The 72,089-nt window shown below is 39.7% G+C and overlaps 1 protein-coding gene across 1 annotated transcript; it reads left to right on the top strand.

Annotated features, from left to right (window-relative positions):
• The first annotated feature begins 29,558 nt into the window (after positions 1-29,558).
• LOC124620955 lies at positions 29,559-69,901 on the top strand. Its single transcript, XM_047147105.1, has 2 exons — positions 29,559-29,687; positions 68,292-69,901. The coding sequence occupies exon 2, from the start codon at positions 68,341-68,343 to the stop codon at positions 69,883-69,885; it is 1,545 nt and encodes a 514-aa protein (XP_047003061.1). The 5' UTR covers positions 29,559-29,687; positions 68,292-68,340; the 3' UTR covers positions 69,886-69,901.
• The last annotated feature ends 2,188 nt before the right edge of the window (positions 69,902-72,089 follow it).

The raw sequence follows: 72,089 nt of genomic DNA, 5'->3' as shown, positions 1-72,089 counted from the left end.
CTAGCGCACAAACTAAAGGAGGCATGGAAGGGAGTGAAATGGTGGAATCAACAATCTTTTCTTCAGCAAGAGAAACAACACAGTCGCCAAGCAGTTGCACAATAGTACCGAGTAGGAAATCTTGTATACCTGAGCAGCGTGGTGTTAAAGAATAATCAGGTCAAAAAATTTAAGAAATTTTGGAAAGGATCTTGGAGGTACTGTCGCCAGTCACTCTTAAGCCCAAACTGCCTTTTCGTTCGATTGCCGTTCATCTCAATCGTGTAAAGCCATTTCTGGGTACACTTACTTAGACGACGACGAGGACTGACCTAGGGGCTGGCCACCTGTTCCTAAACCCAGGACGCGAGCAGCACGAGGTCATAGTCCAGACTTCGAGGCGATTCAGTCCCAAGCACCCTGAAACGTCTCTGTGAAGTCGTTTCATAAGACGCTCGTCGAATTCGGTACAACTTATTCACTTTACTACCTGATTTTAGCTCAATTCATGAACTCTTCCAGAAAGACTGAGCCTCAAATAAGGCCTATTGATTATTATATGTGTGTTTTAATGTGGGGTTTCGGTTTTGTTTTGTGGGAAACGCTGAGTTGGTCATCATCTGCTGGAAGCAGACGATGTTGCTTCTCGTTCGAAGAAAAGCACAGTTTGACCAACTTAGGTTTCCAATACCTGAACAGCGAGGTTTACCCATCTTAGTCGAAGGCTGTTTTTGTGTGTGAGGTTTGTGACTGAGGGCTACCCCTATGGTAGCTTCCGCTGCACGGGAAGCTAGGTAATCTCGAAAGAGAAAGTGGCACTCTTCGGTGAACGCTTGGTGATTACAGATCGTAGCTCTTAAGGGGGGTTTCAAGTTATAGGAAGCAGGTTGACTTAGGACTTCGTTATATTTAATTGTTGAAATACTTAAGAACTTGAGCTTAACTGAAGTGTGTGAAGCGAGTTATTTTTCCGAATGTAACATAATTATATTTCTTTAAATAGGCAATTTTTGGGTGTTTGAGTTAAAAGTTGCTTTGATCATTTTGAACAACGATGAAGTAGAATTTCAAACGGTAAATCTGATTAGGAAAAGGTGGTTAGGTTCACTTTAACCGTGCATGGGTGTAATACTGTGTCGAAGCGAGTATGATTTTTAATGATCTTTAATCTGATATTTTGTGGAAGTTGCTTTTGTCTTTGTGTGTCGATTTTGTGCCACGTGTTTGGTAATCAATGACCCTTCTGGTCCACCACAGCACTGCAATAGACTTTATTTTAACAGTTTGCTTGTTTAGTGAGCTATAATTTCTGCAAGAATATCTGTTCTTTCGTGTGCTTTCTACAAAACAGCACTACAATTTGATTCAGAATGCACCACGTGCTCTAGTTCAGCCATTTGCTAGCAGTAGACGCAGTTAGTATGTTAAATAATTATCATACAACCTCGCGCATTGGTTAAACCTCTGTCTAGAACAGCGCAGGCGTAGAATCGTAATGCGAATCTCACTGAGATATTTTTATGGTATGAATGCAAAGGAGATGATAGTATCATTGTCTCCCACCCCCGTTTTCTGTGTTTCTTCTTGCTGTAGTTAAAACTGTGCTCTGTTACATTCTCAAGTAATTCTTAGTTAAATATTTCTAGTCAGGCACCAGTTATGTGTAGATAGGATGTGCAACCAAACACTTGGATACAATAAATAATCTACGTGAAAGATCAATTTGATCTTACCCACTTACTCCGATTTCCAGTCCTGAATTAATCAAGTTGCTTCATGCATGACATGGAGTGCTATTTGTCTGACTACTTAAAGAAATTTGCATACTTGTAATTAAATTATTAAAGTAAATAAACCGATAATTTTCCAGCTGCATCTTTTTCTATATGGTTACAAACGGCTTGGGCTGGTAGCGACCCTGAATTTCTGAATTTTTATCATTATTTATGTGAGAGAAGCAGCTAGAAATGTGAGATAACGGATATGGCTCGATGAGAAACGTCATAAAGATATTAATACGTTACAACCCCTAGTGTGTAGTGTGAGTGACCATAAAATGTGTGTTTATTTATGTGTCATGTGCATACATGAATGTGTTGTGCAAATACAGATTGCACCTATTACCTGAAGTGCTCAACTGTAACTAAATCCTATTCCACAGGTTACCATAAAAGACACATTTAATTTATATTAATTGTGTAACTCTAGTGTTTAGAAATAATTTATCATATTTATTGTAATTATGTTTTTTCTATGACAATGCGTTCCATTAATGTTATTGTAATAGTATCACAGACAACAGGTGTTTTGTTTGAACCACAATCAGCCATGGTAGTTTCAACAAATAATTCGAAGCTTGTACTTAAATACAGTTTGAATGAGATTTAACAACAATTAAGTTCTGTTAAGAACAAATTGATTTGATTTGTACAGTCAAAGATAATGACACAGTTTTGGAAATGGGAATGTCTTGGTATAACAATTGGATTACTGCCAAAATGCAGGTAGAGTATACATTTGCTAATTATGAAAATGAGCTTAACTGTTTCTTAAACCTTTTTCCACACAAAACCTTGATTAGGGGCAAATGTGGCTGGGTAGATTTTGGAGGAAATGTCTTTCGTACTATATGTGGCACTTTAATAACCTGAGATCAACCAGATGTTAAAGACAAAATTGTAGCCCTTGAGCAACAGTCTAGTATGAATTCAATTAACATCTATAATAAGACAATTGCATTAAGGAATATGCAAAGAACTTTCAGGCCATGTATCAGATAGAGGACTATTTACTGATCATAAGGACCAAAGGTATTTTTTATCTCTGAACGATCGTGATCTGTATATATATGTAAATGTAGTCATAAGTTAATTTTCCCAGATTCGGCAGTATTTTTAGACACTAGAATGTTTAGCGATGAGAAAGAATTGTTTATGATTAATCCACTGAGAGATGGTAGACCAAGGAAGTTAATGCATTTGCATCAGCCATTTCTTGAATGATGTTCTGAAGGTATAATTTAATCTTCCAATTCGACTCTCGATGTCACATTTAGATGTACAATTTCCGGTACATCAGATCAACCTTCCACACTCAAATTAAACGGTAGTGGATTAATTTTAAATGCCACCGATTGTGATTTGTCATGTGATCTGTTTGATATGCCTTCTGTATTGCCAGATACTTTTCATACAGCTGAAAATCTCCCATTAACGGGAATGTTACCAGTTTATTATAATGTATCATCCATACTAGCATATGCAAATCATTCCCTGCCTAGTTTTCTCAAGGATAGTGATTTAATTATGGATATCCAAGAAGATATAATGACTACTAACAATGAGTTAAATTTCATTCAAGCAGCAAATAGGATTAAGTATTTTTGAAACTTCAAGTACTATTAATCCATACTCTATTGTCAGTATTGTGTTCTTCTTATTTTTATTAATGTGTCTTGTGGCTACAGCGTATGTCATGTATGAGTGCTAAGTTGTGACTTTGAAAGCCCACTCATCGGTACCAGTCGTTAATGTGTCTGAAAATGAGATAAATGTTGCAATGCCTTCTGGTGCAAGAACTGACAAAACAGATTCATGACACCCAGCCACAATCAGTAGCTCATCTTCTTTGGATGGGATATGGTGTAAGGGCAACAGTTTGGACGCAGACGCCATGTGCAGATACGAGTACGAGATGGAGTTATCATGATATGCTGATGAACTGTGCTGTCAGAGCTCTTCACACACACAGCAGTCGTGTCGCGTCGCTGTCTGTCTGCAGAGGCAGAACAGTTGCCGCAACGTGTGATTCCAACGCGGAATTATGTCGTTTTTCGATTCACAATGGAGTATTGACATATCCATATTCGTTCATGGTGGGACGTCAGACACAGTTATGATGGGTCGGTGTAGCGAGCACGTTATTAGAAATGTCTTCATAGAAATAAAGTGGTGACAGCTAATAACTTGTAGTTCACATATTTCTCTTCTATCACAAAAACTACACACATTACTACTACTAACAGTCATGTATTTGGCATTTACCACTGTTTATGTGCATACATCCTGACAAAGTTGTCATTAGTGGGAATCTGAAATTAGAGGTAGACAGCCATTTCTCCATTTACCACAGAACTGTCGACTAGTATGAGTAGAGCACATTCTGTACAATGTTTTAGATGCAATAATTCTGTCTCTCATTGTGTGTTCATTACTATTGTTTACAGCCTAGATCATCATATCTCTTGTCTGATTACAGCAGTTTTTATACTAGAATGCATATCGGCAGTTATTTAAGTACAACGTATTCTTCTACTATACACTGATTATAACACTTCTTCAGTTTCTGAATGCTCACAAACTATTTTTGTTACATACAAGTACAATCACGTTGGTTGAGCAATGACTAGGCTGAAATTAAACACCAGTATGTATTTCACCACCAATAGGCACAGTACTTTACCACCCAAGGCGTACCTCAGACACATAATAAAATACAAAACAAGTATTTGAAGATATGTAGGATATCACCCATGTACAAATAACATCTTGCAAGACTACGCTTGTCAAATTTCATTGTTATTAGAATTATAAGAAAACTGGTGTGATTCTTGAAGTTTTACTGGTGTACTGAATATTCTATGTGGTTTTGGGATTGCAGCCAGATCATGTTGACTTTTTGCCGCAATATTTCAGCTGGCAGCCCTTCAGCCATCTTCAGGTGGGTGTCTCCAATGGCGGACGCTCACCTGAAGATGACTGAATGGTTGTCAGCCGAAATATTGAGGCACGAAGTCAACATGATCTGGCTGCAACCCCAAAACCTCATAAAATATAACAAAACTACCTGAATACACACTAGCACGTTTATAGCTGATGACTGCACGGAAAATTTTGCAAATCCAATGTTTATGATAAAATTTTGGGATTTAATCCTTTATTTATTGTATTCTAAAAAATATTAAATCACGGTTCAAAACTCTTACTTTAACACTTGATGAACTGTTATTGAATTAACAGTACAGTACTTCATTTCAAAAAAGTCATTAAAATGTGCAAAATATTCAGATGACTCGTATGTTCCAGCAGGATTATACAGGCGAAGTTCATTAAGTGGCTGAGAAGTCTGAAAAGAATCATTCAGCTAGATTATTGCTTCTGGTGATACAAAAACAGTTCATTCTTTGATTACCACACAAAAAATATTAAATTCATCGCACTTTGAATGGGGCCTAGATTCCACCTTTGTAGATGGGCAGATTTTACATCTGCCTCTCGAATTGTCAAATATTGGCCAATGGGCCTTGTATTCTGAAAACATACGTTGTTTGCTACAAAAAACGCTGTTGTTATTCTCTTTGAAGTTGGAAAAGGAGACTTTTCATCCTTTTTGGGCCTTCCTCATTTCTTGGACATTTGCTTTCCAAGCATTGTCGCCGGAAAAACTTTTTCAGTCGTCTAACTGCTGAAAACGACTGTTCAGAGTTAAAAAAGCAACAGGTATAGCTGAAACTTCACAAAATTCTATGAGCATTTCGCGGATGGGACCACAGTTTTCTCTACTTAAAATGTTTCTAATATCTGAAAGGTTGGCCACTAATTCTCTCGTCGTTCTGCACACAACTAGAGACATGTCCCTGCACATGTCTGTCTCATAGAACTGTAGAATACAGTCAGTAGCAATTTGACCAACAGCAGGAGCCTCAAGTTGTCATGTTGTTGTTGGTGTGGTCTTTAGTCCTGAGACTGGTTTGATGCAGCTCTCCATCCTACCCTATCCTGTGCAAGTTTCTTCATCTCCCAGTACCTACTGCAACCTACATCCTTCTGAATCTGCTTAGTGTATTCATCTCTTGGTCTCCCTCTTATGATTTTTACCCTCCACGCTGCCCTCCAATGCTAAATTTGTGATCCCTTGATGCCTCAGAACATGTCCTACCAACCGGTCGCTTCTTCTTGTCAAGTTGTGCCACAAACTCCTCTTCTCCCCAGTTCTATTCAATACCTCCTCATTAGTTATGTGATCTACCCATCTAATCTTCAGCATTCTTCTGTAGCACCACATTTCGAAAGCTTCTATTCTCTTCCTGTCCGAACTATTTATCGTCCATGTTTCACTTCCATACATGGCTACACTCCATACAAATACTTCCAGAAACGACTTCCTCACACTTAAATCTATACTTGATGTTAACAAATTTCTCTTCTTCAGACGCGCTTTCCTTGCCATTGCCAGTCTACATTTTATATCTTCTCTACTTCGACCATCATCAGTTATTTTGCTCCCCAAATAGCAAAACTCCTTTACTACTTTAAGTGTCTCATTTCCTAATCTAATTCCCTCAGCATCACCCTACTTAATTCGACTACATTCCATTATCCTCGTTTTGCTTTTGTTGATGTTCATCTTATACCCTCCTTTCAGGACACTGTCCATTCTGTTCAACTGATCTTCCAAGTCCTTTGCTGTCTCTGTCAGAATTACAATGTCATCGGCGAACCTCGAAGTTTTTGTTTCTTCTCCATGGATTTTAATACCTACTCCGAATTTTTCTTTTGTTTTCGTTACTGCTTGCTCAATATACAGATTGAATAACATTGGGGAGAGGCTACAACCCTGTCTCACTCCCTTCCCAACCACTGCTTCCCTTTCATGCCCCTCGACTCTTATAACTGCCATCTGGTTTCTGTACAAATTGTAAATAGCCTTTCACTCCCTGTATTTTACCCCTGCCACCTTCAGAATTTGAAAGAGAGTATTCCAGTCAACATTGTCAAAAGCTTTCTCCAAGTCTACAAATGCTAGAAACGTAGGTTTGCCTTTCCTTAATCTTTCTTCTAAGATAAGTCATAAGGTCAGTATTGCCTCACGTGTTCCAATATTTCTACGGAATCCAAACTGATTTTCCCCGAGGTCCGCTTCTACCAGTTTTTCCATTCGTCTGTACAGAATTCACATTAGTATTTTGCAGCTATGACTTATTAAACTGATAGTTCGGTAATTTTCACATCTGTCAACACCTGCTTTCTTTGGGATTGGAATTATTATATTCTTCTTGAAGTCTGAGGGTACTTCGCCTGTCTCACACATCTTCCTCACCAGATGGTAGAGTTTTGTCAGGACTGGCTCTCCCAAGGCCGTCAGTAGTTCTAATGGAATGATGTCTACTCCCGGAGCCTTGTTTCGGCTCAGGTCTTTCAGTGCTCTGTCAAACTCTTCATGCAGTATCGCATCTCCCATTTCATCTTCATCTACATTCTCTTCCATTTCTATAATATTGTCCTCAAGTACATCGCCCTTGTTTAGACCCTCTATATACTCCTTCCATCTTTCTGCTTTCCCTTCTTTGCTTAGAACTGGGTTTCCATCTGAGCTCTTGACATTCATACAAGTGGTTCTCTTTTCTCCAAAGGTCTCTTTAATTTTCCTGTAGCAGTATCTATCTTACCCCTAGTGATATATGCTTCTACATCCTTACATTAGTCCTCTAGCCATTCCTGCTTAGCTATTTTGCACTTCCTGTCGATCTCATTTTTGAGACGTTTGTATTCCTTTTTGCCTGCTTCATTTACTGCATTTTTATATTTTATCCTTTCATCAATTAAATTCAATATTTCTTCTGTTACCCAAGGATTTCAACTAGCCCTCGTCTTTTTACCTACTTGATCCTCTGCTGCCTTCACAACTTCATCCCTCAGAGCTACCCATTCTTCTTCTACTGTAGTTCTTTCCTCCACTGCTGTCAATTGTTCCCTGATCCTCTCCCTGAAACTCTGTACAACCTCTGGTTTAGTCAGCTTATCCAGGTCCCATCACCTTAAATTCCCACCTTTTTGCAGTTTCTTCAATTTTAATCTGCAGTTCATAACCAATAGATTGTGGTCAGAGTCCACATCTGCCCCTGGAAATGTCTTACAATTATTATTATTACTATTATTATTATTAGTAAAAAACGGTGCTTAAATAGAATTGCCACCTTTTAATAATTATTATTCTCCCATTAAATAAATAAATAGCAATTCAGTGGCAACCTATTGACAGGACCAGGTTATATGTGTGTGCTAATGTGTGTTTGTTTCATGCTGTAATGAGCGGAAATCTACGACGACCCTAAGCACGATATTTTTGCTGTACCATTCCATCCCAGCGGCAGCAGATCGAAGCACTGCGTAAGGTAGGCACAACATCTTCTTCAACCTGGTGCTGTATTTTACTAAAATAAACAAGCAAAACAAAAAAAATTTACATTTGTGAGTGTGTCCTCTTAGGAAGCTATAAGAGTCAATTATATTTAAATAACCGCAAGAAGGATCAGTAAAATACAGCATCAAGTGTTTTCAGTAGAGGTTAACTGAACGAGATTGGAATTGAATTTTAATCAAACGAAAGCGAACATTTATAGTACTGATTCCAATCTGGTGCAGTGTAGTAATTATTTTATGTTTTATGTGATGGAATAATTGATGTGTTGCGTGTGACGTATTCCCGATTAGACTTGCAAACATGGTGAAAACAGTGCGACGTGTAAGAAAAGCTACACAGCAGGAAGTAACTGTAGAACATTCAGAGGAGGAAGGAATAACTACTGATGTAGAAATTGATAATATTTTTTCAGATCAGACAGAGGATATAGAACAGGACACTAATATTAAAGTCAGTGATCCATCTGCTGTAGAACACTCAGGCAGAATACAGACGGTAGTTCAAGTGCATACTGAAGCAGAACCACAAGAAACACCAGTTACAGTCGATTTACCACCGGTAGAGCCAACACAAACAGTAATGGATCCATTTACTCTCTTAATGATGAAAATGGAACAAATGTTTAAAATACAGGAACAATCACAGATACAGCGTGAACAAGAAGCTGCTAAACAGCTTGCAACTGAGATTAATAATAATTTAGATAAACGTATTAGCAGAGTAGATGAACGGATTAGGACCTTGGATGAACGCATCAGTCAATTAGACGAGCGTACGCATTTAAGCTTTTCACAGTTCTCAAAGGAGATAGATCAAAAGCTTGAAAACCGGTTAACAGAACACGATCGCCAGCTGCGACAGCAAATAGATGCCCAGTTGTCTGCTATACGGAACAACATTTCAAGTATGCAACAAACATACCAAGACTTACCACAGAATGTAAAGCAAGTAACCCAGGATGTGGACAAATTACAACAAACACACACTTCTTTGGAAGCAGAAATACGCAACATAAGTACACGTATAGAAAACCTTACGGTTGATAATCAAAACGTAATAGAACAAAAATGCAAAGAACAAGAAGAACGCGTTGTGACCACATTCAACACATGGCTAAATGACAAAGACAAACAAATTAGTACTGTTATACAGAAGGAACCATGGAGGTAAGAATAAGGGGAGATGGCGCTACGTATCCCAGCCGTACTACGTTTTGAAGCCATGGGGGCGTGGCTCGCTGCCATGACACTCTGACCAAAACATTGCCAGTGTGCTATAGCCCTGCGTGTATTACAGTCGCTAATTGCACCATATACGTATGTAACGTCATCAGATTGGTTGTTTCAAAGTTTTTGTTTAAAATAAAATCTCGTAAAGGCGAAATTCCGCATTTTTTCTGATTAAAAATAGTTTTTAATGTAATATTACGAATAGCTAGCCTTCAATGTAAACGATACAATTTTGTTAATTCAGTAATAAACGTGTATCACAAACTAAATAATAGAAACTGAAAACTAAGTTAGCTATACCCTCCCTCCAAAGCCCCATAAATACATCTTATTTGTAATACGTACTGGGACATTTCAGTTACGTTACACTACTGGGAAACACTGTTCATTACCACCAATATTTACTGAAATACGGTACATAGAATGGCAAATCTACACAGTGTCCTATTTAGGCCTATACTTTACGCCAGTTAATGTAGTGTTAGCTTTTAATTTGGTACATGATGAAGACAAAGTGAGTTACTCAACACTTCGATTATCGACGATACGTACGTATTATACTGAAATGTGAACTTGAAAACTAAGAATTTAATTCTTTGAATTAACCTACCTTTTGCAAATGTTTTGGGTGTGTAGGGAAAACTGATGGTACAGCATTTTCTCGGAGCCTTACTGTTGAAAGGGAAGTTCGGTCTATGTCCTCTTCTCGGAAATGCTGAGAACATATAGTGCTCCATTTAGACGCACGCCAATTCTTCCTCCTCACGGCATTCTCCCACAGAGCTTTCCGACTTTCATTTTTAGGAAATCTAAAATCATACAGGAGAAAACACGCTATAGTACAAGTACCGATGTAGCACACGTTCATTCACAATGAAGTTGTAAAATCACACTTAACGAGACAACTTACACATGAAATGTTATTCCCTTCGATTTCGCATCACAATCAGAACGATTCGTACATCCGAACACCACACAAGTCACCATAATAGCGCAAAATCTTTCCAAAAGCGAGCTACAAGCCTATGCATACAAACTTACAGCAGCAATGTTTTGGTTGGATTGAGATGGCTACCCTCGGCTTCACATAGCTTCACAACTGTGACGTCACGGCGTCTCCCTCTATTCTTACCTCCATGGAAGGAACTACCTGTGATGTTACAACGAGCAGGAACACAACTGATACATGAAAACAACACAAAGATTCATGAACTCCAGACTGAATTACAAAATGTGCAGAAAGTGCTTAATGAAACACGTATGCAAACATCTCATAACAATTCACCGGAGTGTGTTAGTATCACAGAAACACACCCTGATCATTATTAAACGCCTTTAACTGAAAGTAGGGGGCAGACGGGCAATAATTTCAATCCAACACGTGGAGTAACACCCGTTTATTAGGACCATGCACAATCACTGGTGACTCAGGATGCTTTAGTGAAGAATTCACATTTTCAGAAGTTTACCAGTGATAAGAACGGACCCCATCCAATTGTGTTTATCAAAGGGATCCGCGGAATAATGCCGACAAGTTGGAACGAAAGGGGGAAAATTGTCTTTACCATTACCCATATTCAAGGTGAGCCAGCGTTGTTGGCTACACAGAAAGCTGAACAAGACAACGTGGAACATTTTCTATCTGTACTGGACTCTTTAGATTTGGTTATCGAAGAGGACAGACACCATTATGGGAATAATTCGTCGAATAATGGTAATGGTAATGGCAATGGGCGAAACCACAAGAACAATAGTAATAGAAACACCTACTATGGGAATCAAAATCGTTGGAATAGTCCTAATTGTTCAGGAGGGCAGAACCACAATATGAACACAAATGGACAGTACAGTAATGCACCGAATCACAATTATCATCCACAGAACAACAGCGGACAAGACAATAACGGAAACTTTTCAAAGAAACGGAAACAAGATTTTAGAGCTAACGCCAATTACAATAACGGTAATTTTTCAAATAATCAGCAAAACATGCAACCACCACATAACTGGTCAACACAGAATTATGCACAACAGCAATGGCAGCAGCCTAGGCCACCGCAAAGTCACAACAACAATCATGTACAACCCCCATACAATACAAATATGTCAAATAACATCCAGCAGCATATGAATGCGCAGCCATGGCAACCACCGAATCAAAATATCAAGATCATTGAGGTAAGTGAACCACAACCATCAACCAGTACCAGTCAGTCAAACTAGATGCGACGACATTCTGCTCCTGTGTGTCAGTCGCAGGGTGTCTAGGGGGCACTTGCATGAATGATGTTAGTAATAACGAGCAACCAAACGTGCAGACAACCAGCTGTAGTAACAATGAGAATGTGTGTCGCATAGAATCAGCAGCGATCGGGTCGAACGACGCGAAAAATGCAGTGTGTAGGAATAATTCTGTTGATGTTGCTCAGCAACGTAGTTCAACTATGCAGATGTTAAGATATAATGACGGAGTCGATATACGAGAGGAATTACGTCAAGATTTTCGGAAGAAGTGTAATTTGTTTGAACGGGAAGTTGTACAAGCAGCTATAGTTTGTGATATTTATGGTATTCAAACTACGGTGATTTTAGATACTGGAGCATCTGTTTCTGTGCTGAATGAATCGTTCTTTCTTCACTTAAAGAAGATTAGAAAGATTCCGGTTTTTCCAGTCACCAATTGTCGAGTTACAGGAGCCATTAGTCAGAAAGCCCAACTAGTATTAATTTTGGAATGGGAGCCAAAGAGTGCACCTTCCTTATTGTAAAGAATTTAGCCGTGAACTGTCTCCTCGGATTAGATATTTTGCGAGAGACGGAAACTATAATCGATCTCGCAAAGGGTGAATGCAGCATGTGTTTCGGTGACACGAGAGTCAGGTTAGACTTGGTAAAGACCAAAGAATTGCATGGCAAATATTGTCAAATTTTAAAAATAGAATCTATTTGCGCACTTTTATGGCGGCTTCAAGATAGTTTCAATTGCAGTACATTCCCGGTCATGGAAGATGTGAAGGACGAAGAGAATATACACCTCTCTGAAATAGTAGAAAAAGTACAACAATCCTCTGGTCTTGACAGTCTGCAAGAAAAGCAATTATTAGACACACATACTAATTATCGTAAAGTATTTTTGAAAAAAACCTGGACTAATTAAAGGTTACGTGTATGACATGCAAGTGTTTCCCCATGAAATTTACTGTCATCAAACGTACTCAATACCCAGCGCGAAAAGGGAAGCAGTAACAAAAGAAATTAGACGAATGCTGGAATGGGGAATTATTGAGACCTCGTTATCACCATATAGTAACCCACTTTTACCGGTAATGAAATCCGATGGAAGCGTAAGGTTGGTTCTCGACGCTCGCCGGATTAATCAAATTATTATGCCTGTCAGGACGCGGCCTGAGAATCTAGAAGAACTATTACAGAGGTTCCATGGGATAAAGTATCTATCAAGCCTCGACGTCCGCGCGTCATACTGGCAGGTGCTCTTACGCCAAGATCTAGGAAATATACAGCATTTATTTATAGAGGAAGAATCTATCAATTCAGAGCATTGCCATTCGGATTGAATGTCAGTGCCGGAGTCTTTATTAATGCACTTGACACTGTCCTAGGCCCGGATTTGTTAGAGCAAGTTACTGTCTATGTGGACGATTTATTGATTGCTTCACCAACGTGGGACGAGCATATCAAACTAATTAACTTGGTGTTACACAAATTCGAACCTTAAGAAGTCCAAGTTTGGAAGGACGGAGATAAAGTGTCTAGGACATATAGTATCATCCGAAGGAATCTTTCCGGATAGTACGAAACTCGACGCTATCAGCAATTGTCCATATCCGGCCAACAAAAGACAATTAAAGGCATATATGGGTCTTGTATCCTTTTTCCGAAAGTTCGTGCCTAATCAGCGAACATCTATTGAGGCTTCTGAAAAAGAATGCGCCGTGGGTGTGGACTGACCAGTGTGCACATGATTTCGACACGATTAAGCATTGCTTGTTAAATGCTGAAATCTTGCACCATCCAGATCTCAGTAAGGATTTTTGCATAACCTCAGATGCTTCATGTACTGGGTTAGGTGCATGTTTATTTCAAACAGAAACGGTAGACGGACACGAGCAAATAAAAATAATATCTTTCGCAAGTCGTGTATTATCGGAATGCGAATGCGCATATGCCAGTACAGAGCTTGAAACATTGGCAGTGGTATGGGCGTTTCGCAAATTTCATTATTATGTTTATGGTAGACACGTTCGGGTATACTGTGATCATCAGGCTTTGAATTTCCTACTGACCTGTAAACTTCTCCATGCACGTTTGGCAAGATGGGCATTAGCGTTGCAGGAGTATGATTTCCAGATTATTTACATCAAAGTAAGTAATAATATTGTGGCAGATGCTTTGTCTAGGCTACCCCAAGCTTTACCTCAATTTAGTGAACTCACAGAGCAAGCATCGGAATTTAAAGCGTTACTAATGGCGGACAATGTTAATTGTAAATATTTTCTAGACATGTGCAAAAATATGGCACAAAAACAGGATATAGATAATATTCGGCTTGAGATCAAGGATCGACTGAGGACGGATCCTACTTCGAAATTGCATAAATATTACAGGTTACATCAGGATGTGTTTATTCCTTACAAGACATGAGGATTCACAAAACTGGCTAGTATGTATTCCGCAGCAATTTGAGCAAAAGTTAATAATATATACACATAATGTTTGGGGTCATTTCGGTTCAAGGAAGTGCCTGGCGAAACTAAGAATGTATTGTCATTTTAATAACATGTATAGGAAGATCCTATGGATGACGTGAGCATGTGACATTTGCCAGCGCGTAAAGCCGTGTGCTTTGTCATCGCAGACATTAATGCAGTCAATTGTTCCAACTGCTTCGCGCCAACTTTTAAGTATTGACATCGCTGGACCTCTGCCAACTGCCAGAGGAGGGGTCAAATACCTCGTAGCAGTGCTAGATAACTTTACTAAGTTTGTAAAGCTATTTGCTACAAAAACAACAGCCACAAGAACGATAATAAACCGACTGGAAAATGATTACATCCCTCATTTCGGAACGCCAGAAACATTACTCTCTGACAATGCCTCAAATTTTACGAGTGTTACCTGGAAGAAATTCTTAGAGAAACAAAACCAATTTTCATTTCGAAGTTCCGCCCACAAGGTAATCCCACAGTACGTGTGTTCCGCAAGTTTAATCGCTTTGTGACAATGTACTGCTCATTTAAACAAACTAAGTGGGTAGAAAACATAGAGCCGTTTGAAAGTATTGTAAACTACATACCACATTTATCGGCAGGTTTTACTCCAGCAGAATTCACATTAAAAACAAAAGAGGACAATAGTTGGGTCAACCCACTTCCAAAACTAAATACCGAACCGGAAGACTGGGAGGCCAAAGTTAGACAAGCATTGGTCACACTATACGAGAATGCACAGAAACGGCAAGAATCACACAACGGGAGATTACAGAATACTCAACAATTTAACGTGGGAGATATGGTGTTAGTAAGGAATTATCCGAAGTCGTCATTATTAAAGAAAAAAATAAAGAAGTGGTTTCCGTTATATTCAGGACCATTTGTGATCTTAGGTACACCACATAAAAATAATTATTTCTTGGTCTATCTCAACTCAAATAGACAGAAAGGACTATACAATCACAAAGACTTGAAAAGATATGTATCTTAAGTACAGTAGATGACCTTTTACGTGTATCGTAATGAGGTGAAGCCAAACATCAGAGACTCAAGTAATGTGCGAGTAGGCTAAGTGACAATTATTAATTAATAGGCTAGTATATAAGTATTTCATGGACACACTGCGATGTGGCGTGTGGCAGAATAGGAACATACAACATTGGAAGCATCAGTACTGCTTGGAGGAAGAGACTCTCAGAATACCAATTAGTTGTAAGAAAATTTCAGCTCCAGTTCGACGGAGAAAAGGACGCTGAGCTGCAGCAAGGAGAAGAAGAATTGCTTCAAGATGATTCCACCCTAAGACACTTAATCAAACATAACACAAACTTGTTGAGATTTAGTAAACTTTCAGGAACTTATGCGTGTGAAACAAAGAACAGTGAACAGAACTGCATATTTCGCACAACAGTAGGATATACTGGCTTTAGAAAATAAACGTTTCATTTTGTTGATTGTTAACTATTTTGAACTCACTAGGGTGAGCAGGTTATGTTCTTTTTTTTCTTTCAGACTGTGTACAGGATACACTTACAACATGTAAAGTGTACACGAGTTATGTATAGGTTTAACACATTTTCCACCATAAGTTAGTGCTCGGACTTGCATGAGCTATAAACCAGGTCGAACAAGATGTTGTCCATGACTGAACAGATCATTACACATTCAAACATATACATACTTGTGTTTATCACTGCACAATTCTTTGTAAGTCTAGGAGCACCCTTTCGAGAAAATATATGACTTAGGATTTGCTTTTATATTGTAAATGACTACAATTATGTACTTCATTGATATGTACATTCATTCAGTTATTTATCGTTATATAACTAGACTGTGTAAAGACATTCTTATGGGTAGCACAAGGACTTTACCTTGTCAGACTTGAAACTGTGATCAAGTGACTACGTGGTGGAGTGAACATGTCACAGATGACCTATGAACAAAGACTTCCTGTGAACATTATCCTCTGCGTGTTCGAACTTTATTTCACTGGCGAAAGAGTGGAATTTAACACAAAAGTGGACGCTCAATGAGTATGTTGTGTTACCATGATTTCGTTTTCAAATTTTGTGCTACGAGTGTTTAGTAATGCCAAGTATTCAGAGTGTTATTGGGACCACATGCATGGACGTAACATTCCAGGCAAACTAAAACTCAAGAGCAAGTGTTTTTATCGATCAGTCAGCAACAGTGGTGAGTCGTAACAGTGTTAGGAACTGCTACTGACTATATCATTAAACCCGTTGCAGAACTGTATCAATGTTGGAACGTAATTACATGAACCTTTAATTGCAGATAGTCAGTTACGTCGGAAGGACGAATGGACTTGCATCATGATAAAGAAACTCACAAACAGTCGAACACCTCACAAAAAAAACACATTCTTCTTGTTGAGTGAAAGAGTGAGTGAAATATGATGTAATTTAGATGTTAATTTAAGGAACTGATACTGCTGTTTGAATTTCATGTGACTGTATGCTGGGATGCTGAGCATACGTGTCAGTGAGGGCAGCATACTGCAGCGACATCATCCATCATCCCTTGCCGCACCCTGCCACGTCATCGCAGTCCATCGCATACTTACCCGATGGGGCGAGACATCGGTGTTGCAGTACACCAAGTCGCCAGCCGTCGTCACCAGCAGCACTATCATGAAATTGTACCATTATTAAATGTCATACGAAGTGAATATTCAAATGTTGAAAATTAAAAATGAGGGTATGGAAGATGTGCTCGCTCCGCCGTGGTTTTTTCTGGGGTTTTTCCCATTGGCCTTTGCCCAAATGGGGGAGCGTAACTCAAAATCCTTGAGACTTAAAAGTAAACACAGAACATGCTTCCAAGTGAAAGAACACAGTGAACTTTAAACAGAACAGACAAGGAAAATAAGCCTGCTCGGATGTTCAGTCAAACAAGTGTGGCTGTACATCCAAAGAGAGCAATGTAGTGCTACAACGATTAAAATTAATATTACGACAATGTCAAACTTTATTTTCATGATTTAAAGAAGTATTCATGATATTAAAAATGTAATTATAATTTTATTGTTTTCGTTTTTGTTCTCAGTGTATCAAAGACTTTCTAGTGCATGGAATAAATTAGCATTGTTTGTACTACGAAACTACATATGGTTGTTAAGGGTTAAGCATGTAATAATTCGATGTAAGACATTTTGTTGAGTCTGAATTTTGTTCTCGTACTGGTCGGTAGAGAAGGAAAAGTTCCTTAATCGATCTGAAGGTATAAAGCCTGTAAAAAGGAGAGAGAGAGAAAGAGAAGGTAAATACAATTTATTCAAAACAAATATCTCCCAAGTGTAACTTCTTGTCATTACCTACAACTAAAAATTGCAAGGTCTAATCTGAGCCTGTCCTGAATAACAGCGAAGAACATTTATGTTATCATATATTTTCTTCGTTTGATCACGGTTCTGATTCGCCTATTTCTTTTTGTTACGCGACGTGTTATGAATATTTTCATTATACGCGCAAAAGTGCACACAGCTTTAATCGAACCTGCGTCTTTCAGAAACAATTACACGAATACAATCTAAATCGCAACAGTGATCGCAAAAGTGTTTCCTGGACCAAATAATTCTTATAAAATGTGTATTCTCCAAAGCGAGCAGCATTGCACTATCGCTGACTCGCAACAATCGAAAGAGTAAAAAAAACGGTGCTTAAATAGAATTGCCACCTTTTAATAATTATTATTAGTAAAATAAACGGTGCTTAAATAGAACTGCCTCCTTTTAATAATTATTATTATCCCATTAAATAAATAAATAGCAATTCACCCTAGACCAGCTTCTACCAGGTTTCTCCATTCGCCTGTAAAGACTTGCAGCTGTGACTTATTAAATTGATAGTTCGGTAATTTTCACATCTGTCAACACCTGCTTTCTTTAGGATTGGAATTATTATATTCTTCTTGAAGTCTGAGGGTATTTCGCCAGTCTCATACATCTTGCTCACCAGATGGTAGAGTTTTGTCAGTACTGGCTCTCCCAAGGCCGTCAGTAGTTCTAATGGAATGTTGTCTACTCCCGGGGCCTAGTTTCGACTCAGGTCTTTCAGTGCTCTGTCAAACTCTTCACGCAGTATCGTATTTCCCTTTTCGTCTTCATCTACATCATCTTCCATTTCCATAATATTGTCCTCATGTACATCGCCCTTGTATAGACCCTCTATATACTCCTTCCACCTTTCTGCTTTCCATTCTTTGCTCAGAACTGGGTTTCCAGCTGAGCTCTTTATATTCGTACAATTGGTTCTCTTTTCTCCAAAAGTCTCTTTAATTTTCTTGTAAGCAGTATCTATCTTACCCCTAGTGAGATAAGCCTCTACATCCTTACATTTGTCCTCTTGCCATCTCTGCTTAGCCATTTTGCACTTCCTGTCGATCTCATTTTTGAAACGTTGGTATTCCTTTTTGCCTGCTTCATTTACTGCATTTTTATATTTTCTCCTTTCATCAATTAAATTCAATATTTCTTCTGTTACCCAAGGGTTTCTACTAGCCTTCGTCTTTTTACCTACTTGATCCTCTGCTGCCTTCATTACTTCATCCCTCAGAGCTACCCATTCTTCTTCTACTGTATTTCTTTCCCCCATTCCTGTAATTCTTTCCTTATGCTCTCCCTGAAACTTCGTACAACCTCTGGTTCTTTCAGTTTATCCAGGTCCCATCTCAATTTCCCACCTTTTTTCAGTTTCTTCAGTTTTAATCTACAGTTCATAACCAATAGATTTTGGTCAGAGTCCACATCTGCCCCTGGAAATGTCTTACAATTTAAAACCTGGTTCCTCAATCCCTGTCTTACCATTATATAATGTATCTGATACTTTCTAGTATCTCCAGGATTCTTCCATGTATACAACCTTCTTTTATGATTCTTGAACCAAGTGTTAGCTATGATTAAGTTATGCTCTGTGCATAATTCTAGCAGATGGCTTCCTCTTTCATTTCGTCCCCCCAGTCCATATTCACCTACTACGTTTCCTTCTCTCCCTTTGCCTACTACACCGAACCTCACTAATTCCCACTATATCTAACTTCAACCTATCCATTTCCCTTTTTAAATTTTCTAACATACCTGCCCGATTAAGGGATCTGACGTTCCATGCTCCGATCCTTAGAACGCCAGTTTTCTTTCTCCTGATAACGACGTACTCTTGAGTAGTCTCCGCCCGGAGGTCCAATTTGGGAACTATTTTACCTCCAGAATATTTTACCCAAGAGGATGCTATCATCATTTAACCATACATTAAAGCTGGATGCCATCGGGAAAAATTACGGCTGTAGTTTCCCCTTGCTTTCAGCCGTTCACAGTACCAGCACAGCAAGGCCGTTTTGGCTAGTGTTACAAGGCCAGATCAGTCAATTATCCAGACTGTTGCCCGTGCAACTACTGAAAAGGCTGGTGCCCCTCTTTAGGAAGCACACGTTTGTCTGGCCTCTCAACAGATACCCCTCCATTGTGGTTGTACCTACGGTACGGCTATCTGTATCGCTGAGGCACGAAAGACTCCCCACCAACGGCGAGGTCCATGGTTCATGAGGGGTTCTCTATGTTGCTACATGGTTTTCTTCATGTTATTATGGTGCTGTTGTGATTCTTTGGATTGGTTTTTTAATTCCTTGGAGTCGTTCCCAATTTTCGTGGTTGTATTCAACCGCACTGCTTTAAAATTTTGTAACAATAGAGTAACAAGATCATCTGGGTGTACGTTCGTTTCACATGAAATATCGTCCATTGGAACATTTACTTCATGTGGAACATTATTATCAGATTGATGAATTACACTAAGTAACAACAAAATGGAAGCTATGTGGAAAGTCATTAATACACATACAGCCAAACATGAAAATGAAAGTAATAAAATCACCATAAAACAGAGAAATGAAATTGTTGATGATCCACTTCTAACAGCTAATATATTTGATGATTATTGTATTAATGTAACCAAAAACCTGATCACAACTAAATATATTCCAAACACAAAGGTAATAGCTCCAATAAATGAAAGGACAATGTACCTATATCCCTTAACACCCAAAGAAGGACAAACAGTTATTAGCAAACTAAAGAGTAAAATGACCTATGGATTTGATCATGTCCCTGACAAAATTATTAAATATAGTACCGATAATGTTGTCTCTCAACTTGTTGACATAATCAATGACTCCCTGAAACTGGTCAGTTTATAAAAGAGATCACAAGTTTGACATTAAAAATTTCAGACCACTATCATTATTATCTGTATTTTCGAAAATAATTGAAAGAATAATGCATTACAGATTGCTAGACTTCCTAAAAAAAATTAATTCTTGTAAATGCACAGAATGGTTTCAGGATAAGCAAATCTACACAAATAGCTCTCTTCGATTTCCTAAAACTTGTTTACAAAGCTATTAAGGACAAGGAACTGGTCGTTGGGTTGTTTTTGGACTTTTCCAAAGCGTTTGGTCTTATAAATGATAATCTACTACCGTTAAAGCTATATAATTAAGGTGTCCATAGTGTTTCCTACAAGTGGTTCAAGTCATATTTGACTGATAGGAAACAAAGAGTGCAAATTTCTCAGGATGTAAATGAGTACCATTCTGAATATAAAGGCACTGATTATGGGGTGCCCCAGGACTCGGTATTGGGACCATTGTTATTCTTGATTTTCATTAATGACCAACCACAACAGTTTTCAACAGCTGATACTATATTATTTGCTGATGAGACCAACTTCATTATAAAAGGGAAGAATGATTATGAGATGTAGAAAAAAATAGACAAAACAGCAGAAGTGGCAAAAAAATGTTTTAAAGATAACTGCCTAGTTGTCAATGACAAGAAAACTGCATCGATGAACTTCAACTATATAAGGAACAAAATATGTCGAATATAAAATTCACATTATCAAATAGCCAAATTCAGTAAAAGAATCAAATAAATTTTTTAGGATTATGAGAAAAATATGTAGAAATGCTTAACAATAAATTAAGCAAGTGCTGTTACATATTAAGAATCCTTAAAGATTGGTGTAATACCAAAATAGTGTTAAGTGCTTATTATGAATCCATGCAAGTATGGTATGGTATTCTGGAGAAATACCTCTTTAGCAAAGCAGTCTTTTGAACTTCAAGAGAAAGCTGTAAGATTAACAAGTGATGTTGCTTACAGAGTTGAATGAAGAGGTATATTTAAGGAATTAAAAATCATGACCTTATATTCTATATTTATATTTGAAAGTTTTAGCTTTCAACAATCAGATCCACAATTATCAAACAAGGAACAGGGATGACTATCACAAGGATGAGCACAGAAAAACAATATAGCAGGACAGTGCTGTTTACAAACTAAATATTCTTTATAGTGCATTGCCAGATAGCATCAAAAAATATCAAACATTAATACAGTCAAAAAAGAACTAAAAAAATCTACTAACAAAGAACAGCTTCTACGGTATTAATGAATACCTGGAATTTTGCTCAAATCTGTTGGACTCTCTAAACTCTCTAAACAAAACAAATGAAACCATTCCTAGATAAAACTAAACTTCTTTTAACCATGTATGTATCTAACTGTTGTGCCATATATTGCTACGCCTACTTAACTAAAGTACTGGTATTTAATAGTTTCAGTAAAGTCAGCTAATGTGTTTCGCTAGCTTTTATTTTATTTGTATGCACATATATAATGTAATTAAGCAGAATAATGTTTTTATTATAAAGGTGTATTGATAGAAATCATAAGATTTTGTACATGATGTAAATATGTAATATTTTATAATGTTTTGTACTTTGACAAATCCAACATCATGAATATGATAATAAAGGCCCTAAATAAATAAATAAATAAAGATCACTTGATTGAGCATCATTTTCACACAGTGAATTATCTGTCAGTGGGACTATTGTGCCAAAATTCCTGCTTGGAGATGCAGCGTATCCCCTCCTGCCATGGCTCATGAAACCAAATACAGGGACTGTATCACCCAAAGAAGAAAGTTTTGTTGTTTATTTGAGCTCCACCACATTTGTTGTTGAGAATGCTTTTGGTAGGCTCAAAGCTCGATGGAGGTGCCTTGCCAAATGCATAGATATAAACTATCAATTTGTGCCTCAACTTGGTGGTGGTGGTGGTGGTGGTTAGTGTTTAACGTCCCGTCGACAACGAGGTCATTAGAGACGGAGCGCAGGCTCGGGTTAGGGAAGGATTGGGAAGGAAATCGGCCGTGCCCTTTCATAGGAACCATCCCGGCATTTGCCTGAAACGATTTAGGGAAATCACGGAAAACCTAAATCAGGATGGCTGGAGACGGGATTGAACCGTCGTCCTCCCGAATGCGAGTCCAGTGTGCTAACCACTGCGCCACCTCGCTCGGTGCCTCAACTTGTTGCTACATTTTGTGTACTCCATAAAATCATTGGAATGCACAAAGATCACTTCAGAGAAAACTGGCTAAATGATGTGGTCAGGGGAAATGAAATGTTCCCTCAATCCAATGAATATACTTGCACCGAAGCTAACCAAGATGCCGAAAGGATAAGAGACTGTCTAAAAACATATTGCGTTTCCAATTATCCATTAAGGAGATCTCGATTAATATTTCATTAAGCACATTGTAAGGAAGTGTGTATAAATACTTGTAAATCAGATCAAATTTGTTAGTTATGAAATGAAAATGTACAATTTCAATAACTTGACCAGAAGAAGGGACCGGTTGGTAGGACATGTTCTGAGGCATCAAGGGATCACCAATTTAGTATTTGAGGGCAGCGTGGAGGGTAAAAATCATAGGGGGAGACCAAGAGATGAATACACTAAGCAGATTCAGAAGGATGTAGGTTGCAGTAGGTACTGGGAGATGAAGAAGCTTGCACAGGATAGAGTAGCATGGAGAGCTGCATCAAACCAGTCTCAGGACTGAAGACCACAACAACAACAACAACTTCAATTTAGAGTGTACAAAAATTTCACTGTCTGTAACTTGTACCTGGAATTGGATGGGGCACTAGAGGTGGATGGGGCACCGGAGGTGGACGGGGCACTGGAGGTGGACTTGACTCTGGAGGTGAATGGGGAAGGGGATCGACTTGGAGAAGGGGTGGTTGGGTGGAAAAAACCAGTCTGTGGAAAGAATGGTGGTGTTTGCTGGTAGGGTATTAAGTGGGGTTGAGTGTTCTGCCCACTAATGACGTGAAGGCCACTTAAAATGAGTTTACTAATTGTTTTGTCTCTTCTGCATGACTATTTTGGATATTCTCCAACAGCTGCTTCTCACACTGTCTGTCTTTCTCAAATTCTTCTGCTAACCTGTAACAGTTTACAGAAATTAGTACAGTATTGATGCTGAACTTTTAATGTTAAATTTTTATTATAAACAAATGCACAGTAATGCTGGCAATAAACAAAATAAAATTTTACTTATTTTGCAAACAATTTGGAGTGTGTAAAGGGACAATTCCACATCAAACAGCTGTACAGTTTTCAAAATTTAATTTGTTTTCTGAAACTAAAAAAGTTATATTTTACTGTACTGCAAAAATTATTAAAGTCACTGAATTTCTTGTAATGTAGTTAAACTTGGGACTTCCATAGATGAGGATGGAGAACATCATTGGCTTTTACATTAAAGTCATAGTTGTTTCAATTCTTAAGTTTAAAGAGCTAAACCTTATCTTTCACTTGAACTTCAGTTTAAATTAAATGCATAGTTATTTTTGTGAATTTGCTGCATATTTAATACTTCCCTTTTTTTCGGTTTTCACCCATGACAAAAACTTTAAAAAAGTTTGTTCTCTGTCTCAACAATATTAGTTGTGTTTATTTTAGGTTACAAATAAGGAAAACCGATAGAAACATCCAGTTACCAATAAAACAATCGGTAATATGTAAATGACCATGTTTAAATGTAGAAGATGCCAGTGTATCATATGGAAAAACTAAGGAGGTTGATGGCAAGTAGGCAGCTGGGGTGGCCGAGTGGTTCAAGGCACTACAGTCTGGTACCGCTAGACCCCTACGGTCACAGGTTTGAATCCTGCCTCGGGCATGGATGTGTGTGATGTCCTTAGGTTAGTTAGGTTTACGTAGTTCTAATTTCTAGGGGACTGATGACCTCAGAAGTTAAGTGCCATAGTGCTCAGAGCCATTTGATGGCAAATAGACTGAAAGAAAGACAACTAGACAGAAGGAGATGGGGAAAAGGTTTTGTGTACGAGCTATATAGGGAACTCAGCAGAGATGTTCATAATTGAAGAGCCAGCTATATCCTAGATTGAGCTTTAACAAGCTGAACAGGCCTATAAGTGATTTACAGCTATCAGTTTAAGTCTTAACCTCACAAAGAAACACATTATGCAATTTCAGACAGGCAACATATAAACACCAGAAGCAGACATTAATGGTCAAACATTGATCAAAGCACAGTGTGTAAAATTCCTTGGGGTACAGCTGGATAACAAGTTAAAATGGAGTCAACACATAGATAAACTAATCAAGAAACTTAGTTCAGCATGTTATGCTCTTAGAAGCACCTCCCATTTTGTTGACCTAAAGACAAGAGTGTTGGCTTATTTTGAATATTTTCATTCTTTGTTGTCATATGGAATTATCTTCTAGGGAAGTGCAACAAAAGTAAATAAAGTTTTTTTTGCAACAGAAGCGAGTGGTAGTGAAGCGGGAACGTGTTGTATCTCCGCTTACAGTCGCTCATGTGCAGTGAACCGGCTTTATCGCCGCGCCCACGCACTATGCTCAGGGGAGAGGCTTTGTGGCAATAAACGACTAGAGCGGTTTCGGGACAGGACACATTTATTTTTCCTACCGTTACAATAAATGACGAATAACATTCTTCGCTAATGTCCGTCTATACAGGTGCGTTGCACTGGCGGCACGACTCGATCACCGATCCCGGAGGGTGTACACTCCAGTGGCGAGCCGTGGCGCGACCGCGTGGACCGAGCGGGACAAAAGGCCGCGTCACAGAATGTTCTGCTCCTGGCGCGACCGGAGGCGCCGTAACGTCCGCAAAGGAGCGGAAGACACTAGACACTTTAACGGCGACTGCGCTTACGACCGCGCGTACGCATTTACGGCGGAGTCACGTTGACTCGACGCACGTGGTCCGCGGCGGAAGAACTGGGAGACGTGTGTCGCGTCGCGTCCGGTGTGCGAGCACCGTTGCCGAAATTCTGCGTAATGGTACAGCTGCCCCTACTTGTGTCGGCAGTGCCGTAGTTCAGCTCTTCGTGCGTTGGACGGTGCTGCCGCCACAGTAGGAATATTGTGTAAAGTGGATAACTGTACATCTTGCAGAAGCTTTTTAAGGACCTAGGAATACTTACACTGGCTTCCCAGTACATTTACTCCACAATGGGTTTTGTTGCTGATAATAAAGATCTTTCCTAGCGGTATTCTGATATACACAGTCACAATACAAGAATGTAGAGATACTGGGCACTAGGGAAAGAACATCACACAGAGAAGTGTGAGTCAACATACCCCAAGGAGGGTGAGACGGAAGAAGAAGTAACATTCATAGATATTTTCATCATGAAGAGAACTGTCTTGATAGAGCAAATTCAATCCTTTCAAAATAAAATGTGTGCAAAATTCAAAATTCTTGTAAAATGTTTGCTGTACCTTCTATGACAAAGTTTTAATTGTGATTTACAACTCACTTTGAGAACATTTGCTATTTATATTTTAACAGAAGGTGCACCAATGAAATTATTTATTTCTATGTTTAGTTTTTATTTTTCGTCTTTTGACTGTTGAAAAATGTAGTGCACTGTCCCAACTGTGAAGCTGAAACTCCACATAAATACTTCCTTCATAGATTTGTGCCATAGAGGGTTATTGGTAAGCTGTGAAATCTCCTGTAGGGAAGGGGAAACGCCAGATTTCCACACTTCAAACTCACTTGGACCAATATTGGGGTGATGTGTGTGTGTGTGTGTGTGTGTGTGTGTGTGTGTGTGTGTGTGTGTGTGTGTGTGTATTCGTAATGTTTTGTTTGTTGTGTATGTGGGTATGCGATTTTTGTTGATGTCTTTCTAGGCGAGCTTCGGTTCTTTTAAGACTTCGCACCACCGCAGTCTACGCGGTCCCTCCTTTCTTCGTCCGGTAGTACTGCATATTTGCGACAAAAAGTGAAACAATTTTCTACGCTGGATAAGCATCGAATTAGATTTTTCAATGTGAGAGAACCTGCCGAAGAAACGTCAAGAACACCAGATATCCCACTCACTACCGACATAAATCGTCTGGGTTTCCCTAGCGACTCAAAAATAATTCGTGGAGGCATGTAACTTAGAGCAACTAAGGGAACGACGGAAAACAGATAAAAATGACGATCACAAATAATTTATCATAACCCCCGCCACCAGTGGCATGATCGATTTACAATCGCACGTTCGATATGCATCGTTTGGACCCCGCGACTTCTATAGGCAATCATTCTTGGAAATTACCACCAAATCGTTCGTACTTCTCCTCTCTATAACCTCACTCTTTCCAAATATTTACATGGCTCGAGAAAATGTGGAGGCGGTCCTTAGCAAGAACCAGAGATGTACATCACGTCGAATCTCTGAGTGACTGTGACGTTACGGAGACGTTCCAGGCCCGTGACGTCGAGTGTGGACAGTGCCATTATAAACGCTGGGGAGAATGTTTTGACGTGACGGACCTGACGGAGACGTTCCGTTAAGTGTGAATCGACCTTAATTGTGCTATGATGTGATGGGATATGACAGAACAGGATGGCCAGTTTGGATGCTGCCATTTGAAATGCATTGCAGAATGTTTTGATGGACTGTGTGAATTGGTCTTCAGTCAACACAATCGTTATTATTCACTTAAGTATTACAGATAGATAACCACAGTGTAATATTTCTGTTTCTACTTTGATATTAACAGAATATTCTGAAAACAAGACGTAACTTGAAAACGCGAACACATTTCAAAACCAATTATATTTGCATGGGAGCGAAAATCAATTGCGGAATTGGATAACCGACAACTAGAAGCGGATTTCCAGAATCGATTTTGAAGCGTTTCGACGACTGTCCAGATGCGATATTGGGAATTTGATTTAAGAAATCCGGTTTTGAGAGCCCCATCGAAACAAGGTTGTTGACGTCAAAGGCCAGTTCACACTGGCACACGTCGAGGTATATTCACATTTGCCCATCACATCATGTCACGGCACTTCAAGTCAATTCAAGTCTCATGATATCAACTTGCATGGCTGCCCGCATCTTTTTTTTTTTTTTTTTCGCTGGAATTGCAATATTTTCAAGGTAATTTTCTTTATGCGAAAGAGCACATACACAACGTGGTAGTTTATGCACATGGATGCTAGATTCCACACTTGTACAATAATGAGATTTATTGGATTCAAATGGTTTTCAGCTTGCAAGAACAGCGTGTATATCAGAGAATGAAGACAGGAGTGCAGAACAACACAAAAAGCAGTGTGAGTCCGAAAAATGTCATGACCTGGTACAGAAAAGGAATTTCGCACCTATGCAAGGAGTCAAGTAAGAGACATCATCATTTTATATTTTGAGAAGTCGAAGTATCAGGTTTTGCATTTGATAGGTCAAATTGCACCCACAGTCACTGAAAGGAAGACAGTGTGATGCACTGCCATCACATCCAGTGAATAATAGGTTTGTTTAAGGGTAAGTTAAATTGCTGGTCCAGTGAAAATTTTTGTGCAATAGTCTTATCTCTCTCAATACCTTTTCCTTCAAGGTTTATAGATTTCGTTTCCATCTTGTGTTTGACTTTTAACAGCTCAAGTGTCTTATTTGTACTGGGGTCAGCTAGTGAAAACCCACAAACACTGACCACTGATGTTCATAGTAATGTTTTACACACAATCCAGAGAGCTGTTTAACAATAAATAATACCGCCACAAGTATACATTTAAAGAAGCAAATTGCAGTGTCTGAAGGTTTCAGTGCATTTTTTTTACAAAGAGCCTGACAGCATATAAATAAATTTCTCATATAAATCACTGTGATTCTACCCACGATATATTTTTCACTTCAAGCTGCAGCCATACAGCAATGCATTTCATTTAAAATATTAAATACTGTAGGCTACCGGCAGGTATGAAAATCCACTTTATAAATGTTGTAAAGAGCAAATTATTTAGTAGGCTCAATGTCGTAAAATTTAGACTGCTCCCTCATCGCTTCTACTGATCTTCCGTCATTTGTTATAAATTTTAATAAAAGAAACAAGGAAAGGAAACAAATTATAACAAATAACGAACAAAAAACGATTGATATTGACCAAGAAAACCACAGTGAAACGAAACATGGAGATCTACTCATTGCCGTCTGTCGGGAGCAGTGATCTCAATAAAAATCTTGTTTGAGCTCACTAGTAGGTTGAATGATGTTAGCCATCAAAACTTTCCTCCGGAGAAACCTTAAGGGTGCACTGCTGTGATGTGCTGTGACGTGACGGGATGTAGGGCCAATTTGGATGCCGCCATTTGAAATGTATTGCAGAATGTTTTGACGTAACAGGACACCTAGTGTGAATTGGCCTTAATAAATGTACTAGCAACTGACATTGTACTCTTACTAAAATATACTTTTATTTATTCATAAAGCTGATGAATTAATTGTACTTCTCATGTTTACAAGGCCAACTGCATCAGAATATACTGAACGGCTGATAATAAACATTCTTTTCTTGCCGGCCGCTGTGGACGAGCGGTTCTAAGCGATTCAGTCCGGAACGGTGCTGCTGCTAGGGTCGCATGTTCGAATCCTGGCCTCAGACATGGACGTGTGTGATGTCCTTAGGTTAGTTAGGTTTATGTAGTTCTAAGTCTAGGGGACTGATGGCCTCAGATGTTAAGTCCCATAGTGCTTAGAGCCATTTCAATCATCTTTTTGAGGGCTGAAGCATCATATGACGGTGAAATGACTATTGATACTTAAGGCGCACAACCAATAACATCGATTTACTGGGATCAATCGATTAATGCTGAATGCTGAAGATTAGATGGGTAGATCACATAACTAATGAGGAAGTATTGAATAGGATTGGGGAGAAGAGAAGTTTGTGGCACAACTTGACCAGAAGAAGGGATCGGTTGGTAGGACATGTTCTGAGGCATCAAGGGATCACCAATTTAGTATTGGAGGGCAGTGTGGAGGGTAAAAATCGTAGAGGGAGACCAAGAGATGAATATACTAAGCGGATTCAGAAGGATGTAGGTTGCAGTAGGTACTGGGAGATGAAGAGGCTTGCACAGGATAGAGTAGCATGGAGAGCTGCATCAAACCAGTCTCAGGACTGAAGACCACAACAACAACATCGATTAATCGATACCTTATAGACAGTCGATGTGCAATAGTAGTTTATAGTTTTAGTATTATCTACCGACTACTATGTAGTATGTAGAACTAGCGTGCTGTCTGAAGGTGTTATGGTCGGTTGTGCACGTGTGACTCTGCGCAGTGACAAATTTGTTTTGTGGGTAGATGAATAAGCTGCGACATCCTCTTTACGGACGTAAGTTCTTTAAGTATACGATAAAATCCTGCCAGCATTTTGCAGCTACAATAGAGGAACACTTCTGACTGTTTTAAAATTAATGAAACTGATTTTTTTTTTTTTTTTTTCGCCAGGACTCGTTACATTCAGAACATAACAAAACACGTCCAGGATTTTGTGGCGAGATTGTTGGAACACAGAACGTTATATTTTGTCCACTAGCTGTAGAGTTTTACCAAATGTTTAGTTGGCTAAAAGTATCAGCGTCGCCTGACAGGTTCATATTGTCTTACTACCTTTATTTCTAAGCTTCTTTTCGTTCATTTGCATAGAACAATTCTTTACACCTTTTTACGGACTGCACTTGCATTTGGAAGATGGGACGTAATGTTTATTTCGGGTTATTTCTCCTATTCTCTTCGCGGTATTGTTAAGATCACTCCCGAAGGAGCCCATAGACTGTTTTCTCCTCTAACCAAGTTGTCATTTTATTATCTTCTAGAATAGTGTTGAGTAGGTGAAACTGTAGCATTCTTTTTCCATCTTTTATATTGTTTTATGTAAACTTCCGTGAAACATTACTGTGTTTCGTCATATTTCTCTTGTGCTTCAAGATGACTCTTTATTTATTCCACGAAATACAGTGCCATTGCTACTTATCAACTTTATGGTCGAAACACTCAAAATGCTCAGAAAACGGAACAGAGTTAATTAAAAGGTTGCTATGGCACAGAATATGTTAGACTGTGACTATAATAACGCTTGTTAGACTCTTTGAGGATTTCATTTCTGGGAGTTTGTATTGTTTTCTCAGCAGAGAAAACTCTTTTAATACTAAATTGGTGATAATTTTTTATGTACTATATGCCCCCCACACCTTACTAATGGATAGTAAGGCGTATATATTTTGTGACAGCACGTGTTATAATTAACCTTACAATTTCGATGAGAATTATTTTAGTCTTTTCATGCGCCCCTCCAAAACCCTAAAAACACACTCTGAAAAATAACCCCCATATACAACAGCCCCCCACACCCATAAACCAACAGGAGACTTACCGACCCCCCCCCCCCCCCCCCCATACTTCCTCTTCCAAAACTGCTACTTGTCAACCTCCATGGCCACCCCAGGCCCATCCAACTTACCCCTGTACTTAATACATTCAGAACAAACTTTCATACAAAATGAAAACTAGTCATAAACCGTCCTATCACTAACACCAGTCTCATGCGCACAAAAACTATTGGGGGATCAATACCAAAAATAATAAGTCTTCAATACTCTCTCTCACATACCCAACCTAGACCTCTTGAACCAGGTACTACGCCTTATGGAGCGCCATAGGTTGTCCCTACGGCACTGCCACATGTCCCTGGTCCGAGGCGCCGGAACTCTGGCCAACCGCATGTTCTGTGGACACATGCTGCACTTCACCACTTCAGCCAACAGCCTGAATAATTGTAAGAATTTTATCAGGGACATCATTTTGTCCCCCATTTCCGCCTGCAAACGAGAAGTGTTATATTTATCCGTCATATCCGTACCTAACAAAAGCAGCCACAAATTAAATTAAACGACTCATAACGCAACATACAGCAAACAGCAGTACAATAACATAGACACAACAAAACTTAATTCTTAACTCTCTGAAACCAATTTCTGTTGAAGACCAGTCGCAAACGACAACTGAACAGATCAAGCAGCAACACCAAAATGAAGCCAATACACCACATAACACACGAACCATAAAAACACCACCAGAGGACAGCACCGATTGCAACAAAACGACATCTACAAACACAACACACTCATAAACTAAACTCCGCACCTTCATGACATCACACACCACACCACCGTTACGTCACGGGTGAAAGCCGACGGGTGGGATCGAAAGCCTCCATTGACCCGAGCAGGTACTACATGTAGTAAGGAGAAGTTTGGAAAGGGATTTATAATTCAAAGAGAATAAGCAATAGCTTTGTGTTTTACCAGTGATATTGCAGAGCTATGAGAGATGGCAAATGAGTTACATGAGCAGGTGAAAGGAATGGGCAGTGTCTTGAAATATGGTTATAAGACAAATGTCGACAGAAGTAAAATGAGGATAATGGAACATGGTTGAATTAAGACAGGTGAGGCTGATAAAAATTAATTAGAAAATAAGACTAAAAAGAGATTTTTTTTCCATCAAATTGAGGGTGGTCGAAGTAGAGGTTATAGACTACAGACTGGCTGTAGGCTAACAAGAAAAGCATTTCCGAGAAAGGGGTATTTAATATCTGATATAAATTTAAATGTTAGGATGTCTTTTCTGGAGGTGTTTGAAGTGTAATCATGTGTGGAAATGAAATGTAACAGAATGCAGTTCAGTCAAGATGAGAACAGAAGCTTGTCAAATGACAGAAGAATGCTGATGATTAGATTGCTAGATCACATAAGTAAAGAGGATGTTCAGGATAGATCTAAGGAGAAAGGAATTTGTGGCACAACTTGACTGTGTAATAGAAGAGATTGTTAGGTCACATTCTGAGGCATTGAGGAATTGTTATTTTGGCTTTGGAGGGAGAGACAAAGGGATGATGAAGATAGTAAACAGGTTCAACAGGAAGTAATTTGCAGTTGTTATTCTGAGGTGAAGTGACTTGCACAGGATAATCTCAGGTGGAGAGCTGCAGCAAATATTCTTTGGACTGAAGACCACAACAGCAACAATGAAAAACCATGCATCTTAATTTTTCACAGACAAAGAGTGTCTTACTTTAAAACTGCAAAGGGAAGAGACATGGATGTTTAGTGACTGCTTTGAAAGAAGTGGGCAACATTATATTTTTCATACTGGTTCATACAGAAGAACTGAACATATAACAGAGATCACCACTTCCAGCATCACTCTGTGTATGACTACTGTGATTTGAGTGTGTTAATTCTGCCTCCCCCATAGGCTTACATTATTTTAATCATTGGTAAGACTGGTGTGGCATTAGCTTAGATCTAGGTTGTGTTGGGAAGTGACAATTTTTTTTTAAATGAGATGGTGATGCCAATGAATGTGATCATGAAATAAAATTGTTGTGACAGTGTTTAGTGATGCTCGATGTCTACACCCTATTTCTGGTAATGTTCGTACAGTATACATAATCTGTATACCATACATACATACATACGTATTTAAATAATGAAAAATAGGAAATGGGGTCATGACATAACTCGTACTAAATTTGAAAAATTACCATGGCAGAATGACAGGCCAGATCTACCTTCAGTCGACAAAATTCCAGTAGGTTCTACTTATAAAACAAACAACTGCTTAATAAGTGTGAAAGAAAGTATAACCTTCTACTTTGAGAGCTGCTACATAAAACACATAATTTGACTGTTAAAAGGGCTATGCATGTAGCCTTCAGTGAAATATATAGGTCACCAGAAGTGTCCGATACCACCCGTCGGCTTTGACCCGTGACGTAAGTCTGTTGTGGTGTGTGACATCACGACGGCACGAAGTTCAGTTTGCGAGTGTCACGTGTTTGTAGATGTCTTTTTGTACTGTCGGTGGTGCTCTCTGGTGGCATGTTTGTAGGTTGCAGGTAAGGTTTTGTTGTTGGTTTAGTGTGCGCTTGTGATGTGTTTTTATGAGGGGGGGGGGGGGGGACCAAAAGAAATCGGATTGTTGGCATAAAAAATTAATTGATGAACCTTTTTACAAAATTACTTCAGTCACCTTCAAAATACTCCCCATTACATGCGATGCACTTGTCAACTCTCTTTTCCCACTGTTGGAAGCATGTTTCAAACTCTTCAAGTTTGATATTGTCCAGTGCCCTCTGCAAAGCTGTTTTTACCGCCTCGACATCGTCATAATGCTCCCCTTTTAGCGTTTTTTCATTCGTGGAAATAGGAAAAAGTCGCACGGGGCTAGGTCCAGCCAATACGGAGTGTGGGGAATGACACACCACCTCTGAGATGCCAAATAGTGGGTCACTCATAAGGCTGGAGCGTTGTCGTGATGCAGAAACCAGTCACCTGATCGCCAAAGCTCCGGGTGTTTCCTCCTCACATCCTTTTGCAGCCGCCTTAAGACATCCAAATAAAAGTGCTGGTTAACAGCCTGGCCAGGGGGTACGAATTCCCCATGCACAATTCCACGAACATCAAAAAAGACAATGATCATCGTCTTCACATTTGACCCCACTTGCCTTGCTTTTTTTGGTCTGGGAGAGTTGGGAGTCCTCCACCGGCTTGACGCTTGCTTGGTTTCTGGGTCATACCCATAACACCAACTCTCATTCCCTGTAATGACTGTGTTCAAGAAGTTTTGATCACATGCAATCTCTGTTTTCAAGTCCTGACACACATTCATGCGGATGGTTTTTTGCTCCTGTGTGAGAAGGTGCGGAACAAATTGAGCAGCAACAAGTCTCGTGCAAATCCTCATTCAAAACCCGCTGGCACGAGCTCCAACTGATTCCTGTCTCTGCTGAAATTTGGTCGATTGTGTGGCGACGATCCTCGTTGATCTTTTGGCGGACCTTTTCAATGTTCTCTTCATTTCGTGATGTTGAAGGGCGTCCAGAATGAGTTTGGTCTTCAACACACATCTCACCACGTTTAAGGCGCCCAAACTACTCGAAAACCGTGTGCGGCTCATAGCATCCTCCTGGAAAGCTTCCTGAAGCATTTGGTGTGTCTACATTGCACTTTTTTAAAGTAGGAAACAAAATTTCACACACACTCTTTGTTCTTTTAAAGTTGGCATAATGACTTCGCAGAGGTAACCCGCCAATAGTCAGAGAAACATAATACCACACTTGCACGTTCAGCTCTACACTGACACCGTCTGAACAGCTGTTTCATGAAGGTCTCTACTGACACCATATAGCGTGAGAGCCCTGCACTACGTCTACAAGTGGCAGTGCCCTCAGAGTCCGGTTTCTTTTGGGTCCCCCCCTCGTATGTGGCGTGTCGTTGCGGTCCGATGGTGCTCTTTGGTGGGGTTTGTGGGTTGTGTGGTGTGTGACCTATTGGGTTCATTTGAGTTGTTGACGTTGTCGGCTGTTGTTGTGGTTGTAAGTGAAGATTAGTGGCATATTGTGCCGTGAGTTGATTGTTTAATTTTTGGGTTTTTTATATGATAATGTAGCGTTGTATGTGGTTTGTTGTGTTTGAATTTTTTGAAATTATTTTTTTATGTCATTGTTAGGAATGGATATGACTGATAAAATGAACCGTTTTCGGCTGTGTGGTACGATGGGTGACATTGCTATGTTGCTCATCAAATTTTTGCAGCTTTTTGGATTACTGGCCGAGCTGGTAAAGTGCTCTGTATGTGGTGAGTATATGAAGTTAATGAAAGTTCCGGTGTCTCGGGCCAGGAACAGCTGTATGTGGACATGCCGGTATGACAACGTTTGGCGCTCAATTCGTTGGGGTACCTGGTTCGAGAAGTCTAGGGGGCTTTGCGTGAAACTGTGTTGATGCGTTACCATTTTTGTTATCAGTCTTCACACAGTTTTTGCGTGCATGAGGTGGGTGTGAGTGAGCGAACGGTCCTTGATTGGTATTCTTTTTGTCAGGAGGTTTGTTCAGAATGCATTAAATACAGAGGTAAGTTGGGTGGGCCTGGAGTAAAGGTTGAGATTGATGAGTCACAGTTTGGTAGGAGGAAGTATGGGAAGGGTAAGCCCTTGGTTGGTTTATGGGTGTGGGGGGGCTGTGGTATCGAGGTCTGGTTCTTCTGTGTGTGTGTTATGGTTGTGGAAAATCGTACAAAGAGGGACTTAGTGGGATTGATTCAAGATTATGTAGAACAGGGTAGTACGGTAGTCTCTGATGGGTTTGCATCTTATAGTGGGTTGGGTCGGGAGGGTTACAGTCGTTTAGTTGTTAATCACAATGTAGAGTTCAAGAATTATGAGAGTGGGGCCTGTACAAATACTATAGAGGGGTTTTGGGGGCTGTTAAATCTGTAATAGGGAGGGGGAAGAGGCGCTCTTCCAACCTTCAGGCTCATTTAGATGTGTACTGTTGGCGGAAGAGCGTCCCTGAGGGTTTTCTTACGGGCTGTTAGTAAGATGTACAGGGCCAGGGTTGTGGTTTAGTTAGGTTTTGGGGGTGGAGAGGGTGGGGGTTGGCTGTGGCTCTGGGGGAGGTGGGGGGTTGGTGAGGTTTGGGGAGGAAGGTGGGTGGGGGGGGGGGGGTGGTTGTGGATTTTTGTTTTTGTTGTGGAGGATTCATTTTTTTTTTTTCTTTTAATTGTAGGCTGTGTATGGTTTTTCTTTTGATATGAGGGAGGGGGTGGGGAAGTTTGATTGGTTGTCATTTATTCTCTCTGTGTGTGTGTGTGTGTGTGTGTGTGTGTGTGTGTGTGTGTGTGTGTGCGTGCGTGCGTGCGTGTGTGTGTGTCTGTGTGGTGTCTGATCTAGTAGGCCAACCTGTTCGTATTTGAAATGTCATGCAAGAAGCTGAAAACTGATTTGTAATTGAATTCCATTATTCACTGTCACCTTGATTGCAATACTTAAAGTGCCAGTGCCTCCACATCTCATGATGTATGATTCTTCACAAAGAGGTGTTTTGCAAATTGTTCTATGCCTTCAGACTTGTTTGACCAAACTGGAATCATGTGCACCACCTAACACTTGTTTCATATGATGGTGCAGTGTAGCCATATGCATCCACCAACTCCGCATGGATTGTTGCAGCATTGTTTTGTTCAAATGCAGAAAACAAATTCCACATTATGCCTGTTTATCTGCGGGCTATGCCATTTTGTTTTGGGTTATCTTGTGGTGTGCTCCAGTACTGTGGCATGGGGATTTCAGTGTCTCCCAGGACTTCCGTAATTAAAGATGTGTCAAGCAACTTTGAACATTTGTAATTGTAATGAAAAAAGATGCTGTCTTGGTCAAGTTTAGTTTAACCAAATTTGACAATTGTCACAGGTCATTCTCATATCAAAAATCTGCTACTTAAAGCCCTTGCCTTGCTAACGATTTGTGCTTTGGCGTAATTACCTGATGGATCTCAGGATGACCCATAACAGAGGTCATATATCAGTACTAAAAACATGCATCTTCATACAAACAAGGTTTATTTACACTTCTTTATTTTTTTAGAAGTGATAGTGAGACTTTCACTGTCCCTCATACTAAAAAACATAAAATCATATGGGATATCAAAAGAAACTTGTGACTAGGTTGAAGATTTCATATAGGGAAGTCGTCTTGGATGATGAATGATTGACAGATGTGGAAAAAACTTCAGGTGTTGTGGAGGGAAGTTTACTGGAACACTTTTTGCCCATTATGTATCTTAATGACCATGCAGACAATATTAATAGCACCCTCGAACTTTTCAAGGTCAAGCAATTATTTACAGTGAAGCAGTATCAGCGAACAGAACTGCACAAACATTCAGCCAGGTCTTGATAATATTTCAAAATGCTACAGAGAATGGCTACACGTTTTAAATGGACAGAAATTGAAAACTGTAATCGGTCAACTCATACAAATACATGGGTGTAACAATTTACGGGGATGTGAAATGGAGTGATCACATAGGCTCAGTCATAGGTAAAGCCAGCAACAGACTTGTTTTCATTGCCAGGATACTAGGAAGGTGCAATCAGTCTACAAAAGAGATTGCTTATAAGGACTCATGTGACCCACCCTAGAATGCTGAAAGTGTGTGGGACTAACAGGTGTTATTGAATGTTAGAAGAGCATCACCAAGCATCACAGGTTTGTTTGACCCATATGAGAACATCATGAAAATGCTGAAAAACCTGAACTGGGAGATGCTTGAAGATAGACACAAACTACACTGCGAAATATTGTACTAACAAAGTTTTCAGAACCAGCGTTAAGTAAATAATGTAGGAGTGTACTACAATCCCCTATGTATTGCTCCTGCAGGAACTGTGAAGGCGAGATGCACACAGGGCCCTTTAAGCAATCATTCTTCCTGCACTCCATGTACGAATGGAACAGAAAGAAAACCTAATAATTTGTAAGATGGGAAGTGCTCTCTGCCGAAAGGTACAATAAAACATTAGTGATCTGCGTCTTGGACAGCAATGTGCATACACACTGTGGTACACCAGTATGTTGTCAAATGATATCATTTTGTCAGGGGAAAAAATTTATGAACTTAATCATATATTTTATTACTTGGCATGAAGAGATAGTCGCTCTGTGAACCAATCAATTCTCCATAAGTTACTACCACCGAAAATGTTACTTTACTTGTGTGAGTGGTTGCTGTGTTTCCAGAGACATGAACGTATGATTATAGAGTGAGAATGTACATTGAATGTATGGGTATGATGATTATTATTCCTGTATTATGTCAGTATTACTCAGATGTACTGTATTTGTCAATGCATTTTCCATTGAATAAGGCTTTTCTTAAGATTTGTTACTCTATTTTTGTCATACATTGTCAGTTAAATTTTGAGCCACAAAACAAGATGATCTGCATTTAAGCAACCTCTGTGTACTTACATGTTTTTGTGTGTTAGTATTACAACTAACACGTATATTTACTGCCACCAAGTTCATCACACTTCTTATGTAATCAATCTAAAATGATTTTGTGATCTAGGAAAGGTAGATTGCACTCACTGATACCAGAATTTGTCTTTGTGGTATGTGACATCATAAATGCACAGACACAGCACATAACACTATTTCTTTCATTTTATATTATTTTTTGGTTTGTAGCATGTGGCAGACTAAGCTGTAGGATAGCTTTAAATCTATGTTAGGTTGGAAGGTGACAGTTTGATTGTGAGTTGAAGCCAACGACTGTGAAAAAGAAATCTTAGTTGTGGTGACGTACTGTTCTGTAGCATAACCCAAAGTTTGTTAGACTGAAAGAAGGCAGTCAGGTGAAGCCAATGGATGTGTCATGAGAATAACTATAATTTTTGCTACGAGAAATATTTTATGCTTGTTGGATTTTAATAAGTGGTTTATGTCTGTCATTATGACTACAACATGGGTCAAAGTAAGTAGCTGGTATCAACAGGTTTAATGTTTCTGATAGGGTGTATAATGAGTTAGTATTAGTAAATTAATATTAAAATGTCCATAGTATTCGATATAAATACCACACAACAGAAAAATGGTGTACTCACTGTATTGTCCCCTGTCTCTGGGTGACATGTTGTTTTTTTTTTTTTTTTTTTTTTAAAAACATCAAGATTAACAGGATATAAATTTACTCATTTACGTGTAATCGGCCGGTACGAGAACATTCCGATGTTGCAGATGGAAGCGAAAACTTAAGGAAATGTCAATGAAATTTACCACACTTAGGTCATAAAAGCAATCAAAGTTTCACATTTGGATTAAAAAAAAAAGATATATCTGGAACACACCATATAGCAGAGATGCTGAGTTGCATATAGGCTCAGTAAAAAGACTTACAAAATAAGCTTTCGGCCAACAAGACCTTTGTCAAAAATAGACAAAACACACACACACACACACACACACACACACACACACACACACACACACAGACCACAATGTCTGGTAGCTGAAGCCAGATTACAAGCAGCAGCAGCAGTGGTGCATCATGGGAGAGGCAATTGGGTGAGGCTAAGGAGGAGGCTGCAGCAGGGAGGGATAGAAGGATAGGGGTGGGGTACGGTAAAGTGCTGCTGGTGAGTTTGCAGGGACGAAGTGGGGAGAGGGTAGGGCAGCTAGTCACAGTCAGGAGGTTAGGCAGAGGGCAGGGTGAGAGGGAGGGTAGTGGAAAAGGAGAGAAGTAATAAGACTGGGTGTGTTGGTGGGGTAGAGGGCTGGGTGGTGCTTGAATGGGAGCAGGGAAGGGGCTAGACGGGTGAGAACAATGACTAATGAAGGTTGAGGCCAAAAGAGTTATGAGAACATGGGAGAGTTCCCACCTGTGCAATTCAGAAAAATTGGTGTTGGTGGGAATGATCTGTATGGCACAGGCTGTGAAGCAGTCATTGAAATAAAGAACATCATGTTGGATGGCATGCTCAGCCACAGGGTGATCCAGTTGTTTCTTGGCCACAATTTGTCGGTGACCATTCATGGCCAGACAGCTTGCTGGTTGTCAGCCCCTGTAGAATGCAGCTGAGCCTGTAGGTGACATGACCAGTTTCACAGGTAGCCCTGCCTTTGATGGGATATGTGATGTATGTGACCAGACTGGAGTAGGCGGTGGTGGAAGGATGTATGGGACAGGTCTTGCATCTAGGTCTATTACAGGCATTGAGTCGTTAGGCAATGGGTTGGAAGAAAGGGTTGTGTAGGAATGGACAAGGATATTGTGAGGTTCGGTGGATGGTGGAATACCACTATGGGGGGCATGGGAAGTATGATGGACAAGACATTTCTCATTTCAGGACATGATGAGAGGTAGTCAGAACCCTGGTGGAGAATGTAATTCAATTGCTCTAGTTCTGCATGGTACTGAGTTGTGAGGGTAATCTGGCTCTAGGGCTGGATGGTGGGACTGTGGGAGTTGATGGGTGACTGGAAGGATAAGACATGGGAGATTAGTTTTTGTGCAAGGTTGGGAGGGTATTTACTGTTTGTAAAGGTCTCAGTGAGACCCTTGATAAATTTTGAGAGAGACCACTCGTCACTGCAGATGCGATGGCCATGGATGGCTGGGAGATATTGCTGGTGATTGGTAGGTTTGATATGGACAGAGGTACTGATGTAGCCATCTTTGAGGTGGAGGTCAACGTCTAGGAAAGTGGCTTTCTGGACTGAGTAGGACCGGATTCCTCTAGATGGCCCATGAATAGGTTAGCATAGGATGGTGCCATGTGGGTGCCCGTAACCATACTCCGGATTTGTTTGAAAGTCATGCCTTCATAGGAGAAGTAATTATGGGTGAGGATATAGTTGGTCATGGCTAACAGGAAGGAGGTTTTTGGTATGGAATCCATTAGGTGTTGTGAAAAGTAATGTTCAATAGTGGTAAAGCCATGGGCATTAGGGATGTTAGTGTAAAGGGAGGTGGCATCAGTGGTGATGAGCAGGGCAGTATGTAGTAAAGTAACAGGAACTCTGGAGAGTATGTGAAGGAAATTGATCATATCTTTGTAGGAGGGTATGATGTGGGTAGTAGGCTGAAGGTGTTGATCGAAGAGAGCAGAAATTCTCTCAGTGGGGGCACAGTAACCAGTTGGGATGCCCAATTGTCATGCTTTGAAATGAGGAATGCCCTGCCTACTGACCTTCCCACATCCTCCACAGGGGTATTCAGCCATCCATCAAGCCTACACAATATTCTCATCCATCCTTACACAATCCCTTCTCCCAACCCATTGCCTTATAGCTCATATTCCCTGTAATAGATCTAAATGCAAGATCTGTCCCATACATCCACCCACCCCAACCTACTCCAGTGCGGTCACAAACACCAGCTATCCCATCAAAGGCAGGGCAGCTTGTGAAACCAGTCATGTTATATAACATCTAAGTGGCAACCACTGTGCTGCATTTTATGTAGGAATGACAACCAACAAGCTGTCTGTTCCCATAAATGGCCACCGACAAACTATGGCCAAGAAACAACTGATTGACCCTGTTGCTGAGCATGCCATCCAATGCAACATTCTTCATGTCAGTGACTGCTTCACAGTCTGTATGATATGGATCCTTCCCACCAACACCAGCTTTTCTGAACTGTGCAGATGGGAACTCTTCCTGCAGTATATCCTATGTTCCCAAAAGTCTTGTGGCCTCAACCTTCGTTAGTCATTGTCCTCACCCATCTAGCCCCTTCCCTGTTCTCATTCCACTGCTATGCAGTCCTCTGTTCCACCAACGCACTCAGTCTATCAACTTATCTCCTTTTCCACTCCCCCTCCCCTCCTCTCCCCCCTACCCTCTGCCTAACCTCCTGACTGCACTTAGCTGCCCTATCCTCTCTCCATATCATCCCTGTATGCTCCCCAGCAGCACTTTACCATCCCCCACCCCTATCCTACTATCCCTCGCCTTCCCGCCCCAGCCTCCTCCCGTCATGTGCTGCTCTTAGTCTGACTTCAGCTGCCAGAGACTGTTGTTTTTGTGTGTGTGTGTGTGTGTGTGTGTGTGTGTGTGTGTGTGTGTTTTCTTAGCATAAGTTAGTTTAAGTAGTGTGTAAGTCTATGGACCGATGACCTCAGCACTTTGGTCCCTTAGGAATTCACACACATTTGAACATTTTTTTGTTCATGCACTTACTCAAATATTATAGTCATGATTTTTTAAAATTTGATGTTTCTCTTTGATACAGCCTGTACATTGTTTCTCTTTGATACAGCCTGAATATTGTAATACTACAACATTGAGTTCCCATTTGATGTAATTACAGGGTGAAAATTATTGAACTGTATGATCAGGGTGTATACAACTTGGGACAACCAGGCGATCTGGGAAAAACCTGAGAATTCTTTCATCCAGGATAAAACAGGAAAAACCCGGGAATTTTTCGTTGTTTTAGTTTTCTGTTAAATTTTTGTAATTTAGACCAGCAAGAACCGATACTCTAACAAAGGATATTACTGTATCCTGCTACTGCAGAATAATACTTCAACAATAAAACATAAACGAGAGAAAAAACAAAAATATCTTAAATTGCAAAGGAAATGCGCTGTATACGACGATACACAGTGCTCATGCAAGCATCTGCCAACAGCAAAATGTGTCAAAGGCTTTAGAAAGACTATGCAATACTTCATAACAACAAATTCCCTCTGAAGAGTGTGAAGTCACAACTTTTTACATTAGATTCGTTTTAGCAGTTAAGAGTGGGCTCATGTGCATGCAGTTGAGACGCGTTTGAGTAGTAGATTCTCCCACTTCTGGCTACAGGAATGTGACTGTTGGCTGTGCAAGCAGTCGCAGCTAGATGCTGCTGGGGAAAGGGGGCGCCAAATTCATATTCTTGAGGGGGGGGGGGGGGGAAAACTTGTTTCACAAAGTGCTTAGCATCCAGTGCACATTGGTCTTTTGATTGTTCATATGAGTTTGAAACGCATCCCTGTTGGTTTTTGAACACATTTTGATTTCTGAATGAATCATAAGTTGATTTTTGAATGCGTGCATAGTGTACGTGATGTTTCTGTCAGGAGAATCCATGTCACATCTAGAAATAAACTTTCCACAGACAAAAGGGGACGGGGCTATACGAGCTGAGTGAAGTAAAGCCGAACGGATGAATGCCAAATGCTGTCTATGTGGTTGATTGGGTTTGCGAATGATTAGCATAGTTATAGGTACTAGCAAAATCCATAGATTCAGACTACCAGACTGGAAATAAATGACTACCAGGAATAACAGGTGAGAAAGATTACATATTATCATCTTGGTGTATCCAAGAAAATGAAATTTTGACAGAAAATTTTTGGCCAGACCGCTACATTAGTGAGGACCAGTTGTACAGTCCCCGGCTAGCAGCCACTTAAATTCTGTTCTTGAAGTAACGCAGAAAACGTGTTGTACGAACATGTAACAACACCTAACCGGAGAATAATCGCAGGCTAACTAGACCTGTGATTCTGGCAGGGTTAGTGAAGTTAATTGGCGAACAAATTTTGACAATGGCAGGAATAGCTACAGAACTGGTGAAGACAAGATTGTTAGAACAAGGAAGGTGATGAAACTGGGATATCCCACAAATTATGGAAGAGTAAGATGATTCCAAATTTATATAAAAATTTCATAATACTACTTGTTGGTGTCATACTTGAGAAACTGGTGCGTATGAATGAAATGTGAAACTATTTCCTAAAGCTTTTAACTTGTAGTAGGCCTTATAGGCATTTGATATTGGTACTTCGTGAATTATATTCTGTTGTGTTATAAAAATGACAATTTGTGCCAAAACAGTCTCGTTTATTTGGTGTGTGTTACAAAATTGCTGCAATATTAGAAAGGCCTATTTTGTTTTGTCTATCAGACAGTGACGAAATAGATGTAATCAGATCGAGAAACCACATCAGTCTTGGGTATTATTTGTGTTAACAGCTTTTTCCGTATTAGATAACAGAAAGGAAAGCACACCATGTAAAGCTGTAGCAAGATTAGAGAGAAAAAAATTGTAGTTGCTAAGGATTGAATAAATGTGTAATTTCTTGCTTGTCTCTTGTCTTTATTGGTTTTATGCATCCTATATTTAATTTTGTCACACACAGCAAGTTATTAGCTAACAGGCAATAATGAGTGCAGATTTTCCGAGGAGTTCTTGTTCTCTCGATTACAAATAATCCCATCTGCTATGAATTGCAAGATTATTTATTTATTTTTAAGAGGGGTTAGGCTGTCAAACCAGCTGACTGGGATCAGGAGAGGCACCACAGGACATCTCAATTTCCACTGTCCTGAAAATAGTTTGATGGCATCAGTTACAAAATATACATGTTTCAATTCTACAGAGCGAAATACAGTGATGTGCGATAGAAGAATGCTGTATGAAGAGGCGTGGCACTGCACTTTGGAATGCTTAAGACCAAATAACATGCCTTACATTTCCTCGAACACATGTTTTATGTTTCAGACTTTTCAGAAAGATGTGCTCTACAAGATGAACATATTTTTGAAAATACGATTTTTTTAGCATTGACCCGGTTAGCAAATATCATAGATCTGGGGCTGATGCGCAGAGCAGTCTGAGTTATAGTGGGTAGTCTCCACGTGACCTGTGTTTACATTTAGTGATTTTGCTGTGTCCCCTTCGTTTACTCTTACGTCAAATGAAAGCAAAACGGATATCTGTGGCCGGGAGCTATCAAGTGAATTAAAATACATTCATATAATTACGGAAGGATAAAATATGTTATTAGTTTCAGATTTTATTTTATTTCCACCTTTCTGACAGTTGAGCATTAATCGCCTTGCAGAACAACGAAGTTATTTTTGTCTGTTTGCTGAAGAAATTTGACTTTTATTAACCTTTTCGCAGAGGCAGTCAATGTATTTGAAACAAAATGTTTAATTCCACAGTACTGGCTAGTTTCAACTTTTCACTGAATTTCAGGTGCGCGTTTTCATCTTCTAGCACATATGGCATTATGCCATAATAAAGAACCGAACATGATATAATACAGTACTGGTGCTCCAAGAAAATTTACATCCCGAAAACCACACTGAAAAGCTTAATATCAGGTCGAGGCCTACTTCATTGGGATTCTGGACATACGAATGTACACATTTTAGTATGGTTCACAAAATTCCAATGCTCTTGGAGTATTCTTTGATGTGTTGTTTCTTCTGTGACGTAATGTATGATCTTTCAAAGTTTTACACGTATGTACATATGGGCTTCCTACGTCATGGTAGCTGCGCAAGCGCGGTGTCACCTGTTATCTGCACTCTCTGCTAACTGCTGAAACGAACCTGTTTCTAACAAGTCGCGGGAAAATATTGCGAATGGTAGTTTGAAAAGCTTTACTTTCAAAGTAAATATCCTTTTACGTAAGTTGAACTATGTGCGAAAATGTACAATGAATTTCTTAAATCACACAGCGTTTGACTCTCATTTGGATCAGACATTTATGTCATTAAAAATTTTTCTGCCACATTTGTGTGATATATCTTAAAGTGTAACACGCGCAGGAAAGATAAACATTATACACGAAAGCTTAGCTTCTCTTGCAGCTTATTAACCTTAGAGACATAATATTATGTGTGACAGATTTGCTTATCTTGTAGCAACGCTGTGTGTTTGTGCTACTTAACAGTGATGTTGCTGTTGGCTGACTGCATCACGTGTCCTATGCTCTGAATATCCGCTGCCATCGGCTGGCGAGATCACGTGACATGAACTATGACTGGCTTACAAATGCACATCACAATCTCGATTTCAATGATTCGGAAAATAACATGCGGTGTTTGGTGGAATTCCAATGTATACTTTTGTAATACAAAACTACGCATCGTACATGTTGCTGCACATCAAAGATATTTCCAAAACGTGTATTTTCCCCTGAGTTTCGTTTTCTAAAGTGCTGGGAAATTTTATGCCCATGTATAAAACCATAACCATTCAAAGGATTGATAAGTTTTTCAGTTCTGATGGAAAATATACTGTCGCTTAACATGGAAAAAGTGTTTTCACCTAGGAGAAAGTCTATTTTCAAGCGGGAAATCCGGGATTTTTTTTTCTTTATCCATGTATACACCCTGATGAAATAAAATAGTCATAACCTCTGAACAACTTGTGTCATGATGTTCAAACTGCACGGTTGGCCACAAGGCATGATGGGAATTAGTATATGCATGTACATGGTCTGGTTTAGCAACGTAGCCCACTTTCATTTGGATGGGTTCGGCAAAAAGCAAAATTGGCACATTTAGGGGGGGACTGAGAATCCACATTTTGCGATCGAGAAGTCTTTTCATCCTCAGCCCGTGCGCATGGTATGCAATATCCTGTCGTGGAATAATTGGTGCAATATTCCTTGATAACATGGTGACTACCGAATGGTACCTGAAAGTTTTGGAAGATGATTTCATCCCCATTATCCAAAGTGACACTGATTTTGACAAAATGTGGTTCATGTAGGATGGAGCTTGACCCCATCAAAGCAGGAGAGTATTTGAGGTCTTGGAGGAGCACTTTGGTGACTGCATTCTGCCTCTGGGCTACCAAGAGGCCACTGGTATGGGCCACCATATTCTCCAGATCTGAACATATGCAACTCCTTTTTGTGGTTGGGTGTTTAGTTGGTTGCTTGTTCCATTGATCAGTCGCACGTTACGGTAATCATTATGATGTGGAATGTGTCGAGTGAGTGAGTGCGTGCACACACACACACACACACACACACACACACACACACACACACACATATATTAATATTACTATTATATACCCCATTCCCTTAAATGGCACAAAATGGATATACTATATTTGTAGACTTATTTATTCCTATTCAAGAATTCATCCATGGTATAGAAGGAGTTGTCAAGGAGATATGATTTCAATTTATTTTTGAAGCTGTTACTGCTGTCTGTCAGACTTTTATTTCGTCTGGTAATTTGTCAAAAAATTTTATAGCAGCATATTTTATCCCTTTCTGTGCCAAAGATAGGTTGAGTAAAGAATAGTGTCAGTCTTTCTTTTTTCTGGTATTATAATCATGAACATCACTTGTTTTTTAAACTGGACCATGTTGTTGAGAACAAATTTCATTAGTGAGTAAATGTACTGTGAGGCTGTTGTAAGAATTCCCAATCTATTAAAAAGATACCGACAAGATGTGTGACTATGAACCCCACACATTATTCTAACCATTTTCTTTTGAGCAGTGAATACTTTTTGTCTAAATGTTGAATTAACCCCAAAATATTATTCTGTATGACATCAGAGAGTGGAAGTTTGCAAAGTATGTTAGCTTACTGATTTCTGTATCCTCAAAATTAGCAATTATTCTGATTGCAAAAGTTGCTGAACCTAGTTGCTTTAGAAGATCCAAAATATGAATTTTCCAATTCAGATTCCCATCTATATGTACACCCAAAAACTTAGTGTGATCAACCCTGTCTACAGAATTCTGTTGATGGGTTATATTTATTGAAGGAACTGTACTTTTTGCAGCAGAAAATTGGATGTACTGTGTTTTTTCGAAGTTTAGAGCAAGCCCATTTGCAGAAAACCAATTACTGACTTTTCCAAAGACCTTATTTGTATTATTTTCAATTGGAGTTTCTTTTACTGGATTAATAATGATGCTTGTATCATCAGCAAACAGTGTGCGTTCAGCTTCCTGTTGCAGATAGGAAGGGAGGTCGTTCACATATATCAAGAACAGAAGGGGACCCCTGATTGAACCCTGCGGAACACCTAATATAATTTCACCCCAGTTAGATGAAGTGTGAAACTTAAGTCGCTTGAACCATATAAGGAAACTTTTTGGTTCCTGTTCTGTAGGTATGACTTAAACCACTCATATGCCATTTCATTTATACCATAAAATTGTAATTTCTGTAACATGATGTCATTGTTCACACAATCAAATGCTTTGGACAAGTCACTGAAAATTCCTATTTGTGACATTTTACTATTTAAAGGCTCTGTTATGTGGACAGTGAAACTGTATATCCCCCCAGGGGGTCCACAACTCTTTTGTGGACACGTGTGTAGCGAGCACGGGACCCCGAGCTAATGTGGCCCTCCTTCCTTTCTGGGCTGCATACCTTCCCTTCCCTTTCCGCATCCCTCCCCGTCCCCCATCTTCGCCCCCCCCCCCTCACCTCTGGCTCTTTCCTTCCCTTTCTCCCCCTCTGGGAGTATGGTTTGTGCCTACGTCCGGAGACGGACGCTCGGAACTTTTCCAACTTACTTGCTTTCTACACTTACAAGTCCTCGTCCTTCCTCTGTCCTTCTCTTTTCCTTCCCTCTTCTCCTTGCCCTTTTCTCCGCTGCGGCGTTTGAGACCCCCTCTTCTTTCCTTTCCCTTTCTCTTTTTTCCTCCCTGTGCGTGTCTGAAGGCCGACCCACGCACTTCCATGCATAGCCGGTGACGGGGTAACGCGTAATTCCCCGCCCCGGGTGGACAGGTAGGACACGTACGTACCCCCTGGTAACGGCCAAGCCCAGGGAGGGGTGATTACCCGAGCTGATACCTTCCGAAAGTGCCGATTGGTCCCTCCGTCCGTTTGTCGGGAGGTGTGACCTGAGGTGTGAACAATCACCTAAGGCGGGTGTGCCCTCGGTGAGGGCCCCCACAAGGGAGGAGCGTGCCATCGGAGACGCCGGTAATCATGGGGGATTCTTCCGCAATGGTTTCCTCACTTTCCACTATGTCTGCTCACAAACATAAGTTCACTGAGTCTCAGCCACAGGCGGTTCTTCCATCGTTGCCACAGTTCCTTGTTGTTTCTCGGTCTGACGAAGGTCACGACTTTTCCACGGTCAACCCTTTCATTATTCAGAAAGGTGTCGACGGAATTGCGGGTCCTGTAAAGTCTTGTTCCAGATTACGGAATGGCACCCTGTTGTTAGAAACACACAGTGCCCTCCAGGCTCAAAAATTGCTGCGTACTTCTCTGCTCCACACCTTCCCTGTCCGGGTGGAACCGCACCGTACCTTAAATTCCTCGCGTGGAGTCGTTTATACACGCTCCCTCGATGGATTGTCTGACGAAGAAATTCAGCACTATCTGTCTGACCAGGGCGTCAAGGCTGTTCATCGGGTTATGAAAAGGGTTGACTCGAACATCATTCCAACCCGCACTGTCTTCTTGACATTTGACAAAGTTCAACTCCCATCAAAAATCAAAGCAGGCTATGAGATAATTTCCGTTCGCCCTTATGTCCCAAACCCTACGCGTTGCTATCGGTGTCAGCGGTTCAATCACACCAGCCAGTCCTGTTCCAATCCGGCCAAATGTGTTTCGTGTGGCAAGGATGCCCATGAGGGTGCTTGTCCACCTCCCATCACCTCGCTGCATCAACTGTATGGGTGACCACGCTGCTTCCTCTCGAGATTGTCCCGTTTTTAAGGACGAAAAGCTCATCCAGGAAATTAGAGTAAAGGAAAAGGTGTCGACCTTTGCTGCTCGAAAATTATTCGCCAGTCGACAGCCCACCGTGCCTCAGAAAGGAAAATACAGCACTGTCCTTGCTTCTCCTCGGCCAACAAAGGAGGCGGCCACGCAGGCTTGCGACCTCACCTTTAGTACCACGGTCGTCAGATCGGCCAGCGCAAAGATCGCCCGTTCAACCTCACCACTTTCGCCTGCCCACTCAATGGCTCACCCTTCGTCGGGTTCTGCTAAATCTCGAGCCCGAAAGTCAGACACCAAGTCTTCGAAAAAAGAGCATTCTCGTGAAGAGTTTTTACGTACCGCAACTTCACAACCATCGGTTCCTCCTTCATCTAAACATCATACTTCCAAGAAGGCTACGAAGAAACACAGTTCCTCTCCTTCTCCGCCAAGGCATGTCCCATCTACAGCACCACCTGGCGGAAATCGCCCTCGGCCGTCTTCTGTGTCGCCGAGGCGCACTGCTGGTGGCCGGTCAACCGGCCGATCGCTGGTGGCAGGAGCTGCTCCTGACCAACCTATGGATCAGGATCTTCTGCCTTCGACTGAATGCCATTCCATGCTGTCGGTCGCAAGCTCAGAGCAGTCGTTGAGTTGACAGCACCCTTGGTCACGTTCCTCCATTTCCTGTTCACCCTATGTCCATTATCCACTGGAATATCTGCGGCATTCGAGCCAATCGGGATGAATTGTCGATCCTCTTACGATCCTACTCGCCGGTCATCTTCTGTCTTCAGGAAACAAAGCTGCATCCCCATGACCGCTTTGTTCTCCCTCATTTTCAGTCCGTCCGATATGATCTCCCCTCTGTTGAAGGAACTCCAGCCCATGGAGGACTCACGATTCTTCTCCATGATACTCTCCATTATCACCCACTCCCCTTAAACAGCTCCTTCCAAGCTGTCGCCGTCCGTCTTTCCCTTTCTGGATACACGTTCTCTCTTTGTGCGGTATACATTTCATCGTCCACACCAATGGCACGAGCTGATCTCTTTCATCTTCTTGATCAGCTTCCACCCCCCTATTTGCTGGTTGGGGACTTTAATGCCCACCACCCGCTTTGGGGATCTCCACATCCTTGTCCATGTTGCTCACTATTGCTAGACGTCTTCGACCAAGCGGATCTAGTCTGCCTCAACACTGGGGTCCCCACATTTTTGTCTGCCTCCACGACAAATTTATCTCATTTGGACCTTGCGGTCGGTACTGTTCCGCTAGCTCGGCCCTTCGAATGGTTCGCCCTTGATGATACACACTCGAGTGACCACTTTCCATGTGTTCTTAGACTGCAGCCTCAACTGCCATATATGCGCTCGCCCAAGCCGATTGGACACTTTTTTCGTCTCTAGCGACATTCGATGACCGTCGCTTTCCCAGCGTCGACGATGAGGTCACACATGTTACCGACGTTATTCTCACAGCTGCGGAACGTTCAATACCACGCACCTCCGAATTGCCCCGGCGGCCCCCAGTTCCTTGGTGGAATGAGGCATGCCGTGACGCAATACGTGAGCGGCGACGTGCTCTTCGCATTTTCCGTCACCATCCAACTTTGGCCAACTGTATCCGATATAAGCAGCTCCGTGCGCGATGCCGTTGCGTCATCCGCGATAGCAAGAAGGCAAGCTGGAAATTCTTTATTAGCTCATTTAACACCTTCACTCCCTCCTCGGAAGTTTGGAGTCGGCTTCGACGGTTCTCAGGCGCGCCTAGTTTCTCCCCGGTCTCTGGGCTCACTGTTGCGCATGATACCTTAGTGGACCCCGTCGCAATTTCTAACTCATTGGGTCAGCACTTTGCTGAGATTTCGAGTTCTTCAAATTACCCGCCAGCGTTTCTCCCGAAGAAACGTGCAGCGGAAGTGCGACAGCTTGCTTTCTCCTCTCAAAATCACGAAAGCTACAATTCTGTTTTCTCCATGCGGGAACTCCAACATGCCCTCTCTTCTTCTCGCTCCTCCGCCCCAGGACCGGATGGTATCCATGTCCAAATGTTGCTGTATTTATCAACCCATAGTCTGCGTTACCTCCTTCGCCTTTATAATCGAATTTGGACCGACAGTACCTTTCCCAGGCGATGGCGGGAAGCTATTGTCGTTCCCGTTCCGAAACCTGGAAAGGACAAACATCTCCCCTCTAGTTATAGCCCCATTTCTCTCACGAGTAGTGTCTGTAAGGTTTTGGAGCGTATGGTGAATTACCGTTTAGCTTGGTGGCTGGAATCCCGCAGTATTTTAACACCAGCCCAATGCGGATTCCGAAAGCATCGTTCTGCAGTTGACCATCTTGTTGCTCTCTCCACTTATATCATGAACAATTTTCTCCGGAAACGCCAAACGGTAGCAATATTTTTTGATCTGGAGAGAGCATACGATACGTGTTGGAGGACAGGCATCCTCCGCACACTGTTCTCTTGGGGCTTTCGGGGCCGGCTGCCCCTTTTTCTTCGCGAATTTATGGCAGAGCGCGGTGAACACTACTCTCTCCCGTACTTTCTCCCAAGAAAACGGGGTACCCCAGGGCTCCGTGCTGAGTGTTGTACTGTTTGCCATCGCCATTAATCCAATTATGGATTGTCTCCTTCCTGATGTCTCGCGCTTCCTCTTTGTGGACGATTTTGCGATCTACTACAGCTCTCAACGGACCAGCCTTCTTGAAAGACGTCTTCAAGGATGTCTCGATCGCCTCCACTCGTGGAGCATCGAAACCGGCTTCCATTTCTCACCCAGTAAGACCGTTTGTGTTAATTTTTGGCGACGTAAGGAGTTTCTTCCGCCCTCCTTACATCTAGGTCCTGTCAACCTTCCGTTTTCCGACGTCGCTAAATTCTTGGGTCTTATGTTTGACAGAAAACTGTGCTGGTCCTCCCACGTTTCCTATCTTTCGGCTCGCTGTCTGCGTTCCCTTAACACCCTCCGTGTCCTGAATGGTACCTCCTGGGGAGCGGACCGAGTGGTCCTTCTCCGCCTCTATCGCGCCTTAGTGCGCTCGAAATTGGATTATGGAAGCATAGTCTACTCTGCTCGGCCGTCTATTCTACGGCGTCTCGACTCTATCCACCACCGTGGATTACGTTTAGTGTCTGGAGCTTTTTACACCAGCCCTGTGGAAAGCCTTTATGCTGAGACTGCTGAACCTCCGCTGTCCAATCGGCGGGCAGTCCTTCTGAGTCGTTATGCTAGCCATCTGTCTTCCATGCCTGCTAATCCAGCCCATGACCTTTTTTTCGACGCCTCCTTTGATGTAGGGTATGCAGGCCACTCCTCCTCCCTACTACCCCCGGGAGTCCGCTTCCGTCAACTGCTCCATTCTCTTTCCTTCCGCTTTCCTAAAACCTTCTTGACAACTTGGGGTACAGCACCGCCTTGGCTCCGTCCCCGGACCGACTTGCTCCGAGACCTATGTCAATTTCCCAAGGATGGTACCCCTACACCTGTTTACCGTCGGGCATTTGCTGCTCTATGTGCACAAATGACGGACGCCACATTTATTTACACCGACGGCTCGAAAACATCGTTAGGTGTAGGGAGTGCCTATATTGTTGGCGACACCCCAAATCACTTTCGGCTTCCCGACCAGTGTTCGGTTTATACTGTGGAGCTTTACGCTGTTCTCCAGGCTGTCCACTACATCCGCCACCATCAGTGGATACAGTACGTAATCTGCTCAGATTCTCTCAGCTCTCTCCTCAGTCTCCAAGCTCTTTACCCTGTGCACCCTCTGGTCCACCGGATTCAGGACTGTCTGCGCTTGCTCCACCTGGGGGGCGTCTCGGTGGCGTTCCTCTGGCTCCCGGGACACGCTGGTATCTGTGGGAATGAGGCGGCCGATATAGCGGCCAAGGCTGCAGTCTCTCTTCCTCGGCCAGCTATTCAGTCGCTTCCCATTACCGATCTACGGAGCGGATTATGTCGCCAAGTTGCTCATTTATGGCATGCGCATTGGTCAACACTTCCCCATAATAAATTGCGGGAAGTGATAGCCCTTCCTTGCCCTTGGACCTCTTCCTCCCGAACGCGTCGTCGGGAGGAGGTAATTTTAGCTAGACTCCGGATAGGGCACTGTCTTTTTAGCCATCGACATCTTTTAAGCGGTGATCCTCCCCCACTCTGTCCCCACTGCCCTCAGCTGTGGACAGTCAGACACCTTTTAATTGAATGCCCCTATTTTAATCCGTTACGCTCCCGTCTACAGCTATCGCCTGATCTATCGTCGATTTTAGCAGATGACACGCGCTCAGCCGACCGCGTTCTCCAGTTTATTAGTGACAGTGAAATGACGTCAGTCATTTGAAATTTTTTTTTTTTTATTGGGACAACAAACCCCTTTCTATAGTGGATTTTTAAGCATTCCTTCTGCCTTTAGTTTCTCTAGTTTTATGACTTTGTTCCCATTGCTGCTGGTTTTAAATTTCGTTTTTTTCCTGTTTCCTACGTCACGGGCTGGGCGCTAATGACCATAGAAGTTTTGCGCCCTAAAACCACAAACAAACAAAAAAGTGAAACTGTATGTTGCTGTCTCTGTGAAACTGCATTTTTGAAATCTGAACTGTGATTTTCTAAGTATCCCATTACTTTTGAGATGGCTAACCACTCTGGAGTACATTACTTGCTCTAAGATTTTTGAAAATGCTGTAAGCAAGGATCCAGTTTGATAATTATTGACATCTGTGGTGTCCCCCTTTTTGTAGAGAGGCCTGACAATGGCATATTTTAACTTGTCTGGGGAAATACCTTGAGTGTGTGATGCATTACATATGTGACTCAGAACATCAGCTGTAATTGCTCCACATTGTTTTAATATCTTATTAGAGATGTCTTCTACTTCAACAGAATATTTATTTTCCAAAGATTTAATAATTTTACTTATTTCACGAGAGGTTGTCAGGTGAAACTTAATCTTTTTTTTTTTTTTTTTTTTTCAAAGCAGACTCTTCCACATACTGCCTGGCTTTTTCTTTTCAACTGTTCTCCCCCTTTTTTTCTCCTACACTTAAGAAATGGTTGTTAAATATATTAACTACTTGTGTACTGTTGGTTAGGATGGTCTCGTTCTCCAGGGGCTATATTAAACACAAAGTGTGCGGCAGTAACCCCAAAACCATTGCTGAGCTGAAAACAGCCATTCGGGAGACGATTGACGCCATTGATGGTCCAACGCTTCAGTGGGTCGTGCCACATCACTGCCAAGGCTGGCAGGCATATAGAGCTTGTCGTAACCTAAATCCAAACATCTTTAGTGATGTTTACATGTTGAATAAAGTGTGTGCACACCATAGTTTGTAACTAATTTACACTTTTTTCATATAGTTCAATAGTTGTCACCCTGTAGAAGGGAATCTCAAAGTATGCACACACCTGTACCCCCTTCTCATGGGGAAATTTTGAAAACTCACAACTTCTAGACACTCAAAGGATGCTTCATGTCATGTTAAAACCTAACTAGAAAATTTCAAGAACTACTTTTTCTCCGAGCTGACTCTGTCAGTGTTCGTCAATGTCAGAATTCTAATTTCTCTAGTGGCTACTAAACTTTTTGAAGTATTAAAAACTTTGCACTCTACTGGGCTTGAACCCAGATGCTTGGCTTTTTCATGACTTCATTTATTTACTGAGTTACTAAGTGGCAGCTCACACACTGCCTCTAAGCTTCCAGGTGCCAGTGTCACTTTCCTACATTTCAAACTGGAGAGAAACTGAGGTGTGTTCATGCAGTTGCTGACACTAAAACAAATGTTTTATTTTTGAAGTGCTCTTCTAAGTAGTTAAATTAATAGTGTACATGCTACTTTTTATGATTTCATAGTTGCGGAAGCTTAATTTAAGAATATTTGCAGCTATAGCAATGTTAGTCTGGCTGAAAATAAAGGATAATCTGGTATTGTGAGGATTTACATTTGTGTTTTTACTGGTTTGTCGCTTCAGTGTCCATGAATGTATTAGTCCTATATGATCTGACAAATTATTACGATTTATGTCGCTTAGGTAGTGGCTGTGACCCAAGCTGATCTCCATTCCAGTGACAGTAAACATTTTTGTAAAAATAGTATTCCAACCGCCATTGTTTTTATAGCTTTTTATTAAGGTTGCCAGTTTCGATTCCTCTGTAGAGTCATTTTCAGGTCCTGTGCTATGAATGACAAAAAGTATTCAGTTATACAAGTGTATAGCAGGTAACCAGTGTATGCGTCTGGTTTCTGTAGAAAACTTCACAAGCGGGGTGTGATCTTTGTACATGAACAAACTGTTGTTGTGAACAGCGTATGTTGCTCATGAAGTCTTCTACGGCCAGCTACCCCGGTATATAAGTGTACAACTGGATACTTTTTGTCGTTCATGCTACAGGGCCCGAAGATGAATCTATCAAGAAGTCAAAACTGGTAACCTAAATAAAAACCTGTAAAAATAATGGCTCTTGGAATATTATTTTTACAATTCATTGACCAGCCGCAGTACCACACTCCATAATTGCAAGATGGAGTTACATTGTAAACATTTTTGTCTCTCAACTAAACTTCCATAATCAACTACTTGATAAGAGTACAGTGCTCTTAAAGAGACTTAAATGTTACCTTTTCTAAATAATTTTCATTAACTCTCATAAGCAAGTTTCATTACTCACTCCTTGAAGGCATAGTACCCCTGGGATGAAGCATTCAGTGGAGTGTACTAATGCATAGCTTGGAGAATTGCTTAGGAGTGAGGGGCATTCCCTCATAAGTGTAACTGATGCATCACCCCCTCACTCAGTCGAATTGCACATGGCATGACTGCCATTTGATAAGGATAAGCAGGAGACTCAACCAGTCAGATTGAAATAGTATTTGTCTTATCCAAATGGTTTCCATTGTGTTCCCCGGTTCTCTTTTGGATAAATTCCTCTAAAATATGGAGCTGAAGATTAAATATAATGACAGTTGAAACAGTTACTTAGTGAATTCGGTGTTACGATGATCCCAGATAGCTGGTAGCACTGTTGCCAGTTTTCAGTGCCAAAGTGCAAATGGCTGCAGATAACAGTAACTGTTTATAGAACTCCCGGCTGAATACTGAGGCACTGCCATAAGGGACATTTACAAAGTCATATTACACAATTGTTTGAGGCAGATGAGTGAAACAGCTTTGCTGAGCTTGATGCAACTGTCAGGGTTCTTCTTGCACAAAATCTACTGTTGCAATAGCCACTGAACTTACTAAAAACTACAGATCCCAAAGAACATTAATATTGTCTAGCAAAACACCAAAGGTCTTATTAATAAAATGAATGCATATACCCATAGATGAGAACGAAATGGCACAAGGGATGTCAGCAGATGTGCCGTGCATATCAGAGCATCACATGGAAATTGCTAAAATTGAACATGCACATCTTGCTGGATAAAAACTAATTCCATACTGCTATCAAACCAGCAAGAGGAGAGGGTGATGGCACTAGCTCTCGAGCCCCAGGCTCTTCATATTAATGACTGTTGTATTGCGCAACTCTTGAATACCATGATAGTGGAGTACAGACTACACAAGGTACCATTACTGACAGTTTGCAGGCCAGAAGCAAGAAATATTTTAAGCTTCATAAAACAGCCAGAGAAAGTTTTAAAATTATTGCATAAATTAAAGTAGAGAATCATGGTTTGGGGAGACTTAAATTTAGATATTACTGATCGAGGATACAGAGTTATTGTTCTGTTTTTATTTGCCACAGTAAAGTTCCAATTAGGACATAATGAAACAGCCATTGACAATTTGTTTTGGTCTCATCTACCTTCAGTAGTTTAGATGTAAAATTGATGGTCAATGGTATCTCTGATCAAGTAGATCAAATGTTGACAGTTACATGTGCTGACTTTTAGGTTCAGATCATCCATGAAAATAATTTTCATCACAGAATCATTGACAGTGGTGTTCAGGTAAAAATTGTGAGAAGAGATTTAGAAAGTATACAGTGTAGGTGGAAAATTAAATTCTTCCTTGAATATATTCCTACAGTAGTTGGAACCTTGTGAGCCCATGAACAGTGGTAAAATTGAACAGAAGCAAGGATAACACAGATAACTCCTGTGACTAAACTATTTTGTACCAAGAGGAGAGACTTTTACCTAATTCAAGGAGAAGCTGTAGTCCAGAGTCGAAATTAGAGTTTGACCAGTATTTTAAAGACCTCCCTTCAGTTATTAAGAAAGTGCAACATGCACATACACTAATTTAAAATTAAATCACAGAAAGTAATAGTTCCCAACTCTTCTGGAAATAAACAAGCTAAAGACTTCTGAAAGTGGATACCTGGTGGTCAATACAGTACCCTGAATATTTGTTGAGTAACTTGCATGTCACTGCTGAAGAACACTGTTTGTAGGTTAGACTGCGAAACATGTTGATGTGAACCAAACTCTTGGTGCAACCCACATGTCATCAATTTGTTCATTGAAAAAACTGCTTTCACTTGAACAGTTAGCTAAGACAGTCCTGCATTAGGCAGACAGGGTAATCTGTGCACTTCCCAAATGTTGTAGGTAAGTAACAACAAAGTCCAAATCACAATCCAAGTAAAAAAAAAAAAACAGGGTCATGTGCAATATACGCACTAGATAGCTTTCTGTGAACAAAGGCTGTTGTGACAGGTATAACTGCCAGTGCACGGGGCAGCCTTTAAATCTGCTGCAAATGTTTTGGTATGTGACCTGTTGCCAGTGGATGTTATATCAACTGACTCAGCAATAAAGTAGCAGGATTTCAAGACCATCATCATGCATTAGTTTCAGAAATTCAATCCCCAAGAGAATTAAGGAATTCATCATGTCAGTAGAAGGCAGTAGACTAATTGTTCTAGCAGAGAAAAAAATTAGTGTGGTTTGATAAGCCTACTCTTAAGGTATTGCTATCAGTCAGAGCATGTTTTCTGAGAGATTAAAATGGAGATAAGCAAATCAAATTTCAATTTCAGACCCATTTACACTTGATCCTTTCGAACATATTTAAGAAAATTGTTTATGATAGAGTATTGACCCATTTTTCATGGCACAAAGTTTGTCACTGGAATGAAACTAACCTCAGAAGCGGGGGGGACATAAGGAAAGTTACTGGGTGCAGTCTTGTTCTTAACCTACATACATGATCAATGACTTTCAAACTCTGTTAAAATGCCTGTGATATTGTTACACCAGCATAATAATCCTAGATCCAAAAGCATCCTTACTAGACTCAGATCACACAGTAGCTGAAAATGCCTACAGTTGTTTCATAGCAAACAGTTTGTCTTACTCTTCTAAAGATACATGTCATGGAGGTCCAGACATAAATAATTATACCAGTGCCTTAAATGAAACACACTGTGTAAAATTTCTTTCATTCAATTGAATAACAATGGAGGCAATATACAGGTAAACTAATCATGAAGCTCAGTTCAGTATGTTTTACTTTCAGAAATCTCATTGTGTTCACCTTAAAATTAGTACTTACTTATTGTGCATGTTTTTGTGTTCTTTTGGTTTATGGCATTGCATCAGAAGTAAATAAAGTGTTTATACTGGGTGATTCGGTGGTGATGATACAAACTATCAGGGATGACAGAGAAGAGTAATGTATAAATTTGAGGTAAGGGACAATGGTCTGGAAATAACAGGGCTAAAAGTTATAAGCGAAAATCATTGTAATACCTCTGACAGTGGAATATGTGTGTCATTAATGTTGTTAGGATTGTAGTGTAGGTAACTTTCTGAGGAGGTGATAATATGAAAAATGGGCTCTAAAATGCATACCTAAGAGCTGGGAGCACTTGTTCATGTTTGATACAGTGAAACACGTCTCTTCTGTTGAACAAGTGCTCACAGTTCTTAGGGTACATGTTTTACAGTCTGTATTTATCAGACTTTCTTTTGTTGTTTTGGTCCATACTACCACCTGAAACTTGCCTGCCCTAAAATCGTAGCAACAGCAGTACCGGTACATGTATTCCACTGGCAGAGGTATCAGAACAATTTGTAACTTTTGACTTGGATGTTGCCAGACCAGGGTCCCTTACCTCAAAGGCATACATTTAGCCTTCTCCATCAACACTGAAGTTTGTAATATCATCAAGGAATCACCTTGTATATTTAATACTGTTTCCTGTCAGTAGTTGGCAAGTTAAATCATGAATTGATTTTTACGGGAAGGAATGCAGAAATTTTGGAAGCTTGTGTTCTGAGACAATCATATCACATGCTGCTACAAGAAAAAAGTGTGCAGGAAACTGGATTGGTTACTAAATCTCTGTAAAGACTTATGATGGAATGATGAAATATCAAATTGACTCACAGGAGTCAGTGTACCAGAAATTAATTCTGTTGTCAGTCATTTGTGTAGTGTGTCTCCCAGATCCAGTGACTTCCCAGAAAAATTGAAATTCCCCTTAGTAAAACCATTTTATAAAAAATGGCGAATAAGATAATGTACACACAGACCAGTGCCATGCTATCTGTGTTGATTGCTTCTGAGAAGGTCTTGTGCAAGATAGTAGTAACACATCTCAGTACATGTAATTGATCAGACTTGTAGGCTCTGATAACCTTGCTTTGAGTGCCTGTACACCCCAAAAACAACAACACACTTGTAGCCTGGGTGCAAGAAAAAGGGAGTCTACAGTAAATATTATTTCTTTCCTGTGTGAGGCATAGTAAAGTGAAGAATATCTTCTTTCATTTGACAAGTGTGCAGACTCAAACAGACCATGACATGCAGCTGGCACCAAGACTGGAGAGACTGGTGCACTCGGCAAAGGGAGCTCCGTATTGAAGGACTGCAGATGGTCGGTGTTCAGTCACACAGCAATTCCCGATGTAGGCTCCTGTAGGTTGGCAAGCAGTAATCTATGTAGCCAAGTCGTGGATGAATACAAGAACCAGCACTTGGAGCCACGTGACTGGCCACAGTGATGTAGTGCAAGTACTGGCAGTGTGGTGAAGCTCCTGCCACAGGAACTGTGGTGAAAGCTGGAGTCTCGAAGGAAAACAATTGTGTATGTTTATGTGTATGGAAGATTGTTGTCCTGTTTTCACCAAATTTGAAGTTAGTGGGCGAGGAAGGCAACCACCTGTGGTACACAGCTGCATAAGTGGTAGTTGGATCGCAAACACTAGTCATACAATATAATTAGAGCCATAAACACTCCTCCTCTGGATCACGGGGTCCCAGGTTCGATTCCTGGCCGGGTTGGGGTTTTTCTCCACCCAGGGTCTGGGTGTTTTTGTTGTCTACATCATCTCATCATCATTCAGAAAGTGCTGAGACTATAAACGGAAAGATAAATGCAGACTTTGCAAACAACAAATAGAAACAGTAGATCACATCACAAGCAGATGTACAATACTAGCAAATACAGAATACCCCAGAAGACATGACAATGTAGCAAAATTAATACATCATCAACTTGCCATACAACATACTAACAAAACAACACATTCCCACATACAAGTATGCACCACAAAATGTACTGGAGAATGATGAATACAAATTATACTGGAACAGAACCATTATAACAGATAAAACAACACCACATGACAAACCTGACATCATACTCACCAATACAAAAAAAGAAATTAACACAACTAATTGAAATATCCATACCCAATACAACAAATATACAGAAGAAAACAGGAGAAAATATTGAAAAATACATCCAACTGGCTGAGGAAGTCAAGGACATGTGGCATCAGGATAAAGTTGACATTATACCGATTATTCATTATACTATTAACTACAGGAGTCATACCACACAATATCCACCAGTACATCAACGCAATACAGCTACATCCAAACATATATATACAACTACAGAAATTTGTAATTATTGATACATGTTCAATTACCCGAAAGTTCCTAAATGCAATGTAACGTAAACCATACAGTTAACAGAAAGTCACACTTGATCAAGTCCGCGTCACTTTCCATTTTTAACCAGACGTAATGTCTGAGAAAGGAAAGAAATAATAATAATAATAATATTAATAATTCCTGTGGAGGCCCGGGAAAAGAATGGGCCTCCGGTATGTTCTGCCAGTCATAAAAGGCGACGAAAAGAACAAACCACTAATAGGGCTAACCCCCCTTTTAGTGTGATTAGTTGGTTCAGGACAGAACTAAAGAAGCCTCGGACAAGCGCCGTCATTGTCGGGAACGACGCTTGAACCCTATGCCCGCCCACAATGGTAACGACACTGCTAGCCAACTGGAAAATGATTCAAATCCAAATAGAGGTGTTTTGCAGGATATGCTTCCTGCAACCACCCTAGAAGGAAAACAAAAGACAGAGGATGAGATGGTCAGATGAAGTTAATCTACACCTCATGTTCTGTTATTACCAAGCAACAAACCTAGGAACCAACACAACTGGATACAGATCACAAGTATACACAACATTTATTACCAGATACCCAGAATTAAAATTTTTAACAGAACGATGACTAGCTGATCAGATCGGTGTAATAATCAAAAATAACAGGATACCCCAGTCAGAATTAGAAAACATCAAACAACAAGTACAACAAATACTGGAACAAAATAATGTGCAATCAGAAGAAGAAGAAAATACAGTAATGGACTCAAATATCCCAGAGCAAACAAACAAAGAACAACACGCATCAATTAAACAGTCAGAGGAAAACGAAATCTTAAGACAGTCACCAGAACAAGCACAAATAGAACACGCAGTGACACACATGTTAGATATAGAAGAATAATTTCAGCTGACATATATAGAATACAAAGACACAAATACAGACATTAGACCATTCTTGCATAGACCGCCAAATAACCCACAAGTCGAAACAACAACAAAAACTACCAACACAATCTTACACAACAAAATAAATGAAAACACAACTATGGAAGAGTTACAACTACTGGTTTATATAGGAGCACTCACTACACTAAATATACACACTAGGCAGAGATCAGAACCAACCAACATACAGAAGAAACCCACAAAACCAGCATGGCAACACAGGCTACAGATCAGAATAGAAAAACTGAGAAAAGACATCGGACAGCTAACACAATTGATAAGAAATGAAATGTCAGAAAAAAAAAAAACGAAAAAGGTTAGGTAAAATCTCACAACAAGAAGTGATAGAGCAATTAGGTGAAAAGAAGCAGAAATTACAAGCATTGGCCAAATGACTTATAAGATACAAAAAAAGTGAAAATAGAAGGAAACAACACCAAACATTCAACACAAACCAAAAGAAATTTTACCAGACAATAGATAACACACGCATTAAAAAGGCAATCCACCAAACATAACAGACATGGAACACTTCTGGAGCAACATATGGTCAAACCCGGTACAACATAACAGGCATGCACGGTGGATACAAGCAGAAACAGACACATACAAGATGATACCACAAATGCCTGAAGTGATAATTTTGCAACATGAAGTCACCCAAGCAATTAATTCTACTCACAATTGGAAAGTCCCTGGAAAAGATAAAATAGCAAATTTCTGGCTAAAGAAATTCACCTCAACACATTCACATCTAACTAAATTATTTAACAGTTACATTGCAGACCCATACACATCCCCTGATACACTTACACATGGAATAACTTATCTGAAACCTAAAGATCAAGCAGACACAGCAAACCCAGCTAAATATCACCCCATAACATGCCTACCAACAATATACAAAATATTAACTTCAGTCATTACACAGAAATTGACACGTACAACACAGAACAAAGTTATAAATGAAGAACAAAAAGCCTGTTGCAAAGGAGCACGAGGATGTAAAGAGCAACTGATAATAGATGCAGAGGTGACACATCAAGCTAAAACTAAACAAAGGTCGCTACACTATGCATACATTGATTACCAAAAAGCTTTTGATAGTGTACCCCACTCATGGTTACTACAAATATTGGAAATATATTTAAAATAGATCCTAAATTGATACAGTTCCTAAACATAGTAATGAAAAATTTGAAAACCACACTTAATATCCAAACAAATTCAAATAATATCACATCACAGCCAATACAGATTAAGTGTGGAATATACCAAGGAGACTCATTAAGTCCCTTCTGGTTCTGCCTTGCTCTGAACCCACTATCCAACATGCTAAATAATTCAAATTATGGATACAATATTACTGGAACATACCCACACAAAAAGACACATCTGCTATACATGGATGATCACACTAGTTTTAACTACTGGCAGCAACAAATCAACAACTCAACCAATTACTAAAGATAACAGAAGCATTCAGCAATGATATAAATATGGCTTTTGGAACAGACAAATGTAAGAAAAATAGCATAGTCAAGGGAAAACACACTGAACAAGAAGATTACATATTGGATAACCACAGCGACTGCATAGAAGCAATGGAAAAAACAGATGCCTATAAATATCTAGGATACAGACAAAAAATAGGAATAGATAATACAAATATTAAAGGAGAACTAAAAGAAAAATATAGACAAAGACCAACAAAAATACTGAAAACAGAACTGACAGCAAGAAACAAGACAAAATCTATAAATACTTATGCTATACCAATATTGACCCACTCATTTGGAGTAGTGAAATGGAGTAACACAGACCTAGAAGCACTCAATACACTTACACAATCACAATGCCACAAATATAGAATACATCACATACATTCAGCAACTGAAAGATTCACATTTAGCAGAAAGGAAGGAGGAAGGGGATTTACCGACATAAAAAACCTACATTATGGACAGGTAGACAATTTAAGAAAATTCTTTGTAGAACGAGCAGAAACTAGCAAAATACACAAAGCAATCACACATATAAATACATCGGCTACACCACTGCAATTTCATAACCACATCTACAACCCTTTAGATCACATAACATCAACAGATACAAAGAAAGTAAATTGGAAAAAGAAAAAACTACATGGCAAGCACCCGTATCATCTAACACAGCCACACATCGATCAAGACGCATCCAACACATGGCTAAGGAAAGGCAATATATAGAGTGAGACGGAAGGATTCATGATTGCAATACAGGATCAAACAATAAACACCAGATATTACAGCAAGCATATTATTAAAGATCCCAATACCACAACAGATAAATGCAGACTTTGCAAACAACAAATAGAAACAGTAGACCACATCACAAGTGGATGTACAATACTAGCAAATACAGAATACCCCAGAAGACATGACAATGTAGCAAAAATAATACATCAACAGCTTGCCTTACAACATAAACTTATAAAACAACATGTTCCCACATAAAAGTATGCACGACAAAATGTACTGGAGAATGATGAATACAAATTATACTGGAACAGAACCATTATAACAGATAAAACACCACATAACAAACCTGACATCATACTCACCAATAAAAAGAAGAAATTAACACAACTAATCGAAATATCCATACCCAATACAACAAATATACAGAAGAAAACAGGAGAAAAAATTGAAAAATACATCCAACTGGCTGAGGAAGTTGAGGACATGTGGCATCAGGATAAAGTTGACATCATACCAATTATACTATCAACTACAGGAGTCATACCACACAATATCCACCAGTACATCAATGCAATACAGCTACATCCAAACTTATATATACAATTACAGAAATCTGTAATTATTGATACTTGTTCAATTACCCAAAAGTTCCTAAATGCAATGTAACATATACCGTACAGTTAGAAGGAAGTCATGCTTGATCAAGGTCCGCGTCACCTTCCATTTTTAACCAGACGTAACGTCTGAGACAGGAAAGAGAAATAATAATAATAATAATAATAATAATAATAATAATAATAATAATAATACAAATGACCTTAGCCTGCCAAATTCAATTACTTGTAGATATCTCAGAGCAATAGCATAAATGGAGAGAAAAAGGAACCACATACTTCACTAAATGTGAAAAACATTTGGTGACAACTTAATTAATGGATTGTATATCTATACCTTTATTTGTCCTCGAGTCCCTGCATTATTTGTGACCGGCATTTCAGTAGAATGCTTTTTGCAACAGCACTGGATTGTGGCTGTAGAAACATTTACAAAATCATGTTATGTTACTGGGTGAGGTAGATTTGTGAAGCTGCTGTGCGCAGCCTACTGCAACTGTCAGGGATCAACTTAAACCGAGGCAGTTGTTATTTGATGAGTTCACACAAAATGTTTCAGAAAATCCAAAAAACATGAATTGCTAAGAACTTCGACATATATTACAATTTCCTCTCTTATCACTTCCTGCAATATTTTGAAAAGTTTTTTATGATTAGTCTGTGAATGTTGTCCTGACACCCTTGCTTACTGAAGAAATAAGAAATGGAGAACTAAGATAGCCAACAAAGAAGCATGTGAGCATGTGGAGGAGGCATTGTACATCATGTGCTATTGCTTAGCGCACTATTGCCTCATTTTCGGACAGAAGGATGATACTTCAGTGGAAAATGATAACCAAGACACTGCAGTCAATAAAATTGACCAACCAGGTTGGGGAAACTCATGTCAGCCAAAGCAAACAGTGCTATCTCTGATAAGAATAGGACACCATCCATTGACACAGTTCCCTCTTCTGGAAAAATGATACACCAATATGTGAAACTCCTGTAATTTAAATATCACCAACATATTGCTGGTGGAACAGCGACCAACGCAGTACTGAAAAGTATACGTTTGTGTCGACAGTCACAATTTATTTATTTTTACTACTGTTTACCGGTTTTGGTACACCGTATGATCCTCGGGTCATCCTATGATCAAAAAATACAATTACATAGTTAGAACAGTAATGCAACAGCAATTTACAATAATATTATTCTTTATGACGGCAAACACATGGCACATAGTGAATCTTAAAATGTATAGGTAGACTTACCCCTGGCATCTAGTAGTCACAGTTACTTCCCAAGTCGGTGTGTCAAATACTTGAAAAAAAAGTTCAGTGTTGAGCTTTAAACAGATTAAATTGTGGTCAGCAATGATAAGAGTGCTGCTATGTACAGAATTTGTTTTATTTATTGTTCTTATTTTTCGTGCCTCTTCAAAAATGTCAGTGTTAAAGATATCAAAAAACGGCATAAAATTTGAAAATAAAAAATTACTTATCAAAATAGTCTCTATTGTAACAAAAGATTAACAGCAAAACCACAGCTGTGTTTAGCCAAGTTTACATTTCACCATTGTATACAGTTTATCCTACCGTAGAACATCTATCTGACAATGAATCTTTAAATTAAGCAATGTCGATGTAATAAAAGCATTACATTATAAAAATATGAAATTAATTTTTATTGAGAAGAAATCAAATGTGCAAAAGGAATAATGATATAGTATGACTACATATTACTTTGCAACTGTCAGCTGACAATCTTTGGTCGCATCTCCAGATTGTTTGTCCAAGAAATGACCATGTGCACACAGGGGCATGGGGAAGGCACACTGCAGCACAGCTTAGAGCCCCCACACACATATGGTCATTGCTTGGACAAACATGAAACTGGAGATGTCACCAAAGATTGTCAATTGATGGTTGCAAAGTAGTACGCAGCCACACAATGCAGATTCCCTCTGGATGCCTGATTTATTTTCACTAAAAATTAATTTTCTATTTTTATTGTATAATGATATTATTCTGATGGTGCTCACTTAATTTACAGGTTCACTGTCAGAACAGTGTTTTATAATAGTATAAACTGCTTGTAATGGTAAAACATAAAGTTGGCAAAATACGTTTGCAATTTTGCCTGTGATGTGTTGTTATAGTGGAGACTATATTGTTATGTGATTTCTTATTTTCAATTTTTATGCTGTTTTTTTTTATATATTTTACATTGTGACTTTAAAAAGAGGTAAAAAAGAATAATAAATAAAATATATTCTGAAAGCTCAACATTGACCTTTTCTGTTAGTATTTGACATGCCTACTTGGGAAGCAAGCACGCTGACTGTGTACCCACGGCAAGAGGCTACCTGTACATTTTAAGGTTCCCTTTAAACCACATGTTAGCTGTCATAAAGGATAATATTTTTGTAAATTGCTCTTGCACTATGTAATAATATTTTTTGATCATAGGATGGCCTGAGGATGGTACTGTGTACTGAAACTAATAGGCAGTGGGCAAAACAAATAAATTGTGACTGTAGATACAAACATATACATTTTAAGTTGTGTAATTTAGTTTGTGGTACTACTTATTTTAACTATATGCTTCATATGTTGACACAACAGCAACACTCAGGTTGACAGGAAATCTGTCTACCATCCTAGCTGACAAAAGCAACATTGTAACACATATTTCAGAATTTGAAGTCATTGAGCTAGTGATACCCTCTCTCTCTGAATTGATGGCCAGCCATCCACATATGACAGGTTGTTCTAGCTGTTATAGTCAGCTAATTCTTGTTCCATTAACAAACATCACAAACCAGGACCAGTACAGTCCCCCCCTCCCCCAAATATAAAGTCACCAATGTAAATGGAGACACTAATTGTCTCATGAATTTTTTGTTCTACCTTCAATCATTTATTCAAAGATAAGTAACCTGCTAATCATTCTGCCTCATTTGTTAAGAAAAATTTCATGAACCATAGTAATGAAGCTTTTAGATACACTGAAATTCTAGCTCTAATTAACCACTCACTATGATGTGGACATTTTAAGTGTCGTGGCTCATTGTGCATTAGGAAATATGTTGACGTGTTTGGGAGTTGATTTAATAAATGGCAAGGTAAATGTTTAATTGAATTGTATCAGCTACAAACCACAATCTCTGTCAACATAGGCTGACACTGTGAAAAAAATTGCTGATCTGTGTTACTGAGGAATCAGCAGCTGACTTAGTTCAAACATGAAATTTCTATGTTAATATCCAAGAAGAGTACTGATGACTGTGCTGTGTTAAGAATCTGAAGTCCATCCTCATTGTCATCACCACCATGATCTTTACTATCTGCATTGTTTCAGAGAAATTACTTTTTGTGTACACCTCTATGTTGATTTCATGTCGCAATATAGCAGTTAACATTAAATTTATCATAATTCTGCAAGTAAACTAACAATAAATTATGCCTCGGTGAATCGTGTGTCTGACAGTTCTGTCTCTTATTTCAGGATTTTTCTCTGGAGTATTCAATGTCAGTAGCTTCCACGGTTTTGCACAATGAGTTATGGAAGAACATCAGAAGATTTTAACACGTCAGTGGGCGAATTAGCCATCCTGATGAATGATACTTTTACTTGCTGCCTAAGGAACTATGAAGCATTACTGCCTTACCTTGAGAAAAAGGAAACAAAACCTAAAATATATCACAAATTAGTGCACATTAATATACTGTTGAACAAGTTAAATGAAGAGCTTGTAGGACTTAGGGTTGACTATGTAACAGTGGAGTCATATGAACCAAAAAGGGAGACTTTCCTGACTGAACAAGGTAGGAAGAGAGGAATGTTTGATGTGTCCAAGGTAGACAGACATGAGACCAAAAGTATAAAAACAGAAGCACCATTTTCCAATAGTACTAAAAATTCCATTGCATCATCCTTGGAGACTGGAAAAAGCATGCAGTCACAGAATTTGGTATCAGTGGATACTAAAGGAACTAGATATACACAGGAACAGAAGTCAGATAATCATGGTACGAAAAACATAAAAACAGAATTACAAAACTCAAATGAAGTTGAAGATTTACTTGTAATTCCCATTGGTAATGGTGAAATACCTGCAGGTCAAACATTTGATGCCACGAGTAATGGAATGACGGTTCATTATGCTGGTGACGAGGAAGGTGAACCTGTAGCAGGTAGACATTGGGGGGGCAATGCTTATGATAAACCTGTTGATATAACAACTCAAAGGGAAAATAATGAATGTGTTTCATTACAAAAGGTAGAAACTGTGTCTAGTGCACAAGAGAAAAATGATATAGGTGACAAAGTAAAGAAAAATACTCCAGATTTTCCTATCATAAGTGAGGCAGATAGTTTACATGGTCATAGTTCAGAGGAACTGTGTAATTCAGAAGATAAATTACATGGCATCATAAGGCACAAGGGTGGAAGATATAAGTGTATATTGTGTGATCGTGAACTTATCAATTACCAGGCAGTACTTGGTCATGTGACAGGAAAGAAGCATAAATTGAAACAAAAAACTGCCGTGAACAACAGTTCTGAAGTTTCAAATAATTCAGAATCTGCTTCTGCTTCTTCTGCTGTTTGCTGCTCAATTGCTGATACTTTTGCTATTGTAGAGGACAGACACCAGGTAATATCAATGAAACATGCAGTCAGATTAGATGATATGTGGGAATATTTTGACGCAACATTTCACATTAACAAAAAAATTTTCAGGATTCATTCAGGGCAATTAATATGCTACCTTTGCAATGAACGGATAGGGAAATACGTGCTTCATGTGAAGAAACACATTTCTAGTGTTAGGCATCTTCATAGGATAAAAATTTTAAAAAAAATTGAACTTAAAAATAAATCATCAAATAAACAATTATTGGATGTACCAGGCATTCTGAAGAACATTATTCCCACAACTCAGTTTAGTTTGGAAAACAAAGGCTTTTTTTGTAGTGTGTGTGACAGCTTTTGTGAAAATGAAATAGTATTATGTCATATGACAGGTTTCAGCCATTGGAAGAAAGTAAGACGAAATGGAATGATCAATGGAGCATTAACAACCACAACAATATAACAATGTTGAAACAGAAGTTTTGTGTGTATTTGATTACAATATTACAACTGCAATATACACTGAAGTGGACACACATGTGGCCAGCATGAAAGCTATATTACACTAGGAGTAAAAGGACAAAGATGTACACACATGGTGAGTGAGCTTGAGAGTACGAAGATATTATACACTGAGTTGATGTTGTGGACAGTAAAATGTGTACACACATTGTGTACATCCAACAACTATGTTGGCTATGCAAGTGTATCATAGCAGTGCTTATTGTAGATAGTTTTTATTTTTTTGCGAACTTGTGTGTGTGTGTGTGTGTGTGTGTGTGTGTGTGAGAGAGAGAGAGAGAGAGAGAGAGAGAGAGAGAGAGAGAGAGAGATCATCAAACTTGTAAAAATGGTAGTACGAAAACATTAAAAATGTCTATGCTAGAAGTATTTCCATTCTTTGGATCAAAGAATGCTGCTTTCTTTTTAAAGCATGAGGGTAATTTCTTATTAAATTTATGTAAGTTAAAAAACATTTTTCATTGCAGTTACACTTTGCATCAGAGAGAATCATACACAAAATAATTTTCTATTAGGTTTCAATAAATTTCTCAAAATATATACATGCACTTTAATCTAATTTCATAGCTAAAATAAATGATAAATTCAAAGAACCCTAGTTGATGTGGTGTATTGTTAATGAATGTAATTGAAGTAATATATTTATTTTTAAAAAGAACAGTAGATTATATAGTAATGTTCCATAGCTTAAACTTATTCACAGTTTATTTGTTGGTTTACACCTTAAAAGTTTGAGTTATCAGTGAAAAAATTGAGCCTATCACTTGTTATGCAAAATTTCAATTTGTGGTGGAATTGAGAACAAACTCATGCATTTCCTGTTAGCTGTGAGAAGTCTCTCACATTTCTTGTCTTTTATGTTGGTGAATGCCAAAAATCCCAGTTTACACAAATGTGGGAGAAAAAATGCACCATGATATTAACTGCTTTCACTGCTGTTATTGCGTTCTCTTTCCTCACTAATATCCAAAAGTTGATAAGCAGTGGTTTACCATATTCCAGCTGAAGCATTCGGTCTGTCTGGAGTTCTGCGAGCTGCTTGTCTTCCTTCAATGAAAGGTCAATGGTGGATTCTGGAGACAGCATATAAGGACTGTGCACCCAGTCGTATTTGTTGACAGTGATTGAGGGAAAATATTGCACTGCTTTATTTTCAAGAACCATGAGGTAATTTAAAATGAGTTCATTGGTTATGCCACCTTGTAGAACTACCCTGAAAGTGAGAGGAAACATCTTGATATTTTTCTATTTTCCACTTGTAATTTCCATATTTTAAGTTTCAGTGAGTTTATCTCTTGCTTTCAGTCCTTCTTTTTCCTTGCGTACTGTGGTTTAGGTAATTGAAATGGCTGAAATTGTTAGCCAAATAGGCTGCCTTTGCACACCACTCCTTGTCCTTTAATTGAGCTGTAAAGTCTGGCTCTTTGAAACTAAAAATATTTGATAGCTCTTTTCTCAGATGAAAAAATCTTTCTGGACCTTACCGTTTGCCAACCGGTGGATTTCATTATGCAGAACCAAAGTGTCATGTCGAGATCCCTCTTCATGGTACAATTGTTTGCTGAGTCTTGTCTTAAGAGCCCTAGACTTAATGAAATTTTCTCTCTAACACTTTTAAGTTATTTTGGAATAGTCTTCACCATCGGAGCCTCACAGTGTATGAATGAATGTGTTAAACATATGGCCTGGAAATCTTGTTTTAGTCTTGTAACAAATCCTTTGACTCTTCCAGTTATTGCAGGCACACTGTGTGTGCAAACAGAAAGAGAATTTTTCCAGAACAGCCCATTGTGTTCCAATGTGCTGGATATAGACTCATAAACATCTAAATCACTTGACATTGAAGGCAGTTCAGTATGTAAAAGAAATTGTCCAATGACTGAATCCTCATCAACTAATCTTATTAACTCAGTTAATTTATATTGTTACTTATATCATTTGACACACAGAGCTATATTGAAAATACACAATCTTCACTTATCTTTTTGTGGACACTGCACTGGATATGTGAAGACATGTTATCAATTTGCAAGAAAATTATATTGTTTGGCAACGGGACCAAAGCTATTTCCTACTCGGCACCATCACCTAACATCAATTTCACTATTTCCGTACATGCAGGAAAAGTTACGTTCTCTGCAGTAT

This window comes from Schistocerca americana, chromosome 1, assembly GCF_021461395.2.
Source record: "Schistocerca americana isolate TAMUIC-IGC-003095 chromosome 1, iqSchAmer2.1, whole genome shotgun sequence".
Classification (NCBI taxonomy): Eukaryota; Metazoa; Arthropoda; class Insecta; order Orthoptera; family Acrididae; genus Schistocerca; species Schistocerca americana.
The sequence above is the reverse complement of the archived record's forward strand: the minus strand, read 5'-3'. Positions and strand labels throughout refer to the sequence as shown.

What these genes read in the sequence shown, in the direction of transcription:
- LOC124620955 (XM_047147105.1), top strand. Translation starts at nt 68,341, where the DNA reads ATGAGTTATGGAAGAACATCAGAAGATTTTAACACGTCAGTGGGCGAA.